Genomic DNA, 60,948 nt, shown 5'->3' on the forward strand with positions numbered 1-60,948 from the left:
TGAGTCTGGGTGGACCTCTGAAATGTCAGTGAGCCTTATCTATGCTTTGTTTTGCTTAGGGCTAGCTGTTATTACTCATCAGTGCTTTGTTCTTTCCCTCTAAGACCAAAAAAGAGAAAAGAAGATCCCAAGGAATTAATGTTCAGGGGCTGCAGGATTGAAAGAATTTACAAGCCTACTTTTTCTACTTCACGGTGACCTAAGAAGAAAAGGAGTTTTGATCAGAAATATTTTTCTAATAAAAAATAATGAGTTCTAAATTTTAAATAAAATTTTGTCATTTAGATGATTTGTATATTGGAAACAGTCTGTGGATTTAACCCAGAGCTCCCCAAGACAGCCCAACCCAAAGAGAATAACAGCATACAAGTATTTACATTAACCTAAAGAATTTAAGCACACATGCACTAAGAACTGGCAATGTGAGACCTCCGTGCTAAAAAAGTTCTGTAGTGAACATAAAGATGAATAGAACCTGATCCTGAGCAGCATGGAGGTAATAACCTAAGGGAGACAGACACACACTTCACAATTCAGAAGTTGGAAAAATATTTATTGTACCCCTAGAGTGCTGTAATTCTCAAAACTTTTACTAGTTATGTGCCAAAACTGGGTTAAGTACTGGGGATAAAAACTATAAATGTCGTTGTCTTTCCACATGAAGTGTCTTCAGTGTATTATAATACTATGCAAAAAGTACTCTGAGAGCACAGAAGAGAGGAAGTTTAGTTCTGATAAGGGACATGTATTGGAACCTGGCTTAGAGGAATTTTGACAGGTAGAGGCAAGCAGGAAAGGCATTTCAGGTGAAGAAAAGAGCATGAGCAAGGTAGGACAATGGCTACTGATCAGATCCTTGGGAATGAGAGAGAAAGAATGATATCCAGGACCTTAAGTTTCTCAAATTCAATTATGCTATAGTCAGGTATCCCCTTCAAGGTCCTTGTGACAAACAAGACAAACCAGGAGGTTTTTGCAACAAAACCCAATGTGGAAACTAGCCCATGTATGCAGGGTCCACAGACTCTCTCCTCATTTTTGGCAGACCTGAGCCCTAATCTCTACACAGGCCTGGAAACATCCCTTCCACCTTGGGGCACCACTCAACTATCAAAATCATGCATCTTACCACTACAATGGCAAGGAATATCCAATTCAAGGAAAAGTCTCCAAAAAGAGAGGAAATATGCCCCTCCCCCCCCACACAACCCCTCTCCCATGCAAAGTATAGAACAGAGCTGGCCTCATTTAGCACACAAGGCCTTGCTAGTTAGAATTACTAATCAAACGCAAGAATTGTTTTTAACTGCTGTTAGAAAGCACAGATTCCCACTTCCTTCCTTCCCTTACAGATGTTGTTCTCAAAAACACTCCCTCAAATTCTCTTCATGCAAATCATTCTCTCAGATCCTGAATCCCAGGATCCCCAACCTAAGACAGTTGGTATGGAAGCAGATTATAAGATGATATTTTGGAGCTGGATCACCAGTTGTCAATGAGAACACTGTCATTGGTGGTAGGTGGAATACCAATAGCTCCCAGCAGGTGTAGGTGCAATGGTTAAAACTTTCACTGCGGGTGAAAGGGAAGGGCTTCACTGGTGGTACAATATCAGGAGTTTGAGAAGTTTGGTGGAAGAGGTAACTATAAGGACTCTTATGGCTCTTGCTGAGTCTTACTTATTCTATGCACTGGCATAAGACAAAGAAAGGCTAAGGTGATTAATCACCAATTTAAGGTGAGAGGCGAGAGGCCTCCACTGCAGCAAATAAAAAGACTCATTTTCTGCAGAAGGGCAGGAAAAAACTGAGCTCCATGTTTTTACAAAAGCAATGAAGTTTCAGAGAAGGTTGAGTTCTCAGTCAGAGCAAGATTGCTAAATCAAAGTGAGGCTCTGATTGGGAAGGAGTAAGAACCTGAGATTTGGGGATATCTTGGTTGATACATTTGAAAATATTAAATCCCCAGGTTCCCCTGAACCTTCTGGGCATACATCTACCCATTAAAGGCTAGCCCCCTGTGCTTGTAGATGATGCATACGCTTCTGCCTTACATGCACCACTCCTGACGATCTACCCCATATTTCCTCCTGGCCACCAGTCCAATAAATAGAGTTAAGATACAACAAAACCCGACTCCCTCTTGCGAGAGCACCAGAATCACAACTAACTGCTGAACAATCATTGACAGGAAGACACTGGAACTCACCAAAAAAGATACCCCACATCCAAAGACAAAGGAGAAGCCACAATGAGACAGTAGGAGGGGCGCAATCACAATAAAGTCAAATCCAATAACCACTGGGTGGGTGACTCACAAACTGGGGAACACTTATGTCACAGAAGTCCACCCACTGGAGTGAAGGTTCTGAGCCCCACATCAGGCTTCCCAACCTGGGGGCCTGGCAATGGGAGGAAGAATTCCCAGAGAATCAGACTTTGAAGGTTAGCAGGATTTGATTGCAGGACTTTGACAGGACTGGGGGAAACAGAGACTCCACTCTTGGAGGGCACACACAAAGTAGTGGGTGCATCAGGACCCAGGCAGAAGGAGCAGTGACCCCATAGGAGACTGAACCAGACCTACCTGCTAGTGTTGCAGGGTCTCCTGAAGAGGCGGAGGGCGGCTGTGGCTCACGGTGGGGACAAGGACACTGGCAGCAGAAGTTCTGGGAAGTACTCCTTGGCATGAGCCCTCTCGGAGTCCGCCATTAGTCCCATCAAAGAGCCTGTAGCCTCTAGTGCTGGGTCGCCTCAGGCCAAAAAACCAACAGGGAGGGAACTCAGCCCCACCCATCAGCAGACAAGTGGATTAAAGTTTTACTGAGCTCTGCCCACCAGAACAACACCCAGCTCTACCCACCACCAGTCTCTCCCATCAGGAAGCTTCCACAAACCTCTTAGATAGGCTCATCCACCAGAGGGCAGACAGCAGAAGCAAGAAGAACTACAATCCTGCAGCTTGTGGAATGAAAACAACATTCACAGAAAGACAGACAAAATGAAAAGGCACAGGACTTTGTACCAGATGAAGGAACAAGATAAAACCCCAGAAAAACAACTAAATGAAGTGGAGACAGGCAACCTTCCAGAAAAAAAATTCAAAATAATGATAGTGAAGATGATCCAGGACCTCGCAAAAAGAATGGAGGCAAAGATGGAGAAGATGCAAGAAATGTTTAACAAAGACCTAGAAGAATTAAAGAACAAACACCTAAAAGAATTAAAGAACACCTAGAAGAATTAAAGAACAACAAACAGAGATGAACAATACAATAACCAATATGAAAAACACACTCAAAGGAATCAATAGCAGAATAACTGGGGCAGAAGAACGGATAAGAGACTTGTAAGACAAAATGGTGGAATTCACTGCCGTGGAACAGAAGAAATGAAGACAGCCTAAGAGGCCACTGGGACAACATTAAATGCATTAACATTCGCATTATAGGGGTCCCAGAAGGAGAAGAGAGAGAGAGAGGACCCGAGAAAATATTTAAAGAGATTTTAGTCAAAAACTTCCCTAACATGGGAAAGGAAACAGCCACCCAAGTCCAGGAAGTGCAGCGATTCCCAGGCAAGATAAACCCAAGGAGAAACATGCCTAGACACATAGTAATCAAATTGGGAAAAATCAAGGACAAAGCAAAATTATTAAAAGCAACAGGGGAAAAACGACAAATAACATACAAGGGAACTCCAGTAAGGTTAACAGCTGATTTCTCAGCAGAAACTCTACAAGCCAGAAGGGAGTAGCACAATATATTTAGAGTGATGAAAGGGAAGAACCTACAAACAAGATTACTCTATCTGGCAATGGTCTCATTCAGATTTGACGGAGAAATCAAAAGTTTACAGACAAGCAAAACCTAAGAGAATGCAGCACCACCAAACCAGCTCTACAACAAATGCTAAAGGAACTTCTCTAAGTGGGAAACACAAGAGGAGAAAAGGACCTACAAAAACAAACCCAAGACAATTAAGAAAATGGTAATAGGAACATATGTATCGATAATTACCTTAAATGTGAATAGATTAAATGCTCCAACCAAAAGACACAGGCTCGCTGAATGGTTACAAAAACAAGGCCCATCTATATGCTATCTACAAGAGACTCACTTCAGACCTAGGGATACATACAGACTGAAAGTGAGGAGATGGAAAAAGATATTCCATGTAAATGGAAATCAAAAGAAAGCTGGAGTAGCAATACTCATATCAGATAAAATAGATTTTAAAATAAAGAATGTTACAAGAGACAAGGAAGGACACTACATAATGATCAAGGGATCAATCCAAGAAGAAGATATAACAATTATACATATATATGCACCTAACATAGGAGCACCTCAATACATAAGGCAAATGCTAACAGCTATAAAAAAGGAAATCAACAGTAACGCAATAATATTGGGGGACTTTAACACTTCACTTACACCAATGGACAGATCATCCAAACAGAAAATTAATAAGGAAACACAAGCTTTAAATGACACAACAGACCAGATAGATTTAATTGATATATATAGGACATTCCATGTGAAAACAGAAGATTACACTTTCTTCTCAAGTGCAAACGGAACATTCTCCAGGATAGATCACATCTTGGGTCACAAATCAAGCCCTGGTAAATTTAAAAGAATTGAAATCATACCAAGTGTCTTTTCCAACCACAACGCTATGAGATTAGAAATCAATTACAGGGGAAAAAACCGAAAAAAACCCAAACACATAGAGGCTAAACTATGTGTAACTAAATAACCAAGAGATCACTGAAGAAATCAAAGGGGAAATCAAAAAATGCCTAGAGACAAATGACAATGAAAACATAACAATCCAAAACCTATGGGACACAGCAAAAGCAGTTCTAAGAGGGAAGTTTAAAGCAATACAAGCCTACCTCAAGAAACAAGAAAAATCTCAAATAAACAATCTAACCTTACACCTAAAGGAACTAGAGAAAGCAGAACAAACAAAACCCAAAGTTAGCAGAAGGAAAGAAATCACAAAGATCAGAGCAGAAATAAATGAAATAGAAACAAAGAACACAATAGCAAAGATCAATAAAACTAAAAGCTGGTTCTTTGAGAAGATAAACAAAATTGATAAACCTTTAGCCAGACTCATCAAGAAAAAGAGGGAGAGGACTCAAATCAATAAAATTAGAAATGAAAAAGGAGACGTTACAAGAGACACCTCAGAAATACAAAGCATCCTAAGAGACTACTTCAAGCAACTCTATGCCAATAAAATGGACAACCTGGAAGAAATGGACAAATTCTTAGAAAGGTATAACCTTCCAAGACTGAACCAGGAAGAAATAGAAAATATGAACAGACCAATCACAAGTAATGAAATTGAAACTGGGATTAAAAATCTCCCAACAAACAAAAGTCCAGGACCAGATGGCTTCACAGGCAAATTCTGTCAACCATTTAGAGAAGAGCTAACACCCATCCTTCTCAAACTCTTCCAGAAAATTGCAGAGGAAGGAAAAGTGCCAAACTCATTCTACAAGGCCACAATTACCCTGACACCAAAACCAGACAAAGATACTACAGAAAAAGAAAATTACAGACCAATATCACTAATATAGATGCAAAAATCATCAACAAAATACTAACAAACAGAATCCAACAACACATTAAAACACATTAAAAGGATCATACACCTTGATCAACTGGGATTTATCCCAGGGATGCAAGGATTCTTCAATATATGTAAATCAATCAATGTGGCAGAAGACCTACATAGACATTTCTGCAAAGAAGACATACGGATGGCCAAGAGGCACATGAAAAGCTGCTCAACATCACTAATTATTAGAGAAGTGAAAATCAAAACTACAATGAGGTATCACCTCACACCGGTTAGAATGGGCATCATCAGAAAATCTACAAACTACAAATGCTGGAGCAGGTGTGGAGAAAAGGGAAACTTCTTGCACTCTTGGTGGGAATGTAAATTGATACAGCTACTGTGGAGAACAGTATAGAGGTTGCTTAAAAAACTAAAAATAGAATTACCACATGACCCAGCAATCCCACTACTGGGCATATACCCTGAGAAAACCATAATTCAAAAAGACACATGCACCCCAACCCTCACTGCAGCACTATTTACAATAGCCAAGACATGGAAGCAACCTAAATGTCCATCAACAGAGGGATGGATAAAGAAGATGTGCTACATATATACAATGCACTATTACTCAGCCATGAAATTGGGTCATTTGTAGAGATGCAAATATCGTATATTCATGCATATATGTGGAATCTAGAAAAATGGTACGGATGAACTGGTTTGCAAGGCAGAAATAGAGACACAGATGTAGAGAACAAAGGTATGGACACCAAGGGGGGAAAGCGGGGGTGGGGGGTGGTGGTGGGATGAATTGGGAGATTGGGATTGACATATATACACTAATATGTATAAAACAGATAACTAATAAGAACCTGCTGTATAAAAAAATTAAATTAAAAAAAAGGCTTCATATGTTAATTTCAGTATCTGGTTCATCTCTAGGTATACTCCTATTAACTGTTTTTTTAATTAATTAATTAATTTTTATTTTTTTATTTTTGGCTGCGTTGGGTCTTCATTGCTGCACGTGGGCTTTCTCTAGTTGTGGCGAGCAGGGGCTACTCTTCATTGTGGTGCGTCTGCTTCTCATTGTGGTGGCTTCTCTTGTTGCAGAGCATGGACTCTAGCCACACTGGCTTCAGTAGTTGTGGCACGTGTGCTCAGTAGTTGTGGCTCACGGGCTCTAGAGCGCAGGCTCAGTAGTTGCAGCACACAGGCTTAGTTGCTCCGCGGCATGTGGGATCTTCCCAGACCAGGGCTCGAACGCGTGTCCCCTGCATTGGCTGGTGGATTCTTAACCAGTGCGCCACCAGGGAAGTCCCTAACTGTTTTTTCTATGATGTGTGTGTGTGTGTGTGTGTGTGTGTACTTTAATCATATTCTATCTCTTTGCCTAAGAATTTATTTTATAGGAGATCTTTTGGGTGATTAAAAAAAAAAAAAAGATACAACATAACTCAGCCAGGGGAGTATTGGGTCTGCTAAGGGAAGACAAGGACACTGAAGGAGTGGCCCATATGTAATGGAAGGAGGTGGGAAAGTTTATATGGGAATGCATACTGACGGTGCTGGATCAGAGAGTGTAATATAAAGTGTGTTTTCCACTTTTGTGTGTTTTCCAACCTGAGGTTTTATTCAATTTGTCCCCTCTATTCCAGCAATACCAACCTACTTAGGCCAAGTTATTTTACCCCTCTGTAAAACCATTAACAACTCTCTCTTCCTAGAATGTTCACCCTACTCCATCCCCCATTCTACCCCTGCCGTAGGCACCTATAGTCTACTTCTATTTCATAACAGCTCATCTGGGAATCTTATCTGCTAAGTGAAGTAGAAATTAATGCATCCTTTTTTGGAAACAATTTTGCAATACTGAGAGCCTTAAATTGGTTCAGGAATCCCACTTTTCCCTGGGGGTGGTGTGAAGGGATCTGAAATTTTCAAAAATTTATGCACAAAGATATTAAAAATGGCATATTTATTATTATAAAAATTAATATAACCCAAATATCTGAAAGTATAGGTTTAAGGAAATTACATCCATACAAAAAATTGTATGTAGCTATTGAAAATGATGTGTTTAAATAATTTGTAATGATAAGAAAATGCTTATGATACGCTAAATAAAAAACAAAATGAAGTTAATAGGACCAAAACTTTGTAATAATATGATAGGAAACAATACTGAAAGAAAAGATTACCAAATTTAGCAGCTGTTATTGCCAGGCATTGCAATAAGAAGAAAAAGTTATTTAAATTTTCTTCTTTCTTATGCTTTTCTGTACTGCAAAATTGGCTCAGGGAACAGATACTGCTTTCATAATCAAGATTCAGGTTAAGTATCCCTTCTGGGAAGAAAAGTCCCTTTTTCTCACAATGTGGAAAAAAATATATATATATACATACATTTGTATATACATATATATGTGTATACTTATATATGTATATATATTTTTATCATGGTCCTTACCAAACACAATCATCTATTCACCTATCTGCACTCTTCACTACGATTATGAGGATAAGAATTTTGTCTTTTATTTCTATGACTTGGCATTTATGCATTGCCTGGCACGTAGCAGGTTCCTAACAAATATTTGTTTTCTTTCTCTTTTTTTGGTGGGAGGTTGTTGTTGTTTTCGAACTTCTGACTAAGACAAGTGGTCTCTATTATTCTGAACCTAAGAATAAAAAACCCAAATTTTATTAAAAACAAACTTTTTCAGGAGATGCTTATGTAACTGATTTTACTTTTGGTGAGTAAAATCTACAGCGTGGGATCATTTTTTTAAAAAATCCAGGACTTCTGACAAAAGAAATAAACTTAGAGTTAAACATGATGAATGTTGTAATTATTCCCTGAACTATAGTTACACGATATTAATACTAATATTTACCTTAAAATAGACTCCAAATTTAACACAGTGTCCTTCCAGATCAGGGGTAAGGCAGGCAGGTGTTTTCCCAATGGTGTTCCTCTCCTCGGGTGCTGTCAGCCCCTATGCAGTATTTCACAGCTAGACTGTAAACAAAAGTTATTCCAGTTGGCTCAACGTACATTCAATAGTAAAATCACAGAAACGAATGGTCTCTGTTCTCCAAAGTATTATCTTGAGCAGACTTTTATTATGAAAGTATTATAGTTTGCATACATTACTCCCAGCTGGAAATTTGCGTCCAGTTTAACAGTTACATAATATAATCTTTCACGTGAGAATTTTGAGCAACACAATAGGGGCATGAAAATAGACTAACCTATCCTTCTTGGCAGAAAATGTCTTGCTTAAAATGTAAAAGAAATTTTATTTTGGGAACCCTGTGAATATGTTGGAGGAAACCTACGTCGTTGGATTTGACACTGGAGTTAACTCTAGTAATAACCAGAAAGTTGTAGTTATCATCACCACCCAGTATAAAAATAAATTTTCCTCCAGGTTGTGTTTGTGCAGACACGCGTGTGTAGAGGGTTAGGTACCACCTACATTCGTTAGGTCATGAGGACCTGGAGGGTGACGCACAATCACCCTGAAAACGTGTGAGGACCCCATGAAAACCCTCCATGGGGAAACAATTCTGTCTCTGGATGGTTCTGAGGTGAGCAGGGTGAGGTTAGAGCCAGCGCCCGCGGAGTGGGCATCATCTAGTGGCGCCCCTCCCCCGCCCGCCAACAGACGGCCCAGAACCTTCCTTCCCCCAGGCCCCGTCGCGCCCCACAGTATCCCTACCTACCTCCAAGCCCCAGAACCACCCGCGACACCCGGACCCGCGCCCACCACCCCATCCCCCAACTCCCTCCAGGCGGGATCCCCTCGAGCCGCCGCGCTCGTTGCTCGCCCATTGGCCCGCGCGACCCGGGCCGTGAAGCGACTAACGGTTGCCTCTGGCCCGCAGGGGGCTGAGGAGATGGCGTCGGGATCCAGAGCCACGGTGCCTGAAGACTCGGTCCGAACCGTCAGCCCCGGGCGGCGAGGCGAGAAGGCTGTCTCCGCGCTCACCGGGGACTCGGTGGAGGCGGGGACCCTGAAGAGCGCCGCGTCTGCCGTGCGGTGGGTGGTGGCCTCCCCTCGCCCCGTGAAGCGGAAAGACTTCAGGGAGGCGGCCCAGCGGCGGCTCCAGCTCCTGCCGGGCTCTCAGGCCGAGGGCCGGGGACAGGGGCCCGAGGAGGAGGAAGAGGAGCCCCTTCTGTCGGTGCCGGAGGAGGATGACGAGAAGGCGCAGCCACTGCCCCCAGTCTGCGTGTCCCCTATGAGGGGGATGTGGCGGGAGGAGAAGGTGGCGCTGTATTGCGACGAGGTGCTGCAGGGCTGCAAGGTGAGGAGAAGGAGAAGAAAACGGACGGGAATCCAGCACCGAGGGACTCGGGTCTTCCTCCTATGCTGATGGGGGTACAGAGGGCACAAAGAAACCCTGCATTTCAAAAAGTAAATTTACTCCACATTTCCAGGGCTTCCACCTTGTTGGAGGTTCCCAGGCCCTGTTAAAGGAGTTCCAATTCGATTTTCCTTCAAACAGATCACATAGTGTTTTCTGGTTTTCTGAGAGGTTATCAGTGCCCAGGTATGCATCTTAGTGTTTTCGTTAACAATCTGTGCCCAAGCATAAGGATAAGGTTACTTAGCCTTGACTTTTACACTACAATAACTCAAAACGTTTACACTTTAAGAGTGGTTCCCAGCCATCAGTCTAGGATGTGGAATGAGGTTTTGTAAAGAAGATACATACTTGGTAATACTGAATAGAGCAAATATTGTTTTTTCTAACCTGTTTTTTCTTTTTTTAAGTTATAGCAGAAGAATTTGTGTACAAGGATTTCATTGCACCGATGTTTATAAAATTTAAAAACTAGAAACTAAATTTCCAACTATGGGAGCTGTAGAGAACTTGTGGTGCTTCATGTAATGGAAAATCATGCAGCTGTAAAAATTATGTTTTCAGAAACTATAGATATGCTTATGCTATAATGTTAAGGAAAAAAAATCAGAAGACAAAACATATGCTTCATATGTATGGATGAATATACGCATAGAAAAAAGACTGGAAGGAAATGCACCAAACTATCAACTATGGTGATTCTGGCTGTCAGGATTAGGGGTGGTTTTTGTTTTCCTTATATTATCTGTATTTTGCAGATTTTCTGTAGGTTAACCATATTTTATAATCAGAAGAAAAATTTTAAAAATACTGTTACCATAAAACTAGAATGGTATTTAATGACCAACTTATATTTGATATTTGAGGTTGGAGAAGGCTAGACCTCTTAAAGGCAATTGAAAAACATTTATATAAATCACAGTGTCATTAATCAGTCAGTGTCTAATGACTGAGTTTCATAATAGTTTATATTATTTGTCATCCTGAGGTCGCTGAATTGAAATGTAGAAAATCAAATGGGCAGATATTTATTGAATGCTTAATATGCTCATTTGTTTTATAGAGTGGATTTCTATTTTAAATTTTTATGTACTGAATAAATTTTAAATAAAGTCAATAAATCTTTAAAGTTCAGAAAAAATCATTACTGTTTTTTAACATGATAATAACTATGTTCTTATATGTATAATTACAGTATACTTTTTGCTCAGTGGATTAATAAAACCAATTACTTAAAACATAATAAGTAGATGTCTCATCTCTGAATTACTCTATTGAGTGAATAGATCTCTTTTAAATTTATTTTAATTTTTTAATGTTTCTATTTTCCATTAAATATAGATTCAGTTAAAAATCTATTATTTCCCAGGTTTTTCATTATTTAAGGGTATATTGGTTTCATATTTAAATAGAAATCAGTAAAAAAATATATAAATCTATAATTTCATATATTTATATGTATCTATTTTTTCTTTTGCTAGGCAGAAGATGCTGATGATGCTATGTGTAGATACCTATCAGAAAAATTAAAGTTGAAAGGCAAATGGCTTGGAGTCTGGAAAACTAATCCTGAGTTATTCTTTGTGAAATATGAAGAAGCTTCTATTTCTTTTGTTGGTATACTGGTTGAGGTAAATAATTTTCACCTGATCCTTGTTCTTTGAGTGAAATTATCAGTTCTTTTTAAGACCAAAATGTAACCTTATTAATTTGAGGCTTTGATACTTAAACAAAGGTTGACAAAAGTTTACTTCTATTTTAAGTTTCTAAGCAAATTAATAGTGTAAAAAGAAGGTAAGGAGGGATATTAGCACCCATTTACCTATAAACAGTTGTCATTAAATCAAATCTAGTAGTATTACATAATATTTATTAGCCTAGTTTCAATTGCTCAAATAACATAAAAATAACTAAAGTGCATTTCTTAAAATTTAGTAACTTAGGCTTTAATTAACTTGGGCCTTTTTTCCCCATCATTTCTCTTTAATCTTCATTTATCTGAATTATGAGGTTTAGTTACATTAGGAAAGAAAAAAATAGATCAAAAAACTATTGGTAAAATTTGAAATATTTTCCTATGAAAAGTGCCCTTTTAGTATAATACATCCACTTCCAAACCTTCAGCTGATACAATTTTGCTTTTATAGGTCTATATGTTAAATATTGTAGCATATTTGACATGATAAATTCAATTCACTTAAAGGTTAATTATCCTTGTATAGAAATCAATATTTACAATCACAAATGGTACCCCTGTTTCAGATAGATATTTCAAATTTGTGGTTTTGGTGACAAGAAAAAATTGTGTTTGAAACTCATTACATTGCACACTGCCTGAAAACAATTCAATTCTGTGTTATATGGAAAAGTAAATTAGTGGTATTTTTACAGTAAAGGATGGCATATTTTCAGTCATAGATGCTACAAAAGAATATGAAAGTCTTGGGATTAATTTTCCAATAATACTCTATTTTTAGTGGTTCTTTGAGGTTTGACCAACTTCAGATTTTGAGTAGATTTTGCCTAGAACTTTCATAACTTCTTTGGACTTTTTTCACATGGATAAAATAAGAGGAGGTGGACTCTATAGTATCTGAAAAAAATTTTTTAACAGTATAAGTTTGGGTTTTTTCAGTCAAGTTTTATGAGGAAGTCCCACATATACAACATATTAAAGTGGAACATTCCTGATTGAAATGAGGGATGGTAACACAGCAATTGCTTGGCTTCTCTCTCAACATCACATGATAGCCCCTACATTCCATAAAACTTTTCAAGATCCCTAAAGTTACATGGAAACTCACTGGATTAGGTTATCCAAAAATTCTATCAAGTTCTAAGATTTTACATGCAATATATTTGCTCTCTTCCTTATTCCAAAAATAACAGACAAGATTACACATAATTAGATTGCTTTAATATCCTCTATGAAATGCTAACGTCCTTTAAACATTAGAAAGGTGGGAAGAAAAGCGAGAACAGAAGAAAAGCAGAATAACATATTGGCAGATTCTAATTTGCATTACAAGGCATTGAGACTAGCTCTTGGGACCTCTTAAGATTGTGCTGCCCAATTCACATTTGGTGGTTTTGTCTGCCTCTACTTCTTTAGTCTTACTTGGATCGAAATATCAACAGTGCTATATAATGCTCCTTGTTCTGAAGTTACAATAATTTATTCCTATGGACCTCAATCTCTGGCTTTAGCTTTAGATGCTATATTAGTTTTTCTATTGCTGCTGCAACAAATTACCACAAATTTGGTGGCTTAATATCAATTTGTTATTTTACAATTCTATAGGAAAGGAATCTGACATGGGACTAATTGGGCTAAAATCAAGGAGTAGACAGGGCTTATTCCTTTCTGGAAGCTCTAGGGGAAAATCTGTTTCCCTGTCTTTTCCAGCCTTTATAAGGTACCTGCATTCCATGACTTGTGGCCCCCTTTATCCATTTTCAAAGTCCTTCTCACACTATCTCTCTCGTTCCCTACAGTCTAGAAAGGTGCTTCCATTTTAAAAGACTCATGATTAGAATGGGCCCAACTGGGTAATCCAAGAGAACTTCCCCATCTCAATTCCTTAACCATAATTACATCTGTAAAGTCCCTGTTGCCTTGTAAAGTAATATATTCACAGGTTCTAAGTATTAGGGGACCATTTGAGGGCCATTATTCTGCCTAATACAGATCCATACAACAAAGAAAAAAGACTTGGAAATATAATATTTGATTGGAAGGAAATCTAGCATATCCTTCTTTGTTAGAAAGTGGGCCAAATATTAAGGAAACTTTTTTATAACCTCTGTAGAAAGCAATTTGGTAAAATATATTAAGAACTTTAAAATAGTTTATTTGTTGTAAGTCAGTTATTTCTCAATAAAGCTGGAAGAAATAAAAATAGTAATAAATAAATAGACCCCACTGCACAGAAAAATAAATAAAAATTAAAAATGTTCATTTTATTTCTAGAAATTCATTCTATAGAAATCATAAATGTAGAAGAAGATTTATGTATTTAAGGTAATCAAGTCATATTTATAAAATAAAAAATTGGGAAAACCATAAAAGTTTAATAATAGGATATGGGTCAAATAAATGATAATTTATTCATAAGATAGAATATCATGTAGTTATAAAACTTAAGATAACAAAAAATCTCTTAATGACTTGGAACATGCTCATTGTGTACATAAAGTAAAACAGAAGACACAAAACTAAATATACAGTATGATCCAACGAAGTACATAGGAATAAAACTGGAAGATAAAGAGCAAAAGGTTAACAGTGATTATCTCTGATGACAGAATTTTGGTTGATTTTTAAAAATTTTGTAAAAAAAGCATGTCTAGTCACCATCAGTAAGCTTTCTTGGACAACATGCTTTAAAATTTTGTTTATATCCCTTGATGAAGGCTTAGAGAATCTTTAATTTGCAGATGTTTAAGGGAATTCTCAGTGGATTCTGGAAATTGGTTATTTACCTGATTCTGTTATATCATAGTTGTACAGAGGAAATAGTAACTTTGGGCTGTGCTCAACATTCAGAGCTTGCATCACAGCTATTTCCACACACTCCCAACTCCAGTAATAGGCTCCTTGGTTTTAAAGCCTATTTTAAAACTTGGTGATCTCTAGACCTGCTGGACAGGTTTTGGGATCTCCCTCCACCATCATCCTAGAAATTTCTTTCATAATTCTCTTGTGTAAATAACCTATTTCCCCAAATTCCTTTTTTCTTAGTTTATTCTCTCATTTTGGCCAAGGATCTTATCCTAATAGCTTCACGGGTAAGGGCACAAAGTAGATAAAATTTTTGTGATATTGTGTGCTTGAAAATATCTTTACAGATCTTCAAGTTTATTTGACAGATTAACTGGATACACAAATTCTAGGTTTGATTTCATGCCCGGAATTTGTAAAATTCTATTCCATTGTCTTCAAACTTCCAGTGTTGCTGGTTGAGAATCCAGTGTCACTGATTCTTTGATGATATATATATCTATAGATATAGATATAGATATAAAATATATGTATATATTTTTGTGGCTGTGTTGAGCCTTCGTTGCTGCGCATGGGCTTTCTCTAGTTGCAGCGAGCAGGGGCTACTCTTCATTATGGTGCGCAGGCTTCTCATTGCAGTGGCTTCTCTTGTTGCGGAGCAACAGGCTCTAGGCTTGCGGGCTTCAGTAGTTGCGGTGCGTGGGCTCAGTAGTTGTGGCTCGCGGGCTTAGGTGCTCTGTGGCACGTGGGATCTTCCTGGACCAGCACTCGAACCCGTGTCCCGTGCATTGGCAGGCGGACTCTTAACCACTGTGCCACTAGGGAAGTCCAGATGATATATTGTTTCCTGTCTGAAAACTTATAGTATCTTCTCTTATAGTATTGTCCCCAGAGTCCTTCACCAAAATGATAGCAAAGGGATTTTTTAAAAGGTACCCAAGGACAAGAGATAGAAAAGGAGACAATAGCAACACAATTTAGAAGGTGTAAAACATATAAATAAATGACAACTGACTTAGTAGAGCTAAGAAAGTTGAATTCTGTTTACAGTAGGGAAAGCCGGAAAAAAAAAAAAAAAACTACTTGATTTACACTGCATAACCCCAAAGGCTTAGGAATTGACTGTACTTAGAACTTGAATTGGCTTGAAGATGGAGCTTGAATTCAAGAAGAATAGCTTGAAAGCTATTTAAGAAACAGAGACTTCCCTTCCAGGAAGATGGAGAAGACAAACTTTTCCCTATTCTTCCTATCAAGTACAGCTAAAAACCCTGGATTATATGTATAAATAAACATGAGACTCTGAAAGTTGGAGAGAAGGCAGATTGTCTAGGGACCTTGTGACACAAGGAATGACATGATGATGAGTTCCCTGGGCTTTGCTTCATATATCCTAGACTGTGTACCAGAGGAGCTGGAAACCTGGAAACACCAACAGGTGTAGGAAAAAAAATTTAAAATTCCCCTCAAAAGCCTGCTTTCTCTAGTCAAAGTCAGGAAAGGGACAGCCAAACAATACAGAAAAAAAACTGCTGCTCTTCACTCCCATCTTGCAAGAAAAGACAAAGTGAAGAACCTACACTTCCACCCTTGCCAAGTTGTAACAAGGCACACTAACCCCACTCCCAGAGTGGTGTTAGAGAAGATCTAGTGGGAAGAAAATGGGGAGCTGGGTGAAAAGGAACTTTCCCTGCCTTCCATGATGTCAGTGTAGACTACATGGGAAGCCCGGACTACCACCCCCACTGGTAAAGGGACTCCTTCCACTCCCTGCAAGGATGGTGTCAGAAAAGGTCTAGTGGAGAATCAGAACTTTCACTACCACCCCCATGATGTTAGTGGAGACAACGTAGGGAGCAGTAATGAGGTGCTCTCCTCTCTCTGAGCCAGGGTGGTATCAGTGGAGGCCTAATAGAGAACTTGAACCCCCACCCCTGAATAGCAGTAATGAACAACCCCCTCACCCTCCAGGGTCAACAGAGGCTGAGCAGAGAATCTGGACTTCCATCCCCATGTGGCAGTAACAAAGCCCCTTTTCCATGCCAGATTGGTGTCAGAAGAGGACTGATAAAATAAAAGATTTAAATAAAATCAATACTCTCACACTGTAATACACAAAATGTCCAGGTTTCAATAGAAAATTACTTGTCATCACTCTCAATCACTTCTAAGACCCAGGAAGATCTCAACTTGAATGAGATAAACCAATAGACATCAACACTGAGATGACACAAATGTTAGAATTATCTGATAAGGATTTTAAAGCAGCCATCATAAAAATGCATCAATGAGCAATTATGAACACATGCAAAATGAAAAAATAGGTCTCAGCAAAGAAATAGAAAGTAAGTAAATGAAAGATATAAAGAAAATGAAATGATGTAAAGAAAAACCGAAACAAAGTTTTAGAACTAAAACTAAAAAATATATAGTAACTGCAATTAAAAACTCAGTGGATGTGCTCAACAACAGAATGAAGACAGAGGAAACAATCAGTAAACTTGAAGGTAGAATAATAGAAATGACCTAACTGAACTCCCGAGAGAAAATAGATGAAAAAAACCCCAAAACCCAAAAAATACACAAATAAAAAACGGAGCCTCAGGGCCATGTTAGACTATAACAATTCATGTCTTCAGAGTCCTAGAAGAAAAGATTGGGCTGAAAAAAATATTCAAAGAAATAATGGCTGAAATTCCCCAAATTTGGCAAAAGACATAAACCTACAGATTTAAGAAGCTGGCTTGAGAAGCATGGTTAAAGGTGGGAGTATCCCACTGAAAAAAAGACTGTGATACTTCATTGGTGCTGAATGTTAGGATCCTCTGTCTTCTACGCTGATTCTCCTTCTAGAACACAGGCAGCTAAGGCATATCTCTCTAGGCATTAAAATTGAAAGATTCTTCTATGATCAGTTCAAAAGAAAAGATCTAAAGATACTGATACATGAAGTTCCCATGGAAAGAGCCTGGGCAGAACATCTTACAGTGGATCCATAGTAGACTTGTTCCACACAGACTTTCCAATTACCTTTATAGTACTCAACTCTTAAATATGAGCAGACAGCCAAGGGTCACCAGACATTTGAGGAAACTTAAATATCAAAACAGTGGTTAAAACAGCAGAAAAGAAGACATTTGGAAGAAACAGATGACAGGGAGAAGAAAAACACACACACATATATAAAACTATTAATATTCTCAGAAAGAAGAGACAAGCTAAAGCATTCATGAAACAAGAACTGGATCCTGTATGATGGGAAAATTCCAAGAAAGAAAGAGAGCTTTTGGAAAATAAAAATACAACAGCAAGTGAAAAACTGAATAGAAGGATTAGAAGCATTAGAAGATAAAGTTGGAGTAAAATCTCCCATAAAGTAGAGCTGAAGGACTAAGAAATGGAAAGGAAAGAGAGGAGAGTAGTTAGGGGATTGGGTCCAACATCCAATTAAATGTTCTAGAGAGAGAAAAGGAAGGAGGGAGGGAGGGAAGAAAAGAAGAGGAGAAGGAGAGAGAGAGAGAAATAGGAAGAGGAGAAAACAAGAACAACAGACAGAGGAAAGAAAATTGTCAAGTTGTGCAAGTTTCCTAGAACAAAAGGACATGAATTTCTAAACTGAAAAGGCCCACTGATTGTCTAGCACATAGTGAAATTTGAGAACACGAGGGCCAAAGAGAAGGTTGAGCAGGATTACAGAGAGAAAAACAATAAGTTCATATAAATGATCAAGAGGCAGAATAGCATTGGACTTCTCAAAAGTAAGTTCTTAACTTTAAAAAGCTATGTAAGTATATTGTCAACAAAAGTGATATCCTAACCTAGAATTCTATACCCAGTCACACTATCAGTTTTAGTAAAAGAGTAGAAAAAATTTTCTCTCTTCAAGGATGTCATATAGTATATAGCCTTTTCAGGTTGGTTTCTTTTACTTAGTAATATGCATTTAAGGTTCCTCCATGTCCTTTCATGGCTTGATGGCTCATTCCTTTTTACCACTGAATAATATTCCATTGCCTGGATGTACCACAGTTTATTTATCCATTCATCTACTGAAGGGCATCTTGGTTGTTTCCAAGTTTTGGCAGTTATGAATAAAGCTGCTATAAGTAGCATTAGGTAAATAAAATCTACTTAAAAATAAACAATTTTATTGGAGATGTACTTGAAAATGTTTAAAATTCATTATTGGAAGTGTATTTTTTTCAGCTTTATTGAGGTTTAACTAACAAAATTGTAGGATAGGGTGTATAACATGATGATTTTATATACACATATATATATATATATATATATATATATATATACACCCATATACATTGTGAAAGGATTCCCTTCATTAAGTTAATTAACATATCCATCACCTCACATATTTACCCCCCCGCCTCTTATTTGGTGAAAAGATTTAAGTTCTCTCTTAGGAAATTTCAAATATATACTACAGTGTTATCAACTATAGTCACTATGCTATACATTAGATCCTTAGACCTTATTCACCTTATAGCTGAAAGTTTGTACCCTTTTACCAACTTCTGTAATTTTAAATTTTGTGTTAATACTTAGCATAATTTATTAATTTTTAAAGCTACTGTCAACTCAGTGGTTCTCAAGCACTGATTTTCAGACGTGCTGGAGGTTATCACTCTATTGTGGTGAAATGAGACAAGTAACCACAATATAGTGTGCTGTTTATGAAGCTAAATTTATTAAACCTAAGGACTTTACCTTTTTTTTTAGGACTTCATTTTTTGATTATGTCCATTCTACTTTTTTTGGTTATTAGCCTTTCTTTTAAAAATAATGTAATATAGATAGTAGGATTTTAAAAAACATACTTTTATGGCAAAATTAGTCCAAAAACTTTTTTTAATACTACTATTTTATAAAATCCCAAAGTCTGGCAACTCAAACTTAGAATAATGTGGGAGATAGGCAATTCCTCTCATGAACCTTAAAATTAATGTTGTTTAAAAATTAGTTTGAAAAATTGTTTGTATTTTATTCAATATTGATCTATTATTATTATGTATGTTGATTGTTAGCGAAGTCATAAAAATTTAAAAGAAGAAATTTTATAAGTAGGTCATATTTGAGAAAGAATTCTTGTGGTTTACTTTCATTTATAATTACAAATTTTATAATATTTATCTTAGGTAACTTGTAAACTACGCCAAAGCTCATCATCTTGTTTCAAAGTTACTGTTTCTGTTGCTGAGCCCTTTTCTTCTAACATTGCAAATATTCCAAGGGATTTGGTCGATGAGATTTTGGAAGAACTAGAGCATAGTGTGCCTCTCTTGGAAGTGTACCCTGTTGAAGGACAAGATTCTGATTTACATGATATTGCTTTGGCCTTGGAAGTTGTAAGGTATTAGAGGTTATTTCTTCTGAAAGTTCAAATTCTCATATTCAAAAAGTTAATTTAATATGTAAGTTTTGTTCATATAGGCACTTTATTTAACTTTTACTCACTGCTGAGTTCAATTTTTCTATTTTTAATGAACATACTTGTAACTTTTACTTAAAACATTCTCTCTTGTGGAAGTTTGCTGTTTTTTGATCTTGCATTTTACAAAAATTGAATTTTGAACAGTTCTAGAGATAAGTAATGCTAAATTCTAGGGAATTTCCTGGCAGTTCAGTGGTTAGGACTCAGCGCTTTCATTGCCGGGGCCCAGGTTCAATCCCTGGTCGAGGAACTAAGTTCTGGGAAGCTGCACGGCACAGCCAAAAAAACCCAAAGTCCAAAAAAACCCCCACTAAATTCTGTTCATATTTAAGCATCTTAAATATATTAGATTTCATTTTTCACTTTTAAAGGCATTACAAATACCTGATGTCTTCATCCTCATTGTGATTGCTTCTTACAAGTTGATATAATTTGAGAGAAGCTATACGTAAGCATAATACAGAATATTGGGGGCATGTTTTTGTTTTCCTAATGCTCCCCCAAAATAAAAATATGATGATATCTCAAGTATTATTTCTTTGGTAAACAAAACCATAGCCACAATCTGTGAAATGTGGAACATGAATTTTACAATCCCACTTCAAGAAACATTATCTGTAGTAACTTGAAATAGAATGCAGATCATCTAATGTATAAAGTTTTACTTTTAATATTAGTTCACTGAAAGATCATTTTGAAATATTTTTCTTAACAATTAAGATTCATATAAAGATTTCTGACATCAGAATGTCTTTTTAATTCTAAACATGTACTGGCTGATTTTGATCACTGTCATCTCAATTTGATTTATCATAGGTTTTTTTATGACTTTCTTTGGAGGGACTGGGATGATGAAGAAAGTTGTGAGAATTATACTGCTTTGATTGAAGAAAGAATTAATTTGTAAGTATAGTTAAAAGCATTCATCACATTATGTAAGATAAACATTGTAACTATACTCATACTTTTCAGGTGGTGTGATATACAAGATGGAACAATACCTGGTCCTATTGCACAACGTTTCAAAAAAACTTTGGAGAAGTATAAAAACAAGCGAATCGAGCTCATTGAGTATCAGAGCAATATTAAAGAAGATCCATCTGCAGCAGAGGCTGTTGAATGCTGGAAAAAGTACTATGAGATAGTAATGCTCTGTGGATTATTGAAAATGTGGGAAGATTTACGCCTCAGGTAATAATTTGTTCTATTTTAAATGGAAACAAAAAGATTGCATGGTCATTCTTTTATCATATCACTTGTCATATATGTTACCCTAATTGAAATAGATTATAAAAGTAGATGTCCAAAAAAAAAAAAAAAAAAGTAGATGTCCAATTTATAAGCACAGGTGCAACTACCAATATTGGAAAATTATTTTTATATTAGCTGAATTCACTGAAATCATTGTTTTGGGTTTTTTTGATGAAAAAAATCTCATAAATCTAGTCCTTTCCTTACCTTTCTTCTTTACCTTCTTAATTTTGGCCAAAGCATAAGAAAAGAGTAAGTAGACGTCATCCACATATAAAATGAAAAGTAGAGAGAGAGTTGACTAATTTGACTGCCTCATAATTTCTTTTCTAACCAAAATAAGTTGTTTTTTTGATGTTAAATAAAATAATGCAGATTTAACTGGCATCATTCTCCAGAATACTTCAAAATGTATTAAAATATTTTTACATTACTGTGCAGTAGAGTATATATTTCTGTCTTTGTTTGAAATAGAGGGGAAAGAGGAATTCTTGCTCATGACCCCAAAATTAATGGAAAATCTTGATTGGAGCCAAAGGACTTTTGGCTATTTCATACTAAGCTGTTAAGCTCCTTCCTTTGTGTTCCACCTTTACTCATTCTTTGCCTTAGGAATTCTGAGCCATATTTTACTTGTCTAACAATTAATTATTAGCCTAAATATTTTCTTATTCTATTTTCTTTCAAGTTTGACCTTTTTAAATTTTTATTTATTTATTTATTTTTTGCGGTACGCGGGCCTCTCACTGTTGTGGCCTCTTCCGTTGCGGAGCACAGGCTCCGGACTCACAGGCTCAGCGGCCATGGCTCACAGGCCCAGCCGCTCCGCGGCATGTGGGATCTTCCCGGACCGGGGCACAAACCCGTGTCCCCTGCATCGGCAGGCAGACTCTCAACCACTGCGCCACCAGGGAAGCCCTCAAGTTTGACCTTTAAAAAAAAAAACAAAATTACTTATTTGTTTATTTATTTGGTCGTGCCGGGTCTTAGTTGCGGCATGCGAACTCTTAGTTGTGGTGCGCATGTGGGATCTAGTTCCCTGACCAGGGATTGAACCCAGGCCCCTGCATTGGGAGTGTGGAGTCTTAACCACTGCACCACCAGGGAAGTCCCCAAGCTTGCCCTTTTTAAAAATCACTAAGAATCTCATTCTAGTGCCCATTTTTGATGTTTCATTGTTAGTGGGATTCCTGTGTAACAAAATCTTAGGATTACTTTGGGGAATCAGTATAGATAAGATTTTTGAAATCCACCTATCTAGAAATCCAGATTCAATGAAAGTTGAATTTTAATACAAGTTATCGTCACTAGACTTTATATTCTAATGGTATAGGGCAACACAGAGTCCTCTCATCTTAAAAGTTATAATCACAGAGAATCTTATTCCAGGGGTGGTGGAGTGAGTTAATTGGTCAAACCTTTCCATAGGTAACAATTATAATATCTGGCAAAATATGTTAAAAGTCTTCAAATATTTTAAGGCACTATGAAATGACCAAAAGCATCAGGAACCAGAAAAGTTTATCCTTGGAATGGGTAAGAAATGGGAACTTGTGGCATTCTGGTCTGAGGGTCATCACCAGTTCTCATAGCCCAGGCAGCAAAAAAAATGGCATCTTACTGTTTCAAGGTGACAAAGGACAGTGCTGGCAGAGCAGCTGGAAATTTAGTTGGGATAGCCTGAAAGTGAGAGAGCTGCAAAAGGAGTGAGACCCAAAATTTGAGCATAAACTCTGCTCAGATCCTTGGCTGTCCAGTAAACTTTGCTAGCAATGGCAGGGGAGAGAAATCTGGGAACTCTGCTAAATAAGGAAGTATAAGAGCGAAACATGGAAGGTGAGAGAACTGAGCAGAGATGTCAGCTGCTACATACCTCAAGGAAAACATTTTGCATTTTGAGGCCAGGCAAGTTAACTGCCTGCTAAAATGCAAGACTAACAATCCTCAGAAGAACATAACACAGAGTTACCAGAGTATATTATCCAAAATCTCCAGTGTTCAACCCAAAATTAATAGATATGCAAAGAAACCGGAAATTTAGATCTATCCTCAGGAAAAAAAGAAGTTAATAGAATCTGATTTTGGGTGGGCCCAGATGTTAGATTTGTCAGACAAAGACTTCAAAGCAGCTGTTATAACTATATCAGAGAACTAAAGGAAAGCATAAGTATACAGAGAATCTCAGCAGAGAAATGAAAACTATAAAATAGAACCAAGGATTTCCAGATTCAGCTCTGACATGCAAAGAGCTTGTGAGTTATCAGTCCTATCCTTACAACAAGAAAAAAGCTGAACAAACTTGAAAATTACTTTCTTGGAACTATCAGAGAACTGAGGTCACAGGACAAACTGCCACCCTGAAATCTGGAGAAAGGTAAGAGTCACAGCTAAGATCTGCTTACCTTGAACAGAATCCACTAGAGCCATAAATTGTAAAAGACTTAAATGGTAATTTTGATAGATTGCTGGAGGCTGAATGTTAACGAGTATGAGAGAAACTCCTGGGGAGCTGCAGTTCTTATGGAGACCTCATACCTTTGTGGGGTTTAACCTCCAGGAGTCTCCCTAGGTTCTCAGGTGAAGAGCCAAGAAAGATCCCATTATGACTGTGGCAGGGTGAAGGGAAAAGTAACCATTGTGAAATATACCCCGAGCATTTTCCATAACAAAGATCTATTCTCCAGGGGAAAAGACTTTACCAGAGCTTTTTCCCACCTAGAGGAAGGGCATTTCCAGACTCTAGCCCCGTCTAGCCTTCTTGTCTGGGGAAAGAGCGGACTAAGAAACACTTGTGAGGGTCACAGTTTGGTGATATAGACTCAGTAAAAGCCTGAAAATCAATCATAAGAATATAGAACATTTCCTCTCTGCCGAAACTTAAAACCACACCAACAGGATTCCAGTATAATAACTGGATTATAGTTAAAAGACCTGTAAGACACAGACTCTTCCAAGAGAAGTTTTAAAGGAAGAGGAGGAGACAGAAATATGGAAAGGAGAGGAGACAGAAATATGGAAACTACAGGAATTTGAAGCCTCTGACACCTAAAGCTACAACAAACAAACACAGGCTACCTCCTGGTTGGATTAATATAAAACCTCACACTAAAAGCCTATCTCCCTCACTTCCTATTAGCCAATACATCATGCGTGGGTTTCAACAAAAAATTATAAGATATGCTAAAAGGCAAGAAAAAACTAAGTCTGAAGAGGGAAAGCAAGCATCAGAACCAGACTCAAGTATGATTTTGGAATTAACCAAACAGGAAATTTAAAATAGCTATGATTGGGACTTCTGTGGCAGTCCAGTGGTTAGGACTGCGTGCTTCCACTGCAGGGGGCACAGGTTCAATCCCTGGTCAGGGAACTAAGATCCCGCATGCCATGCAGTACAGCCAAAAAGAAAAAAAAAAAAAGCTATAATTAATTTGTTAAGGACTTTAATGGGAAAAAAGTATACAACCTGCAAGAACAGATGGCTAATGTAAGCAGAAGATGGAATCTGTAAGAACAAATTAAAAAATCATGCTAGAAATCAAAGACACTGTAAATAGAAATGAAGAATACCTTTGAAGGGCTCACCAGTAGATGGGACACAACTGAGGAAAGAATCAGAAAGCTTGAAGATATGTCAATTGCATTGTCTCAAACTGAAATGCAAAGAGAAAAAATAATGAAAAAACAACAAAACATACAAAAACTGTGGAACAGTTTCAAAGAATGTAGCATATGTGTAATTGGAATACCAGAAGAGAAAAAGGAAATGCAGCAGAAAAAAAATTTTAATTAATAATGGTGAAAGGGCTTCCCTGGTGGTGCAGTGGTTGAGAGTCTGCCTGCCGATGCAGGGGACACGGGTTCATGCCCCAATCCGGGAAGATCTCACATGCCACGGAGCGGCTAGGCCCGTGAGCCATGGCTGCTGAGCCTGCGCGTCCGGAGCCTGTGCTCCACAACGGGAGAGACCACAACAGTGAGAGGCCCGCGTACCGCAGGGAAAAAATGGTGAAAAATTTCCAAATTAAATGCAGACACCAAACCACAGATTTAGGAAGCTTAGAGAACTCCAAGCAGGATAAATACCCCAAAATTGTATAAATAGGCATATTATATTTAAACTGAAGAAAACCAAAGATAAAGAAAAAATCTTGAAAGAAGCCTAGGGGGGTAAGGAAACCCTACCTATAGGTGAACAAGAATGAGAAATTCAATGGGCTCCTTATAAGAAATCATGTAAACAAGATGATAGTGGAGTGAAATATTCAGTATTGAAAGAAAACCACCATCCTAGAATTCTATGTCTAGTGAAATTATCCTTCAAAAGTGAAGGGGAATAGCTTCCTTAGACCAAAAAAAAAAAAAAGAAGAGCAAACTAACAAAAACCAAAGGAATTTGTCACCAGTAGATTGGCCTTGCAAGAAAGGCTAACGGAAGTTCTTCAGGGAGAAGAAAAATTATTAAAGGTCAGAAACTCAGATCTACTTATACAAAAGAAGAGCTTTGGAGGAGGAATAAATGAAGATAAAATCTTTTCTTTTTCTTATTCTCAATAGATCTCTATCAATCTAAAAGATAACTATTTAAAGTAATAGTAGTTATGATGGTATTGGGTGGTAATTGTTTATGGATTGGTTAAATAAGTGACAGTAATATCATAGGGATAGGAGGGGAGAAATGGGAAAACTCTGTTAAAAGGTACCTGTACTATACATGAAGTAGTATAGTGTTATTTGATGGTGGACTTAGTTTAAAATGTATATTGCCATCTATAGGGCAAACACTAAAAAAACTTTTTAAAATAATTGATATGTTAAGAGGGAAGATAAAATGGAATTACTAAATGCTCAGCTAAAACTAGAGGAGACAAAAAGGAGGTACAACAAATGGAAAACTGTTGCAAGTGTAGTAGATATTAATTTAATGATATCAATAATTTATTTTTTAAAATATTTATTTTTATTTATTTGGCTGTGCTGCATCCTAGTTGTGGCACGTGGGATCTTTTTAGTTGTGGCACGTGGGGTCTTTAGTTGTGGCATGCGACCTCTTAGTTGCAGCGTGTGGGATCTAGTTCCCAGACCTGGCATTGAACCCAGGCCCCTGGCATTGGGAGCACGGAGTCTTAGCCACTGGATCACCAGGGAAGTCCCTCGATAATTATTTTAAATGTGAATGATCTAAATACATAAATCAAAAGATAAGAGATTGTCAAAGTGGATAAAAAGACAAGATTCAACCATATGTCATCTACAAGAAACCCACTTTAAACATAAAGGCTTAGAAATGTTCAAAGGAAAAGGTTAGAGAAAGATACTTCATGCTAACACAACCATTAAAAAGCTGGAGTAGCTATATTAATTTCAGACAAATTAGGCTTTCAGAACCAGTAAAATTATCAGGAATTGCATAATGATAAATGGTTTGATTTTCCAAGAAGACATGACAATCCTTAATGTGTGTATGCACCCAACAACAGAGAATCAAAGTATGTGAGGCAAAAACTGATAGAAATGCAAGGACAAATAGACAAATCCACTATTATAGTTGGAGACTTCAGCATCCCTTTTTCAGTAGTTGATAGATCAAGCAATAATAATAATAGATCTAGAGGAGAATTCCTCTTATTGAAAAAGAACATTACAAAAACTCTACAGCTAACATCATACTCACTGGTGAGAAACTATATGCTTTCCCTCTAGGAATAAGGCAAGAATATTTTCTCTAATCACTTCTATTCACCATCATACTAGAAGTCTTAGATAGTGCAATAGGACAAGAAATAGAAATGAAAGGTATACAGGCTGGGAAGGAATAAATAAAACTCTTTACAGATGACATGACTGTCTACATAGAGAATCCTAAATAACCACCACAATAACAAAAAAGCCTGGAACAAAAAATGAGTATAGCAAGTTCACAGGATGCAAGGTTAATATTCAAAAGTCAATTTCTTCCACCCCAATGTTCATAGCAACATTATTTATAATAGCCAAGATATGTAAGCAACCTAAGTCCATATAGATTCAATGGAATAGTACTCAGCCATATAAAGAATGAAATTTTGCAATTTGCAACAATATGGATGGACCTGGGGGTATTATGCTTAGTGAAATAAGTCAGACAGAGAAAAATAAATACTGTCTGTGTTCACTTGTGTGTGGAATATAAAAAATAAAACAAACTGGTGACTATAACAAAAAAGAAACAGACCTACAGATATAGAGAACAAACTAGTGGTTACCAGTGGGGAGAGGAAAAGGGGGAGACACAAGATAGGAGTAGGGGATTAAGAAGTACACACTACTATGTATAAAATAAATAAGCTACAAGGATATATTGTACAGCACAGGGAGTATAGCCAATATCTTATAATAACTATAAGTGAAGTATAATCTATAAAAATTTTGAATCATGTTGTACACCTGAAACTAATATAATATTGTAAATCAATAAACCTCAGTTAAAAAGTCAATTGCTTCCTTATATACCAGGAACAATTTAGAATTCTAAAAAATACCACTTACAGTAGAGCCAAAAAAATGAAATACTTAGGTATAAATCTAACAAAATATGTATAGGATCTATATGTGAAAAATTATATAACTATGATGACAGAAAAGAAAAGGGAATGTAAATAAATGAAGAGATATTCCATGTTCACGGATTGGAAGACTCAATGTTGTTAAGATGTCAGTTCTTTCCAACTTGATCTATAGATTCAATGCAATCCTAATGAAAATCTCAGAAAGCTATTTTGTAGATACCACCTACTTCTAAAATTTGTATGGAAAGGCAATAGCCTAAGATAGCCAACACAGTACCAAAGAAGAATAAAGTGGGAGTACTCATACTACCCAATTTTAAGGTTTACTATAAAGCTACAGTAATCAGAGGAGCATGGTATTGGTGAAGGAATAGACATATAGATCAATGGAACAGAATAGAGAGTCCATAAATGGATCTACACAAATATAGTTGACTGATTTTTGGCAAAGGAAATTAAATAGAGAAAGGATATTCTTTTCAACAAATGGAGTTAGAATAATTGAATGTCCTTGTGCAAAAACATGAACTTAGACACAGACCTTACACCTTTCACAAAAAATTAACTCACAGTGATCCGTAGACCTAAATGTAAACAAACTACGACTTCTAGAATAAAACAGAAGAAAATCTATGTGACTTTGGGTTTGGCAATGAGTTTTTATATACAACACCAAAAGTATGATCCATGAGAGAAAAAGATGATGAATTAGACTTCATTAAAATGAAAAACTTCTGCTCTGTGAAAGACACTGCTGTTAAGGGAATGAAAAGATTAGCCATAGATTTGGAGAAAATATTTGCAAAACACATATCTTATAAAAGATTTGTATCTAGGGGAATTCCCTGGCAGTCCAGTGGTTAGGACTCTGCGCTTCCACTGCAGTGGGCACGAGTTTAATACCTGGTCAGGAACTAAGATCCTCCATGGCATGTGGTGTGGCCAAAAAAAAAAGAGACATATCTAATATACAGATAGATAGATATAGATAGATCTCTTAAAATTCATTCATAAGTAGCAAATAACCCAATTAAAAATGGGAAAAGGACTTAAACAGACACCTTACCAAAGAAAATATATAGATGGTAAATGGTAAATAAGCATATAAAAAGATGCTCGAGGGACTTCCCTGGTGGCGCAGTGGTTAAGAATCTGCCTGCAAATGCAGGGGACACAGGTTCAGTCCCTGGTCCGGGAAGATCCCACATGCCATGGAGCAACTAAGCCCGTGCACCACAACTACTGAACCTGCGCTCTAGAGTCCGTGAACCACAACTACTGAGCCCACATGCCACAACTACTGAAGCTTGCGTGCCCAGAGCCCATGCTCCACAACAAGAGAAGCCACCATGAGAAGCCCGCGCACCGCAGCAAAGAGTAGACTCCGCTCGCTGCAACTAGAGAAAGCCCACACGCAGCAATGAAGACCCAACACAGCCAAAAATAAATAAATCAATAAATTTTAAAAAGATGCTCAACATCATTTGTCATTAGGGAATTACAAATTAAAATGAGATCTCATTATAACCTATTAGAATGGCTAAACAAACAAAACAAAGCAAAAACCTGACAATACCAATTGCTGACAGGGATGTGGAGCAATAGGAACGCTCATTATTTATGGGAATACAGAGTAGTATAGCCTCTTTTGAAGATTGTCTGATAGTTTCTTAAAAGCTAAACTTATTCAAACCGTTGGTATTTACCCAAATAAGTTGAAAATATGAAAATATGAACAGAAATAAAAAGGATTATTAAGGAATAGTATGAGCAATTATATGCCAACAAATTAGATAACCTAGATCAAATGGACACAATCTACCAAAACTGACTCGAACAGAAACAGAAAATTTGAATGGACCTATAGCAAGTAGGGAGATTGAATTAGCAAATTTAAAAACTATCCACAAAGAAAAGCCAAGGACCAGATATCTTCACTGGTGAATTCTACCAAACATTAAAGAATTAACACCAATTTTTTTTTTTTTAACAAACTCTTCCAGAAAATAAAAAGAGACGGGAACACCTCCCCAACTCATTCTATGAGGCCACTATCAATCACCCTGATACTAAAACTATAGAAAGGCATAACAAGAAAACTACATAAACTATCCCGTATAAATATAGATGCAAAATCCTCAGTAATACTTTAACAAACTGAGTCTAGCAACATATAAAAAGGATCATACATTATGACAAGTGGAGTTTATCCCAGGAATGCAAGGTTGGTTTAAAATATGAAAATAAATCAATGTAATACACAATAAAGCCATATTATCATCTCAATTGTTATAGAAAAATCATTTGACAAAATTCAACACTCTTTCACAACAAAAATTCTCAAAAAGCTTGGAATAGCATGGATCTTTCCCATCCTGTTTGAGACCATCTATGAAAAACCTATAATTAACATCATACTTACTGATGAAAGAATGGATATTTCCCTGCCTAAGATCAGGAACAAGACAAGTATGTCCATTCTTGTATTCAATTGTACTAGAGTTTCTAGCCAGACCAGTAGGCAAGAAAAAGAAATAAAAGTCATCCAGATCAGAAAGGGAAAAGTAAAATTATCTGTACTTGCAGATGACATGCTTGTATATAGAAAATCCTATAATGAAATACTGCTCTGCGCTATAAAGAAATAAATTGCTGATACACAAAATAACATGATGGATCTCAAAATAGTCTGACTGAAAAAAGCCAGATACAAGAGAGTACATAGCATATTCCATTTTAAAATTCCATTTAAAAATTCCAAGAAAGGGGGCTTCCCTGGTGGCGCAGTGGTTGAGAGTCCGCCTGCCGATGCAGGGGACACGGGTTTGTGCCCCGGTCCGGGAAGATCCCACATGCCTGCCGCGGGGCGGCTGGGCCCGTGAGCCATGGCCGCTGAGCCTGCGCGTCCGGAGCCTGTGCTCTGCAACGGGAGAGGCCACGACAGTGAGAAGCCCCCGTACCGCAAAAAAAAACTTCCAAGAAAGGGAAATCTATGACAGAAAGCAGATCAGTGGTTTTCTGGGAGTGGGTGTGGAGGATTGACTGCAAAGATGCATGAAGGAACTTATCAGTATGATGGGAATGTTCTATATCTTGATTATTATGATTGAGTTAAATGGGTGTTTACATTTGTGAAACCTCGTAGAATGGTTCATTTAAAATGAGTGTCTGTGATGTAAATTATACCTTAATAAAGGTATAATTTTAAAAATCACATATACCTTTAATTTCAAAACTAGGATTGTATGAGAAACTACTTATTTCCTGCATGTAAGATGCTTTACTCTTTGAGCAACTAGTAATTAGCTATACAGTGAAAAAAATATATGAGTATTTCTCTCAAAATCAAAACCAATTGCTTAAATAGGTATAAAAATGCTGAATGGGTTTGATTTTGAAATGTTAAATGAAACTTTTGCTTTGAAGGACATTGCTAGTATCTTAAAATTCAAAATTTAATAATTGGTGTCATAAATTCTTAGAAACAGTTTTCTGAAATTTTAAGCTTTACAAAAATATTAACAATTGAAATATAAGCTGAAAAATATTGGTATTAATGCTGCATCCCATTAGCATCAAGCAATAATCAAAGTGCTGCAGAGAACCCAAAAGATTACACCTAAGGAGACTACTGGTAAATATGTTGAAAAAGGAGTATCCCTTTTGGCTGACAGTAACGGTAAAAGTTATACTCAATTTTTTTTTTCCTTTCTTTCTTTTGATGACATTTAAATGATTGATAGGAAACAGGAACTGTAAAGAAAAGCAGAAAGAAGAGAAAGAGTGCTGAACATCAAACAGTTAAAAAGCAATGAAGAGGGAAGCTAGAATTGTTCTGCTGGGAGGCCAGCAGCCAACTATATCTATGGAGAACTTAACCTTTGAAACAAAAACAATCTGTTAAATGAACACAGTATCTCAAATTAGGCATGTCCCAAAACATTCTTATACCTCAGTATCACAGACAACCTATCGCTGCTTCAAGTGTCTACAATTCAGTGGATTATGAAAGTACAATCAAGAAAATTTCTACTGTATTGAAAAGCTGAGATGATTGTAGTGGGTTGCACGCAGATTTTCATTAAAATGAAAAGATTTTAGAATTCAAAGCTTTAAACACTCAGTTATCTAAAATATTTCAATTGTTGCATTGCTCTCAAGTTGCTCATTGCTCTCAAGAAGCTTAAAATTAGTGAAACCTATTTCTCAAAGGTGCTTAGTACCAAGTTTTAATTTTCTAAGTAGGTATATGTTGTCTTTTTCATGTTAATTTAATCATAAATAAATGTTTTCAACTTCAGAGTTCATGGGCCTTTCTTTCCAAGAATTCTGAGGCGTAGGAAAGGAAAAAGAGACTTTGGAAAGACTATAACACATATCGTAGCAAAAGTGATGACTACTGACATGGTAAGAAATACACTATTATTATTTGTTCATTTATATAGCTGCATATAATCAGAAAAGAAGCTCTTTGAAGGTTGGATTCTTATCTGACAGTAATGCCTTATTTCCTCCATTACGTCCAGCTCAGAGATTGGCAATTAATAGGTACTAAATAAATATATGTCAGCAACTATTTACAGAGTACTAGTCTTGTTGCCAGGTGCTATGCTAGTAGCTATGGGAGACAAATACGAGAAATACTGCATTTGAGGGAGATACAGTTTTGAACCAGACCCACAGTCTTGCTTCTTCCATACATTTGACAAGTTTGAATTATGGTGGAGATATGGACAAGTAAATAGGCTATTACAATTACAACACAAAATGATAAATGCTATGATAGGAGTATGTACAGAAGGCATATAAGATGGGTACATAAGCCAGAGTTAGGAATTCTGGCAGTGCTGGCTGGAAGAAATCACCAGATGAAACCTGAAGGATGAGTGTAAATTTAACCAGCCAAAGAGGGGAAAGTGTTCTAAGTCAGAGTAAATATTTCTATCTCATTTGACCTCTCAGCATTTCACAGCTCTCTCCTTGGAATACTCTTTTTCACTGTCTTCTGTTACAATACTTTGCTGGTTTCAGTCTGTCTATCCTTCTGTCCTCTAAATGCTTGGAACTTATCTTTTTTCTGCACTATAATATCCCTAAGTGATTTATCTGATCTCTTCCCATGACTTCAGTTATATACACTGATAATCTAAAATGTGTATCCACAGCCCACATTTTCGTTCTGAGTCCCAAACCTATATGTCTAGCTGCCTATTACTCATCACCCCTTGATTACCTCATGAGTACTTCAACTCACATGTCCACAGTTAAATTCATGATCGTATCCATTGACTTGTTTATATACTAGAGTTCTCTGTTTCAGTAAATGGCTCCACTATCTACCCAGTTGTTAATTACAATCTTCTGAGCGTTAGCCTAATCCTATCCCTCATCACCTTCATGTACCCTCTTTTATTCCTCATTAATACCGTATCCTGGTGTACACCATGTTGTTTCAGAGAGCTACTGCACATCCTTTAGGTCTCAATTTAAATGTCATTTCTGTAGAAAAAGGCTTTCTCAACCTTCCAGAATACATTTTACTACATATTCCCATGTACCCTGCACTTTCTCTTATTGGCACTTTTCCTTATCATGACTGTATTAAATACTTTTGTGGCTATCTATTGCATGTCTGTCTCTTTTACTAGAATATGAGCTTCTTGAGAGCAAGGGGTGTATGTTTACCATTCATCCAATCACCTAGCATGATGCTTAGCACGAGGTAGGTGCTGAGCAGTTTTTGTTGAATTAGCAAATGAGTGCATGTTTGACAAGAGAGTATGGGGTATATGTGAAGAACTAAAAGAAGTCCAGCAAGGATGGTGTTTAATTCCTAGGAGGAGAGTGGTTAGAGATAAAGCTGGACTATTAGACTGGTCTTATCTGCTATTCTACCCATTTTTATTATTTTCAACAAAATTTAACTTTACTTTGATTTGCTTATTAGATCAGATTTTCAATAACATTAATTATTCCACCAATTATATTTCTAAACATCTTTTAAAACATCATTGTAAAGTAAGGTATAGATTTTGCTTTTATCTCCAGCCTTTTAAAATATTTTTATTTTTACTTATCTTTTTTTTGTTTTTAAATCTGTTTTTGGCTTTATTTTCCTATATGGCAGTAAGAAATTTATTTGATTTTTATTCAGTGCTTTGCAACCCTTTCTTCATTTGTGTAAGTAAATATCCATGAACTTCAGAGGACAGGATAATGAGAGGAAGGCTACTCTGAGAAGGCAGTATCATCAAGTTCCACTTTGCTTGGATCTTCGATTTTAGATTTACCTTTGAGGTTGACAAAAATTTTTAATTTGACGGTAGTTGCAGCTATGTACATAAGCGTTTAACAATTTTCTCAACTTTGAAGATTCTTTACTTGGTGTTTTTCCTCCTCTATACTCTCTCCTTAAACAGTTTTATCCATGCCCATCATCTTTATGCTGGTGATCTTCACAAGTAGTATAGCGAAAAGGCATGGACTTTGTAGTCAGGTAAATAGCCTGTCTTGGGCAAGCTGCCTAACCTCTGAACCTCAATTTCTATTTGCAGAGTGCTTTAAAAAGAGAAAAAACTGTGTACTGTTCTGATGAGGATGATGATCTCTGGAGCCAAACTGCCTGGATTCAGATTCTGGCTTTGGCACTTACTACTTATGTGATTTTCAACAAGTTATTTGCCCATTTGTGCTTTAGTTCCTCATTTGTAAAATGGGGATAATACCTTATTTCCTTATTTATAGAGCTATAAGTGTTCCTTATTTATAGAGCTATGAAGATTAAATGAGTTCATATATGTAATGTGCTTAGAATAATGGCCAGCACATAGTAAGTACTAAATAAACATTTTATTACTACTATTACGGCTACCACCACCACTGACACCTTATAGGGTTTTTTGAGAATGAAATGAGATGCTATGTATAAAATACCTAGCAGTGTCTGGCACACAGTGGTTTTTCAGTAATTTCATTCCCTTTTCTCTTTCCCTTCTTGCTTGTATTCTTTGCTGACCAACATTACTACAAGTTCTTCTCAGCATCTTTACCTTATGTCTCACTAACATACAACAATCCTAAATTTGAACTTACTAATTTTTAAAAATTTTTTGAATTTTATTTATTTTTTTATACAGCAGGTTCTTATTAGTCACCAATTTTATACACATCAGTGTATACATGTCAATCCCAATCACCCAATTCAGCACACCACCATCCCCATCCCCCCATGGCTTTTCCCCGTAGTGTCCGTACGTATGTTCTCTACATCTGTGTCTCAACTTCTGCCCTGCAAACTGGTTCATCTGTACCATTTTTCTAGGTTCCACATACATGCGTTAATATACATTTGTTTTTCTCTTTCTGACTTACTTCACTCTGTATGACAGTCTCTAGATCCATCCACATCTCAACAAATGACTCAATTTCATTTCTTTTTATGGCTGAGTATTATTCCATTGTATATATGTACCACATCTTCTTCATCCATTCGTCTATTGATGGGCATTTAGGTTGTTTCCATGATCTGGCTATTGTAAATAATGCTGCAATGAACGTTGGGGGGGGCATGTGTCTTTTTGAATTATGGTTTTCCCTGGGTATATGCCCAGTAGTGGGATTGCTGGATCATATGGTAATTCTATATTTAGTTTTTTTTGTTTGTTTGATTTTGCGGTACGCGGGCCTCTCCCTGCTGTGGCCTCTCCCGCTGCGGAGCACAGGCTCTGGACGCGCAGGCTCAGCGGCCATGGCTCACGGGCCTAGCTGCTCCGCGGCATGTGGGATCTTCCCGGAAAGGGGCACGAACCCGTGTCCCCTGCATCGGCAGGTAGACTCTCAACTGCTGTGCCACCAGGGAAGCCCTCTATATTTAGTTTTTTAAGGAACCTCCATACTGTTCTCCATAGTGGCTGTGTCAGTTTGCATTCCCACCACCAGTGCAAGAGGGTCCCCTTTTCTCCACACCCTCTCCAGCATTTGTTGTTTGTAGATGCCCATTCTAACTGGTGTGAGGTGATACCTCATTGTAGTTTTGATTTGCATTTCTCTAATGATTAGTGATGTTGAGCAGCTTTTCATGTGCTTCTTGGCCATCCGTATGTCTTCTTTGCAGAAATGTCTATGTAGGTCTTCTGCCCATTTTTGGATTGGGTTGTTTGTTTCTTTAATATTGAACTGCATGAGCTGTTTATATATTTTGGAGATTAATCCTTTGTCCGTTGATTCGTTTGCAAATATTTTCTCCCATTCTGAGAGTTGTCTTTTCATCTTGTTTATGGTTTCCTTTGCTGTGCAAAAGCTTTTAAGTTTAATTAGGACTCATTTGTTTATTTTCGTTTTTATTTCCATTACTCTAGGAGGTGGGTCAAAAAAGATCTTGCTGTGATTTATGTCAAAGAGTGTTCTTCCTATGTTTTCCTCTAAGAGTTTTATAGTGTCTGGTCTTACATTTAGGTCTCGAATCCATTTTGAGTTTATTTTTGTGTATTGTGTTAGGGAGTGTTCTAATTTCATTCTTTTACATGTAGCTGTCCAGTTTTCCCAGCACCACTTACTGAAGGTACTGTCTTTTCTCCACTGTGTATCCTCGCCTCCTTTGTCATACATTAGTTGACCATAGGTCCGTGGGTTCATCTCTGGGCTTTCTATCTTGTTCCATTGATCTATATTTCTGTTTTTGTGCCAGTACCATATTGTCTTGATTACTGTAGCTTTGTAGTATAGTCTGAAGTCGGGGAGCCTAATTCCTCCAACTCTGTTTTTCTTTCTCAAGATTGCTTTGGCTATTCGGGGTCTTTTGTGCCTTCATACAAATTTTAAGAGTTTTCGTTCTAGTTCTGTTAAAACTACCACTGGTGATTTGATAGGGATTGCATTGAATCTGTAGATTGCTTTGGATAGTAGAGTCATTTTCACAATATTGATTCTTCCAATCCAAGAACATGGTATATCTCTCCATCTGTTTGTGTCATCTTTGATTTCTTTCATCAGTGTCTTATAATTTTCTGAGTACAGGTCTTTTACCTCCTTAGGTAGGTTTATTCCTGGGTATTTTATTCCTTTTGTTGCAATGGTGAATGGGATTGTTTCCTTAATTTCTCTTTCTGATCTTTCATTATTTGTGTATAGGAATGCAAGAGATTTCTGTGCATTAATTTTGTATCCTGCAACTTCACCAAATTCATTGAAGAGCTCTAGTAGTTTTCTGGTGGCATCTTTAGGATTATCTATTTTTAGTATCATGTCATCGGCAAACAGTCACAGCTCTACTTCTTCTTTTCCAATTTGTATTCCTTTCATTTCTTTTTCTTCTCTGATTGCCGTGGCTAGGACTTCCAAAACTATGTTGAATAATAGTGGTGAGAGTGGACATCCTTGTTTTGTACGTGATCTTAGAGGAAATGCTTTCAGTTTTTCACCATTGAGAATGATGTTTGCTGTGGGTTAGTCGTATATGGCCTTTATTACGTTGAGGTAGGTTCCCTCTATGCCCCCTTTTGGAGAGTTTTTATCATAAATGGGTGTTGAATTTTGTCAAAAGTATTTTCTACATCTATTGAGATGATCATATGGTTTTTATTCTTCAGTTTGTTAATATGGTATATCACATTGATTGATTTACATATACTGAAGAATCCTTGCATCCCTGAGATAAATCCCACTTGATCATGGTGTATGATCCTTTTAATGTGTTTTTGGATTCTGTTTGTTAGTATTTTGCTGACGATTTTTGCATCTATATCCATCAGTGATATTGGTCTATAATTTTCTTTTTCTGTAGTATCTTTGTCTGGTTTTGGTGTCAGGGTAATTGTGGCCTTGTAGAATGAGTTTGGGAGTGTTCCTTCCTCCGCAATTTTTTGGAAGAGTTTGAGAAGGATGGGTGTTAGCTCTTCTCTAAATGGTTGATAGAATTTGCCTGTGAAGCCATCTGGTCCTGGACTTTTGTTTGTTGGGAGATTTTTAATCCCAGTTTCAATTTCATTACTTGTGATTGGTCTGTTCATATTTTCTATTTCTTCCTGGTTCAGTCTTGGAAGGTTATACCTTTCTAAGAATTTGTCCATTTCTTCCAGGTTGTCCATTTTGTTGGCATAGAGTTGCTTGTAGTAGTCTCTTAGGATGCTTTGTATTTCTGAGGTGTCTCTTGTAACGTCTCCTTTTTCATTTCTAATTTTATTGATTTGAGTCCTCTCCCTCTTTTTCTTGATGAGTCTGGCTAAAGGTTTATCAATTTTGTTTATCTTCTCAAAGAACCAGCTTTTAGTTTTATTGATCTTTGCTATTGTGTTCTTTGTTTCTATTTCATTTATTTCTGCTCTGATCTTTATGATTTCTTTCCTTCTGCTAACTTTGGGTTTTGTTTGTTCTTCTTTCTCTCGTTCCTTTAGTTGTAAGGTTAGATTGTTTATTTGAGATTTTTCATGTTTCTTGAGATAGGCTTGTATAGCTATAAACTTCCCTCTTAGAACTGCTTTTGCTGCATCCCATAGGTTTTGGATTGTCGTGTTTTCATTGTCATTTGTCTCTAGGTATTTTCTGATTTCTTCTTTGATTTCTTCAGTGATCTCTTGATTTTTTAGTAACGTATTGTTTAGCCTCCATGTGTTTGTGTTTCTTTCGGTTTTTTTCCCTGTAATTGATTTCTAATCTCATAGCGTTGTGGTCAGAAAAGATGCTTGATATGATTTCGATTTTCTTAATTTACTGAGGCTTCATTTGTGACCCGGGATGTGATCTATCCTGCAGAATGTTCCGTGCGCACTTGAGAAGAAAGTGTAATCTGCTGTTTTTGGACGGAATGTCCTATAAATGTCAATTAAATCTATCTGGTCTATTGTGTCATTTAAAGCTTCTGTTTCCTTATTTATTTTCATTTTGGGTGATCTGTCCATTGGTGTAAGTGAAGTGTTAAAGTCCCCCACTATTATTGTGTTACTGTTGATTTCCTCTTTTATAGCTGTTAGCAGTTGCCTTATGTATTGAGGTGCTCCTATGTTGGGTGCATATATATGTATAATTGTTATATCTTCTTCTTGGATTGATCCCTTGATCATTATGTAGTGTCCTTCCTTGTCTCTTGTAACATTCTTTATTTTAAAGTCTATTTTATCTGATATGAGTATAGCTATTCCAGCTTTCTTTAGATTTCCATTTACATGGAATATCTTTTTCCATCCCCTCACTTTCAGTCTGTATGCGTCCCTAGGTCTGAAGTGGGTGTCTTGTAAACAGCATATAGATGGGTCTTGTTTTTGTATCCATTCAGCAAGCCTTTGTCTTTTGGTTGGGGCATTTAATCCATTCACGTTTAAGGTAATTATCGATATGTATGTTCCTATGACCACTCTCTTAATTGTTTTGGGTTTGTTTTTGTAGGTCCTTTTTTTCTCTTGTGTTTCCCACCTAGAGAAGTTCCTTTAGCATTTGTTGTAGAGTTGGTTTGGTGGTGCTGAATTCTCTTAGCTTTTGCTTGTCTGTAAAGCTTTTGATTTCTCCATCGAATCTGAATGAGATCCTTGCCGGGTATAGTAATCTTGGTTGTAGGTTCTTCCCTTTCATCACTTTAAGTATATCATGCCATTCCCTTCTTGCTTGTAGAGTTTCTGCTGAGAAATCAGCTTTTATCCTTACGGGAGTTCCTTTGTATGTTATTTGTCGTTTTTCCCTTGCTGCTTTCAGTAATTTTGCTTTGTCTTTAATTTTTCCCAATTTGATTACTACGTGTCTTGGTGTGTTTCTCCTTGGGTTTATCTTGCCTGGGACTCGCTGCGCTTCCTGGACTTGGGTGGCTATTTCCTTTCCCATGTTAGGGAAGTTAATTTTTTTTTTTTTTTTGCGGTACACAGGCCTCTCACCATCGTGGCCTCTCCCACCGCGGAGCACAGGCTCTGGACGCGCAGGCTCCGGATGCGCAGGCTCAGTGGCCATGGCTTACAGGCCTAGCTGATCCATGGCATGTGGGATCTTCCCGGACTGGGGCACGAACCCGTGTGCCCTGCATTGGCAGGCGGACTCTCAACCACTGCGCCACCAGGGAAGCCCCCCATGTTAGGGAAGTTTTCGACTATAATCTCTTCAAATATTTTCTCTGGTCCTTTCTCTCTCTCTTCTTCTTCTGGGACCCCTATAACGCGAATGTTGTTGCGTTTAATGTTGTCCCAGAGGTCTCTTAGGCTGTCTTCATTTCTTTTCATTCTTTTTTCTTTATTCTGTCCCGCAGCAGTGAATTCCACCATTCTGTCTTTCACTTATCTGTTCTTCTGCCTCAGTTATTCTGCTATTGATTCCTTCTAGTGTAGTTTTCATTTCAGTTATTGTATTATTCATCTCTGTTTATTTGTTCTTTGATTCTTCTAGGTCTTTGTTAAACATTTCTTGCATCTTCTCGATCTCTGCCTCCATTCTTTTTCTGAGGTCCTGGATCATCTTCACTATCATTATTCTGAATTCTTTTTCTGGAAGGTTGCCTATCTCCACTTCAGTTAGTTGTTTTTCTGGCGTTTTATCTTGTTGCTTCATCTGGTACATAGCCCTCTGCCTTTTCGTCTTGTCTGTCTTTCTGTGAATGTGGTTTGTTCCGCAGGCTGCAGGATTGTAGTTCTTCTTGCTTCTGCTGTCTGCCCTCTGGTGGATAAGGCTATCTTAAGAGGCTTGTGTAAGTTTCCTGGTGGGAGGGACTGGTGGTGGGTAGAGCTGACTGTTGCTCTGGTGGGCAGAGCTCAGTAAAACTTTAATTCACTTGACTGTTGATTGGTGGGGCTGGGTTCCCTCCCTGTTGGTTTTTTGGCCTGAGGCAACCCAGCACTAGAGGCTACAGGCTCTTTGATGGGACTAATGGCGGACTCCAGGAGGGCTCATGCCAAGGAGTACTTCCCAGAACTTCTGTTGCCAGTGTCCTTGTCCCCACCGTGAGCCACAGCCACCCCCCACCTCTGCAGGAGACCCTCCAACACTAGCAGGTAGGTCTGGTTCAGTCTCCCCTGCTCCTTCCTCTGGGTCCTGATGTGCACACTACTTTGTGTGTGCCCTCCAAGAGTGGAGTCTCTGTTTCCCCCAGTCCTGTTGAAGTCCTGCAATCAATTCCCACTAGCCCTCAAAGTCTGATTGTCTAGGAATTCCTCCTCCTGTTGCCGGACCCTCAGGTTGGGAAGCCTGACATGGGGCTCAGAACCTTCACTCCAGTGGGTGGACTTCTGTGGTATGTGTTCTCCAGTCTGTGAGTCACCCACCCAGCAGTTATGGGATTTGATTTTACTGTGATTGCGCCCCTCCTACCGTCTCATTGTGGCTTCTCCTTTGTCTTTGGATGTGGGGTATCTTTTTTGGTGAGTTCCAGTGTCTTCCTGTTGATGACTGTCCAGCAGCTAGTTGTGATTCTGGTGTTCTCGCAAGAGGGAGTGAGAGCACATCCTTCTACTCCGCCATGGTGTGTTTCCTCGACCTGAACTTATTAATTTTTTTTAACTTATTAATTAATCCCATCCCTAGTCCTTCTGTATTCTCTATTGAATTAATGTCCTAAATATCCTTCCAGTCAACTACATATGTTAAACCATATATGTTTAACTTTTTAAAGAACCACTAAACTGTTTTCCACAGCGGCTGAACCATTTTACATTCCCACCAGCAATGTTTGAGGGTTCTGATTTCTCCACATCTTTATCAACACTTACCTGTCTCTTTCATTAAAGTCATCCTAGTGGTATATGAAGTGGTATCTCATTGTGATTTTGATTTTCGTTTCTTCTTTTCATGTGCTTGTTGGCCATTTGTATCTCTGGTTTGGAGAGATATCTCTTCAAGTCCTATGCCCATTTTTGATTGGGTTGTTTTTTTGTTACTGATTATGAATTCCTTGTATATTCTGGATACTAGATTCATATTAGATGTATGTTTATGTATGTTTTCTCCCATTTCATAGTTGTCTTTTCACTTTCTTAATAATGTTCTTTGATGCACAGACGTTTTAAAGTTTGGTGAAGTTCAGTTTATCTATTTCTTCTTTTATTACTCATGCTTTTGGTATCATACCAAAGAATCCACTGCCAAATCCAAGGTCATAAAAATTTAACCTTATGTTTTCTCTTAAGAGTTTTATAGTTTTAGCTCTTATATTTAGGTCATTGATCCATTTTGAGTTAATTTTTGTATATGGTGTGAGTGAGGAGTCCAATTCTATTTCTTTGCATGTAGATATCCCGTTGTCCCAACACCATTGTTGAAGAGACTGTTTTTTCCTCCACTGAATAATCTTGGCACCCTTGTTGAAAATCAGTTGGCCTTGGTTGTATGGGTTTATTTCTGGGCTTTCAGTTCTGTTTCAGATACTGTCTATCCTTATGACAGTATCACACAGTTCAATTACCATAGCTTTGTAGTAAGTTTTGAAATCAGAGGTGTGAGTTCTCCAAATTTTTTCAGTACTGTCTTGGATATTCAGGGTCCCTTGCAATTCCATATAAATTTGAGGATAAGATCTTCCATTTCTTCTAAAAAGGCTATTGGAATTTTGACAGGAATTACATTGAATCTGTAGATCAATTAGGGTATTATTGCCATCTTAGCAATATGAAAAGCTTCCAGTCCATAAACATGGAGCCTTCCAATTTACTTAGGCATTCTTTAATTTCTTTCAGCAAAGTTTTGTAGTTTTTACATAAAGGCTTTCACCTTATATGTATGTAAAAATTATTCCTAGATATTTTATTATTTTGGATGCTCTTGTAAATAGAATTATTTCCTTAATTTTCTTTTCAGATTGTTCATTGCTGGTATATAGAAACAAAACTGACTTGTGTGTTGATCTTGTGTCCTGCAACTTTGCTGAATTTAATAGCTATCATACTTTTTTGGTGAATTCTTTTGGGATTTTCTATGTATATGATATGTAGAATCATGTTGTCTGCAAATAGAAATAGTTTTACTTCTTCCTTTCCAGTCTAGATGCCTTTTATTTATTTTTACCTAGTTGCTCAGGCTAGAACTTCTTCTGGCTAGTACAGTGTTGAATAGCAGTGGTAAAAATGGGTGTCTTTGTTTTGTTCCTGATCGTAGGGAAGTGTTACAGGATGAACTGTGTCTCTCCATAATTCGTATGTTGAAGTCTTAATCCCCATACCTCAAAATATAACTACATGTATTTGGAGATGGGTATTTAAAGAAATGATTAAGTTAAAATGAAGTCCTTATGGTGGGTCCTAACGCAAACTGCCTGATGTCCTTATAAGAAGACAAAATTTGGACACACAAAGAGGTACCAGGGTGCACGTGCACAGAGGGACAACCATGTGAAGAGGAAGCAAGAGGGTGGCCATGTGCAAGCCAAGGAGAGAGGTCTCAAAAGAAACCAAACTTACTGACACCTTGATCTAGGATTTGCAGCCTCCAGAACTGTGAGAAAATAAATTTCTGTTGTTTAGCTAAGTTTGTGGTATTTTGTTACCCTAGGAAACTAATACAGGGAGAAAGTTTTCAGTCTTTTATGATTATGATGTTAACTGTGAGCTTTTCGTAAATTACATTTATTGTGTTGAGGAAGTTCCCCTCTATTCCTAATTTCTGAGTGGTTTTTATAATGAAAGGTATTGGATTTTGTCAAATGCTTTTTTTTTTTTTCGGTACACGGGCCTCTCACTGCTGGGGCCTCTCCCGTTGCAGAGCACAGGACAGGCTCCAGACGCACAGGCTCAGCGGCCATGGCTCATGGGCCCAGCCGCTCCGTGGCATGTGGGATCTCCCCGGACTGAGGCACGAACCCATGTCCCCTGCATCAGCAGGCGGACTCTCAACCACTGCGCCACCAGGGAAGCCCTCAAATGCTTTTTATACATCAATTGAGATGATCCTGTAATTTCTTTCCCCCCTTTATTTTATTAATGTAGCATTGATTGATTTTTATATGTTAAACTACCCCTGAATTCCTGGGATAAATCCCACTTGGTTATAGTGTATAACTCTTAAAATACTGTTGGGTTTGGCTTGCTAGAATATGTTGACGATTTTTACATTTATATTCATAAGCGAAATTGGTCTGTAGTTGTCTTCTGGTTTCTTTGGCTTTGTTATCAGAGGATGCTGGTGTCATAGAAGGGGTTAGGAGTTGTTCTCTCCTGTTTTTGGAAGAATTGGAGAGAAGAATTGGTGTTAATTCTTTAAATGTTTTGTAGTGGTTACTAATGGAGCCATCTGGTCCTAGATTTTTCTTTGTTGGGAGGTTTTTGATTACTGATTCAATCTCTTTACTTGTTCTAGGTCTGTTCAGATTTTCTATTTCTTTTTGACTCAGTTTTGGTAATTTGTATATTTCTAGAAATTTGTACACTTCATTTTGTTGTTCATTTTGTTGGAGCATTTGTTGGTGTACATTTGTTCATAATATTCTCTTATAATCCTTTTTATTTCTAGAAGTTCAGTAGTAGTGTCTCCACTTTCATTTCTGATGTTATTTTTTGCCTTCTCCCTTTTTTCTTAGTTTAGCTAAAGGTTTGTCAATTTCATAGATCATTTCAAAGAATCAATTTTTGATTTCATTAATTCTATTGTTTTTCTGTTCTCCATTTATCTCTGCTCTAATCTTTATTATTTTCTTTCTTCTGCTGACTTTGGATTTAGTTTGTTCTTCTTTTTCTAGTTCCATAAGATATAAAGTTAGGTTACTGATTTGAGATCTTTCTTTTTTTAAATTTATTTATTTTATTTTTGGCTGCATTGGGTCTTCATTGCTGCACGCAGGCTTTCTCTAGTTGTGGTGAGTGGGGGCTGCTCTTCGTTGCGATGCACGGGTTTCTCATTGCGGTGGCTTCTCTTGCTGCAGAGCATGCGCTCTAGGCATGAGGCCTTCAGTAGTTGTGGCACACAGGCTCAGTAGTTGTGGCTCACAGGCTGTAGAGCGCAGGCTCAGCAGCTGTGGTGCACGGGCCTAGTTGGTCCGCGGCATATGGGATCTTCCCAGACCAGGGCTCGAACCTGTGTCCCCTGCATTGGCAGGTGGATTCCCAACCACTGCACCAACAGGGAAGTCCCCAAGGTCTTTTTTTGTTTGTTTGTTTCTTGCGGTACGCGGGCCTCTCACCGTTGTGGCCTACTCCCACTGCAGAGCACAGGCTCCGGATGCGCAGGCTCAGCGGCCATGGCTCACGGGCCCAGCCGTTACGCGGCACATGGGATCCTCCCGGACCGGGGCACGAACCCGTGTCCCCTGCATCGGCAGGCGGACTCTCAACCGCTGCACCACCAGGGAAGCCCCAAGATCTTTCTTTTTTAATGTAAGCATTTATAACTATAAATTTCACTCTGAACTCCACTCTGAGCATCCCATAAGTTTTGGTACGTTGTGATTTTGTTTTCATTCACCTCATTTTCTCATTTTATCTTTGGGTTTTCTTTGACCCATTTGTTGTTTAAGAATGTTGTTTAATTTCCACATATTTGTGAATTTTCCAGTTTTTCCTGCTGTTATTCATTTCTAAATCAATTCCATTGTGGTCAGAGAGGATACATTTATTGAAATTTGTTTTGTAGCTTATCATATGGTGTATCCTGGAGAATGTTCCGTGTGCAATTAATAAGAATATGTATTCTTCTGTATTGAGTTCTGTGTGTATTAGGTCTAGCTGAATTATGTTGTTCAAATCCTGTTTCCTTATTGATCTTCTGTAGATGTACTGGTCATTATTGCAAATGGAGTATGGAAGTCTTCAACTATTATATTATTGTAGAACTGTCTAGTTCTCCCCTCAGCTCTGCCAGTGTTTGCTTCATATATTCTGGAGCCTCATTGTTTCCTGTATACGTGCTTATTGTATCTTCTTGATGAATAAATTCTTTTTGGTCAATATATAATGTCCTTATTTGTCTCTGGTAAAAACTTTTGACTTAAAGTCTATTTTGTTTAATATTAGTATAGTCACTGCAGTTCTCTTCTGGTTACTGTTTGTATGGAATGTTTTTTTCTATCCTTTTACTATTAATTTATTTGTGTCTTTGGACCTAAAGTGAGTCCCTTGTAGACATTATATAATTGGATCATGTTTATCCATTCTACCAGTCTCTATCTTTTAATTGGTGATCTTAATCCATTTACATTTGAAGTGATTACTGATAAGAAAGGACTTCTGCCATTTGCCATTTGATTTCTATATGTCATATTCTTTTGTATTTGATGAGTTTTTTCTAGTGTTTTGTTTGACTCACTCCTCATTTCCTTTCTGTATATTTTTAGTTATCGTCTTAGTGGTTACCATGGAGATTACAATTAACATTCTAAATTTATAACAATCTAGTCTGGATTGATACCAACTTAGCTTCAATAGCACACAAACACTCTGTTCTTTTACAGCTCCATTCCTACTTTATGTTGCTGTTGTCACAAATTACATCTTTATACATCGTCTGCCCATTAACATGGATTTATAATTGTTTCATGCATTGCTCTTTTAAATCATACAGGAAACAAAGAAAAGGAGTTACAAACAAAGATTATAATAATACCGGCTTTATATTTACCCGTGTATTTGCTGCCTTTGCTGGAGTTACTGCTTCATATGGCTTTGAGTTACTAACTAGTGTTCTTTTCCTTCAGTCTGAAGGACTCCCTTTAGCACAGGGAAGATCCAGCCTTTGATCTGGGAATGTCTTAAGTTTTTCTTTATTTTGAAGGATAGTTTTGCCAGATATAGAATTCTTGGTTGATAGTGTTTTTTTCCCCCCTTTCAGCACTTTAAATATGTCATCTCATTGGTTTCTGGCTTCCATGGTTTCTGATGAGAAATCATGTTAATCTTATTGCCAGTCCTTTGTTCATATTGAATTGCTTCTCTCTTGCTGCTTTCAAGATTCTGTTTTGGCTTTCAACAGTTTGATTATAATGTATGTTGGTGTGGATCTCTTTGTATTTATTCTGCATCCATTAAGCTTCTTGGATGTGTTGATTCACATCTTTCAACAGATTTGGAAAGTTTCCAACCATTATTTTTTCAAATATTCTTTCTGCTCTTTTCTTTCTCTCTTCTTCTGGGATTCCCATAATATCGGTGTTCTTGATGGGATACCACTGGTCCTTTCGACTTTGTTCATTTTTCTTCCTGCTCCTTAGATTCAATAATTGCAATTGTCCTATCTTCAAGTTTGTTATTCTTCTGCCTGCTCAGACCTGATATTGAACCTCTCTAGTGAGTTTTTCATTTCAACTATTGTACTTTTTTGTACTTTTACTGTACAGCTATAGAATTTCTATTTGGTTCAATTTTATAAGTTTTATCCCTTTATGGATATTCTCTATTTATTCATCTGTTGTTCTCTTGGTTTCCTTTCATTATTTATCCATGGTTTCCTTGAGCTCTTTGAGGCTATTTAAGACAATTGATTTAAAGTTTTGTCTGGTAAGTCCAAAGTCTTTTCTGGACTTCCTCAGAGATGGTTTCTGTCAATTTCTTTTTTTTTTTTTTCCTGTGAATGGGCCATAGCTTCCTGTTTCTTTGTATGTCTTATAATTTTTGTTGAAAACTGGGTATTTTTAATATTATAATGTGGTAACTCTGGAAACTGGATTCTACCCCATCCCCAGGGTTTGCTGTATTGGTTGTTTAGGACTGCAGTTGTCCATATGTTTAGTGAATTTTCCAAACTGTTTTTGCAAAGGCTGTATTCTTTTTTGTGTGTGGCTGCTGAAGTCTCTGTTATCTCAGCAGTTAGTCAGTGACCTGACAGAAATTTCCCTAAACGCCTGCAGCTAAAAAGAAAAACAAAAACAAAAAACTCCTTGTCTTTGCAGATTAGCTCTGAGTTGAGGCACTCCTTCAAACTAAGCCAGGCTGCCTACAACTCTGCCTTAGTTTTCACCTCCTGCTTGCACAGGGCCCAGTGATCAGCCAGAAGCACAAGCTTAAGGTCCTTACAGATCTCTTCTGAGTATGCAACCATCCCTGAGATTGTGCATTTTACTGTAGATTCCCCAGTATATAAGGTAGCTCTTATTTCCCCAAGAATCTTCCTCTTCAGCCTCCTCATTTGTAGGCTTTTCCTTGCCATTCCTTCATCCTTTGTCCCAGGTAGCATTGGGTAGAGTATGTCTTTAAATGCTTTCATCAGATGCTACTTATAAAGCTGCTCCATCCTGAGGGAGGTGAAACAAAGGTCAGTTTCTTTGCCAGTCCCTCTCCTGAGATACTCGATCATCAGACAGGTCAAAATGCAGTCACAATTTTTTTGAGAATAAGGTCCCTATTTCCCCACCCCTCACCCATCCCAGTGCCAGCAAGCCACATCAGAAATACGGGCTGTTGCTATTCACTCAACTGCTGCCAGTCTGGAGAATGGGATATGGTAGGCAAGTAAGTAAAGACACCAGAACACTTTCTTACTGAATTTTAACCACCTCTTCATCTAGCACTTCCTTGGCTGCTATGTTTAATTAGATTTCAGAGTTACAAAAAAACATTGATTCTGTCATTTTTTGCCAATTTGTTTGCTTTAGAAGAAGAACTAATTCTTGGAGCTCTTTACTCCACTATTTCCAGGATGTCACCTCTTGCTTTTATCTTTCTCTCTGCTCTCTCCTTCCTGAATGCATTGAGAGATGCTCAATTCTGTCTTATCTTAAATAACAAAACAATATCTACCCTAAATACCACATCTTTGTCTCTTCCCTTGCAGAGCCAAACTTCTTGAAATATTTGGCTTCACTTGTCTTTACTTCTTTCCCATTCATGCCTCTACTCACTGTGATCTGGTTTCTGCCTCCAGAACACCAGTGAAAATGCTCTTGTGGTCATGTGGGACCAAGCTGTGGCTAAATGCAGTAGGGATTACCATCTCTTTTAATCTTTCCACAGCGTTTGACATGATCAACTACTTCCTCCTTTCATGACATCTTGATCTGATTTTCTTACCACCTCTTGGGCCACTCCTCAGTTTTCTTTGTAATATCTTGTTTTTGCCTATCCTTTAAATGTTATTCCTCAGTGTTCTGTACAAGGGTGCTACCTTTTCCTTTTTATACATTCTTATAGCTAATCTCACCCATTCCCATGCTTGAATTATCATACAAGTAAACAATTCTAGGATCTTTATACCTTGTCAGATTTCAGTCCTGTATTCTAGATCCTTATATAGATGGTCTACCGGATATCTCTGAGTGACTCCACTGGTACCTCAAATTAACTGGCACCAAAATTAAACTCATTATCTTCCCCCATCAAACATTTTTCTCATGTTTCCTGTTTCAGTGAATAAGGCAAATATAAATGATGGGAATTCCCTGGCAGTCCAGTGGTTAGGACTCTGAGCTTCCACTGCAGGGGGCACGGGTTCGATCCTTGGTCGGGGAACAAATATCCTGCAAGCCGCACACATGGCACGGCCAAAAAAAAATTTTTTTTTAATATATATATATAAATGAGATGTATTCTAGAGTTCTTCCAAAGTATTTACAGAGGTAGTCCTTGTACTGTCTGCTACAGAAGTATTTAGAGTATGTAAGATGTAATACAAGCACAAATGACTGTATTGGTTTGCTGATTTAGTGAGGATTTTAAGAGTTTCATATATATATCTGGAAAAAAATGTTCATTCCTGCTTATCAAAGAAAATTAAAATGAGGCAGTGAGCCTATTAAAATGGCAAATATTTTTATACATTTAAAAGATACCCCATGCTGATGAGCTTGCAGAAAAGTGAGTTCTCAGACCAAGTTTCAATTGGTTAAACTTTCTTGGAGGGTGGTTTAGCAATATGTATCCAAGAGGCTTAAAATGTTTTATACCTTTTGACTTAGTAATTCTCAATCTAGTTTATCCTAAAGAAATAACTAGAGATGTGCATAATTTATTTGTGGTCATATTTTTGTAATATTGAAAAAAATTGTAAGCTATCTAAATGAGGGTAAGAAAATCATATTATGACACATCTGTATGATGTATTATGTAAATCATAAAAATTAGGCTTTGGAGACACAGACGTAGAGAACAAACATATGGACACCAAGAGGGTAACGGGGTGGGTGGGATGAACTGGGAGATTGGGATTGACATATATACACTACTATGTATAAAATAGATAACTAATGAGAACCTGCTATGTAGCACAGGGAACTCCACCTCAGTTCGCTGTACAGTAGAAACTAACACAACGTTGTAAAACAACTATACCCCCAATTAAAAAAAAAAAATTTAGGCTTTGAAAAAATATTTAAAGACATGGGGAAATGTGATATAATGAAATGAGAAAAATCAGGATTCAAAACCATATGCATCTATGGTATGATATATTGGTATTATGAATAAATGAATATATGCATGGGAAAAAGACAAGAAGGAAATATCTATATATTTTATTTAGGTTAAAATTTCCATTTTTGTTATGCTTTGTTTCATTTTGTTTTTTTACAATAAGTGCCTCTTATATAATAAGAAAAACGATATATGAATGATGATGCCATTTCTATTGGGATAAAAGAATAAGCATTTTTTCAGACTAATTTTTAGCTACCAGATTTTATTTTTAAAGTTCCTCATTCTTCATGGCACTAATAATGAAGTTCTTTCCCCTTTCCTACTCCCAGTGCAAATTTCTGGTACTTTTTTGATTTTAGTTCTAGAATCTTTAATATATAAATTTTTGTTGGTTTACCAAAATTTTAGAGTCAGTTTGAGTTAAAACAAAGTAGTAGTTTCCAGTAGGAAAGAGATCTGGTGTCATCTAGATCTAAAACTTAGCTTCACCACCCACTAACTCTGTGTCCGTGGGCAAATCATTTACTCTCACCGAGTTTCAATTTCTTAACATTACAAGGGTATAATAATACTTTACCTCAAAGAACTGTTGTGAGGCTTAGGAGGTAATATGTAAAGGTCAAAATATGACTTCTGGCTGTATTTAATAGCTGTAAAATTACTAGTGATTGTAATCATTCACTAGTGAATGTAATTGTAATGAGAAAATCTCTTTTCATCATTCCTTAATTGATGGACTGATACTTTGAACATTTAATGAACATAAATACCTAGAGTATTTACAGTGCACTACCTATACAAAGTAAGTCTTTGGGAAAAGCACATGTTACCAATGAGTTAACTGATTAAAATGACCTGTTTCAGTTTGACCTATTGTTTTATTTCTTTTTTTCAGGTAAAGGACTTATCTTCAGACACACTTCTCCAACAGCATGATGATTTGGATTTGGCTTTGGATAGTTGTTATAGTGGAGATACAGTAGTTATTTTTCCAGGAGAATATCAAGCTGTAAATCTTGCTTTATTGACTGATGACATCGTTATAAAGGGTTAGCAAGGCATCCTTTGCAATTTTTTAACAGCAATGTATGCTGGAGAAACTGTATTTTATAAACATGGTTAATCAGATTACTAGAAATTAGAACAGGGTTTTATGTTTCACAAAATTCCCTTATGTGCTTTTTACAATTAAGATTTTCTCACCTGTTCAGTAGTATATTATCTGTACAGGTGACCTCGTTTGGACATACTGTACCAGAGCAAATCAATCAATGAGACTACTTTTTCCCCATGATAATGTAGCACTACAAGCAGAGATTCTAAATAAATACTCAAAATCAGAAAAAAAAATCAGTTCACAATACCTTCTATTAGCTCTATATTTTTACCTAAACTACTTTTTTCTCCTGTCTCCATAGCACTTCATAGCACTCTAGTAGGGAAACCTAAATGTAAGGCTATATTAAAATATGCTCAGCATTTTCTCAAAGTTTAATTCACATGGAAACTCAAGAAGTAAAAAAGCAGAGTTTACTAAATTTCTTTTAGGTTCTGAACGTATTTAGTGAACATATTTAATTTTGCCCTTTTACATTAAAGTAAGGTTATTCCCCTTGTCTAGCCAAAAGAAAAGACAGATGACTTAAACTTCGCTGTCAATTCAAAAATTGAGCAAAATTTTCACTAGATTTTGATGACTGTAGTCAGTTATATTTTGCTGAACTATATGGGTAATAAGTATCATATTTGTAATTTTAAAAATTGGTAGTCTTCTTAAAGATCCAACCCCTTATTTTTGGATTGATGTTAAATTTAGAAGATTGCTCAGACTACTCTAGAACAAAATTATGGATATGATTACATTAATCTTGTAACCTAATTCAAGTCTCTGCCAGTCTTTTTCGTTACGGTAATTTATAATGGTTTTGAAACCAGGTTTTGGTAAGATACTTTTTGTATCTTACACATTTTGTAGATGACTGCTCACTATATAATATAGGGAAATATATAGTGGAAGGAATATGTTGAATAAGTACCATAGGTACATTTAGATTGATTATAAACCCAGATTCTTCCATCATGGCATCAAAATAAGGACAAAAGACTACATTATAGTTAAGTATCTAATTAGTTGACTGAATAATTACAGATGTTACTTATTAAAAATGTGTGAAAAGAAAAACTTAGTAAGAACAAGTATTATTGAATGACTAAAGGGCTTTAAGCTTTGGGAGTACTGATTTAATTATGTATTTTTGTCTTTATACATCAGGAATTGGAAAGAGAGAGGAAATTATGATTACTTCTGAACCTTCTTATGACAGTTTTGTGGTGTCCAAAGCTGATAATGTGAAATTAATGCATCTATCTTTGATACAACAAGGGACAGTTGATGGTATTGTGGTGGTGGAGTCTGGTCACATGACTCTAGAAAACTGTGTATTAAAATGTGAAGGAACAGGAGTGTGTGTTCTTACAGGAGCTGCTTTGACAATTACAGACTGTGAAATAACTGGTGCCCAGGTATTTTATTTTATAAAATTTACGGGTTTATTTGGCTATTGATAACTTTGAGTGATCTTAATATGGAAACAAAGGGTAACAATTATTTTATCTTTTAATTGAATTATAATTAAACTTAGAAACTGACAAAAGTAAATAAAATGAGAACAAGTATACGTGTGTCATTATACACTTAGTACACTTAGGAAAAGTAAACTGCCTAAGTCCAAAGTAAGAAATTAAAAAAAATCTAGGTATCAGTGGCTGTAAAACAGATCATGAGTCAGTTACTTGATCGTTTACTTAAAAAGATATAAGTACTTATAAGCTATCAGACATTGCTGTAAGGTATTGTGATTAGTTCTGACAGCTTGAGTCTAAAGATAACAATCACAAAGACCATTAAAGGACTAGAAAATTGAATGAAAAAAAGATTAAAGGAAGCAGAAAAATAAGACCTTTTTATAGAATGACTTTTTCTTAGTTCCCACTAAAATAAGGAAATACTTAAGTAGAATTATGAGGGATTTAGAGTATATATAAATGAATTTTTATAACTATTGAAAGTTGCTTAAAGAGGTCTTTGACTCCCTTCTAAGACTTGATTTGGGTAGGAGAGAATGTTATACGCCATATGACTTCAACCTTCCTTCTAGGCCCAATGATTCTCTGACACAAATGTTTTAAACATTATCTCCACAAAATTGTTGTTTGAACTATCATGTATTTTCATGTAACTTAGTGTGTTTAGATTGCTAATACAGAATTACAGTTTTCAAATCTAAAGAAAATTTTGGAGAGGTGCATGTGTTTTATAGATTGTTTTATTTGCTTTTAATTTACAGGGTGCTGGTGTTGAACTGTATCCTGGAAGCATAGCTATTTTGGAAAGGAATGAAATTCATCACTGTAATAACCTCAGAACAACTGACAGTTCAAAAAGCACGTTAGGTGGAGTTAATATGAAGGTATTTTCACATTTTTTAACATAGAATTGTTGTAAGAATTATAAATAATTATTAGAAAGATACCTTCAGTCTTAAATTTTAGTCTAAATGTTATTGTTGATTTGGAAAAGTATGGTACAAGTAATTAAAATATGGTTTAAATGATGGTTGATAGGAAACAAGTTTAGTCTTATTTAATAATTTCAACTTAAATTCTTAGTAAATAACTTTGAATATGAGAAAGTACTCTTATAAATGTTTTAATTTTTCACTGAGCAGACTTGTAATAGATTTTCCAAGGTAAAGCAAATTAAGAGAATAAATATATTAAATATTTTAAGTCTTACTTTCAAACTTTGTAAAATAATTTAAGCTAACCAATTAAAACATTAATAGCAATAATTTATAAGTGAAATGCCTTCCCATTCCTTTCTACTTCTATAAATTCTAGGTCCCTCTCTAGACTCGTATAGTTAATGAAGTTTTCCCTAGAACACTAATTTACATATCATTATTTTAAATTATTTTCATCTTTAGCATTTTCATTATCTGAAATTATTTTCATATTTATCATGTTATATTAAAAGTCAACTTCATGGGATATTGCTGTATCCCCATCTAGAATCAGTTGTCTTTATCAATAATGGATAAAATTGAAAACTCCATTTAATATTAAAACTTTTTGTAGTTAGTATTACATTAATTCAGTGTGAGGAAAATAATACTTGTTCAAAACTGAGATTGTTGTTCTAAAGAAATGTGTAAACTCAAGAATAAGTTCTAGAGTTTATGAGATGTTCATTAGTTCATATTTTATTTTTATAGAAATTGAAAAACTAATTTCCTTGAATAATTTAACAGGTTCTTCCAGCACCCAAGTTGAAGATGACCAATAATCATATTTACAACAACAATGGCTACGGAGTAAGCATTCTTCAACCAACTGAACAGTTTTTTATTGTAGCAGAAGAAACCCTCAGCAAAGGGACTGCTTCAGGAGATAAAAAAGATGATAATATGCTCTCCAAAGTAATGCAAAATCTGAATCTGGAAATGAATAATAATAAAATAGAAGCAAACCTAAAGGGGGCTATCAGAATAGTAACAAGTTAAAGCATCTGGATCTATGTTAAAGTTTCATGTTTCAGATATTTAATAATTCTCATATCCCACAGAAATGGTAGTTTTAATTAAATGTAAAACTTAATTTTAAAATTTAAATATTTAATGCTTTCATTGAATGATTCATTTTAACATGTTTTTTAAAATAAGTTTTGAGATATAATTTACATATCATAAAATTCACTTTTAAAATACATAATTCAGTGGTATTTAGTATATTTTTAGTATATACCATCATCATTAATTCCAAAAACAATTGTGGTTTTAAATATTGTTTTATATAGTCTGAGTCCAATAAGAAGCTTTAGGTGTTTTATGTAGAGAATTGAAAAAATAAAAAAAGTTTATGGACAATATCTGATTCATTCCCATTTATCTGTGCAGGTAACTGGAATAAGATAAGATAGCACTATGTTTAGGCTTAACTATAGGAAATAAGAAAATTCAAAATAAGAGAGGCAAAAAAACAAAGAAATGTATTTCTCCCTCAAAGTCACACACATTATTTCAACTTTCATGCCTCCCTCCAGCTAGAATCTGATCACATGGCTGCATCTAACTGCAAATGAAGCTAGGAAATATAATCTTTAAATTGGATGGCATGTGTCCTCTAAAATAGGGTGTTTGTTTTGTAAGAAAAAACTGGTCTTTTTCACAAAGCACAGCTTACATTGACTTCAGGATATAAAAGAAAATAACCACTCAGGCTTCCGCCCCCAATCTTTCCTTCCACAATTTTTTTATTCAGTACTTTGTGTTATCTGTAACTTAGCAAAGGCGACCCTGTGTTGCTATAGAGAATCTCTTGAGGCTGAGAGTTGAATGAAGTATAGTAGCTGTTCTTCAGTGTTTCATTGAATAGCTTTTTTTTTTTTACACACAAGGTCTTCTTAGCCAGGTGACATAATTCCAGGGAGGAGGCCTTAACAAGAACAATCTCTCTATAATGAATTTGATAAGCTGTAAAAGTGGGGATTTTCCTTCACAATCCTCTTCCTCTACTTCCCTGTTTTTGGCTTTAGGAAGAGTATGTGATGGACAAAGATAGGCTCTTTTGAGTAAACAGAAAGCAATAGCCTCACAGGAGCAAACTTCTCACTCATTGGTTACTTGCCTCCTTTCTGTTGCTGCCATTGGTTTCCAACCAATTACTTTTTTCCCCAGGCCCACTTCAGAATACAGGGTTTTGTTTTTTTTCTCCTATTCTCATCTCTCTAAAGCATGCACAAAGCATTTTTAAGATTTTCTAAGAAATCTGAACTTTGATAGTTATTTTTCTCCCTCCTTCACCTTCCCACCCTTATATTTTTCTCTCCGTCATAACGAACTACCACAAATTTAGAGGTTTAAACATCACCAATTTATCATCAAACAGTTCTGTAGGTTGCAGTTTTGGCATGGGTCCCACCAGCCTAACATCAGTGTTGACAGGGGTTTGTTTCTTTCTGGAGGCTTTAGGGGAGGATTTGTTTCCTTGCTCATTTGGGTTGTTGGCAGAATGCAGTTCCTTGCAGTTGTAGGACTGTTTTCTTGATGGTTGTCGGCTGAGGGCTGTTCCCAGCTTCTGGTGACCAACTGCATTTGGGTTACGTCCTCCTTCCTCCATCTTCAAAGCCAGCAACAATGGACTGAGTCCCTTTTCTGCTTTTAATTTCTTCTGCCTCGTCTTCAATCTTCTCTCTCTGAGCCAATTCTTCTGCTCCCTCCCTTCCACTTTTAGGGACTCATGATTAGATTGAGCCCAGATTGAGCCCACTTGGATAATCCAGGATAATTTCCCCATCTCAAGGTCCTTAACTTGAATTACATCTGCAGAGTCCCTTTTGCCATGTAAGATATGCATTCACAGGCTCTGGGAATCAGCATGTGGACATCTTTGAGGAGCCATTATTCTGTTTACCACTTGTCTTAACCAATTTTCTAGGTCAAGGGAAGACAAATACTAATTCTACTCCTCAAATGGGATTTAAGAAGTTTCCTCTACCAGGACCAACCAATGCATAGCTCTTACACATTTTAAAAGAGATTCTAATTTAGAACAATGGCATATGCCCTGAGAAAACCATAATTCAAAAAGAAACATGTACCACAATGTTCACTGCAGCACGATTTACAATAGCCAGGACATGGAAGCAACCTAAATGTCCCATCGACAGATGAATGGATAAAGATGTGGCACATATATACAATGGAATAGTAGCCATAAAAAGAAACGAAATTGAGTTATTTGTAGTGAGGTGGATGGACCTCTGTCATACAGAGTGAAGTAAGTCAGAAAAACAAATACTGTATGCTAATGTATATATATGGAATTAAAAAAAAAAATGGTACGGATGAACCTGGTGGCAGGGCAGGAATAAAGACGCAGACGTAGAGAATGGACTTGTGAGGACGGGGGTGGGGGGTGCGGGGGGGGGGAGCTGGGGTGAAGTGAGAGTGGCATGGACATATACACACTACCACATGTAAAACAGATAGCTGGTGGGAAGCAGCAGCGTAGCACAGGGAGATCAGCTCGGTGATTTGCGATGACCTAGAGGGGTGGGGTAGGGAGGGTGGGAGGGAGATGCAAGAGGGAGGGGATATGGGGATATATGTATGCATATGGCTGATTCACTTTGTTGTACAACAGAAACTAACACCATTGTGAGGCAATTATACTCCAATAAAGATGTATAAAAATAAGAGATTCTAAGTTAGAACCTAGAGGTGGTTCCATATTTCTGCTCTGTCCTCATTCGTGCACATATCTGGCTGGCCTACTGGACACTAATTTTGTAGTACAGGCATTGGGTCTTAGTAACCATTATATTCCCCACTGTGCTGTGCATTCCAAGTAATAACTGCTAACAGTTTAAAAAGAATGCTACCAATGGGTCTCTGCTTATGCAAAAGACTGAAATGAGATTTACAATCTAGGACTTTTAAGGATATTTCATCACAGTTGCTGGGGATGGAAATGTTAGGATTCTGGAGGTGAGGACTGGACAAATCAAGATTAGAAGAGTGGCCTTGGTGTGGAATGAAAAGGGATGAATTAGAACCCCTTTCTGCCTTTTTGTAAGGAGCTGGCAGTAGGAGTGGAGATTTCCTTTGCTCCGCTGCAATGCCAGTAGCAGCTATGGTAAACTCTCAATTGAAGAAAAGAATGGGAACTATAATGCTAGAGCCTCTTGTCAGTTTATTAGAAGCAGTGAAAAGTGGCAGGTGGCTACAAACCAAGGGACTGAGGCACTCCTCAGCAACACAAGGTACAGAGAAGTTGCTAATATAATAGGAGCACTTCCCTGGTGGTTCAGTGGTTAAGAATCTATGCTTCCACTGCAGGGGGCATGGGTTCAATCCCTGGTCAGGGAACTAAGATCCCACATGCTGCCCGGCATGGCCACAAAAAAAGGAGCAAGTTACTATTCTTTGTGAGACACCCGAGATGCATGTTATCTTATAGATTTAACAGTTATAATCAGAAAGCAATAAACTTGAGGACAGGGGTCTAATTCTTCCAAAGTATTAAAGTAGAAAATGAGAAAATTATACAAATATACTATATTTTCAGTGATTGAATCAAATCAGCCATTCTTAAACTGAAGTACAGGCACCAAGAGTCTGTGAACTACCTGAAATTTAAAGTAAAAAACTTTGTGTACATGCTCTTTGCTGCAGAGAGTCCATAACTTTCATACTCTCAAAGGAGCCTCTCAGTCACCAAAAGCTTAAGCCAACTGAACTAGGTAGTATTTAAGTTTCCTTTTACATATTCTTTACTATTACTCAATTGAGGCCTAAAACAGCTTTTAACAAAATGTGTTGCTTTGTCTACAGAATACTCTGATTTGTTCTGTAGAAAATTCAGGCAACTTTATATCATTATTTTAATACTAAACATTATGCCATGTGTTTTTCGGTAATTTGATATTTTTCAGATTTTGCAGTTGCACAAGCTAAATTTACTTTATTTCCTAATAAAATTCTGAAGCCATGGGCAGGTATCATTAGAATACTAGCTTAATTTGGAAATGCTTAGAACTACTAATGCCCTATAACTTAGGTTCTGTTTAGGTCAGCAGGTTAACCTAAGCCTCTTATGCTTCCTGTTATTTTAAAAAGAGCTAAAATTTTCAATTAAGTTAAAATTACTATAGTATTAAAAATAACCACCAAGTATATATTTCACATTTTTACAGATTAACATGAAAAGTATTATACAGGTTTACCAGTTGAGAAACATTAAAATACTGGATTTGTAGCCAAATCCTTTGTTGCCTTTACCTTAAATTTGTTTGAAAGTAATATGCAATTTCAAAGTCTTGAAATTTCTGAAAGATTCCCCCATTAAGGTTCATGTGACCAACTCATCCTAGTTTGCCTACAACTTTGTTTTAGCATTTCCCATGTCTCAGAAAACCAGTCTGGGTAAACTGGGAACATCTGGTCACCCTAATTAGTTCCTAGGAAATAGATTCTTTTCTTTAAAGTTAAATTATCACTAAAGTAGTCTGATAAATTCAGGTGACCTCAATCAGAGAGATTCAATGGTGTGGGCATACCATACCTTTCATTGCGCTTAGCTTTAACACACTTCACAGATGGGTTTTATACAAATTGAAGGTTTGTGGCAAATCTGCATCAAACAAGTCTACTGCCACCATTTTCCAAAAGCATTTGCTCACGTCATGTCTGTGTCACATTTTGGTAAGCCGCGAAATACTTCAAACTTTTTCATTATTATTTTGTTATGGAGATCTGTGATAAGTGATCTTTATGTTTCTATTCTAATTGTTTTAGAGCACCAAAAACCATGCCCATAAAAGATGGTGAACTGATAAATGGGTTCAATAACTGAAATGATAAATGCTCCACTGATGGGCCATACCCCTCTCTCTTTCCCTTCTCCTTGGGCCTAACCTATTCTCTTAAACACAATATTGACATGCGGGCAATTAATAAGCCTAAAATGGCCTGCCTCTAAGTGTTCAAGTGAAAGGAAGAGTCACATGTCTCACTTTAAATCAAAAGCTAGAAATGATTAAGCTTAGTGAATAAGGCATGTCAAAAACCGAAAGAGGCTGAAAGCTAGGCCTCCAGCGCCAGTTAGCCAAGTTGTGAATGTAAAGTTCTTTTTTAAAATAGATTACTTAACATATGAGTGTATTCAATGGGAGGGCTTTTCTTTTTTTCTTGTACACAGGCTTCTCACTGTTGTGGCCTCTCCCGTTGCGGAGCACAGGCTCCGGACGCGCAGGCTCAGCGGCCATGGCTCACGGGCCCAGCCGCTCCGCGGCATGTGGGATCTTCCTGGACCGGGGCACGAACCCGTGTCCCCTGCATTGGCAGGCGGACTCTCAACCACTGCGCCACCAGGGAAGCCCGGGAGGGCTTTTTTTTTTAATTAATTTTTGGCTGCGCTGGGTCTTTGTTGCTGCGCATGGGCTTTCTTTAGTTGCGGCGAGCGGGGGCTACTCTTCATTGCAGTGCGTGAGCTTCTCATTGCGGTGGCTTCTTTTGTTGCAGAGCACGGGCTCTAGGCTCACAGGCTTCAGTAGTTGTGGCGCAGGGGCTTAGGTGCTCCGCAGCATGTGGGATCTTCCAGGACCAGGGCTTGAATCCGTGTCCCCTGCATTGGCAGGTGGATTCTTAATCACTGTGCCACCAGGGAAGCCCCAAGATAAAGTTCTTGAAGGAAATTACAAGTGCTACTCCAATGAATGCGTGAAACAGCCTCACTGCTGATAAGGAGAGTTTACTGGTCTTGATAGAAGATCAAACCAGCCACATTCCCTCAAACTAAAGCCTAATCAACTGCAAGGTTCTAACTCTCTTCAATTCTCCGAAGATCGAGAGAGGTGAAAAGCTAAAGCAAAGTTTGAATCTAGCAGAGGTTGGTCCATGAGGTTTCAGAACAGCAGCCGTCTCTGTAAGAGTGCAAGGTGAAGCAGCAACTGCTGACACAGAAGCCGCAGCAAGTTATCCCGAAGCCTAGCTAAGATAGTGAGGGTGGCTACGCTGAACAAGACTCTCAATGTAGACAGAACAGCCTTATGTTGGAGGAAGATGCTACAGGAGGAGCCAACGCGTGGCTTCAAAGGACTAACTCTCTTGTTAGGGGATAATGCAGTTGAAGACACTGCTCATCTACCATTCTGCAAATCCTAGGGCCCTTAACAATTATGCTACATCTACTTTCAAAACAGAACAAAGCCTAGATGATAGCACATCTGTTTACAATGGTCTACTGAATGTTTTGAGACCTACTGCTCAGAAAAAGATTCCTTTCAAAATACTACTGCTCACTGACAATGCACCTGGGCACCCAAGATCTCTGATGGAGATGTGCGAAAGCTAATATTGTTTTCATGTCTGCTAACACAACATCCGTTCTCCAGACCACAGATCAAGGAGTAATTTCAACTTTCAAGTCTTACAGATAGTGATTCGTCTGACGGATCTGG

At 37.1% G+C, this 60,948-nt stretch overlaps 1 protein-coding gene across 1 annotated transcript; it reads left to right on the top strand.

Annotated features, from left to right (window-relative positions):
- The first annotated feature begins 8,766 nt into the window (after positions 1-8,766).
- On the top strand, positions 8,767-54,590 carry SHCBP1L (SHC binding and spindle associated 1 like). Its single transcript, XM_022593314.3, has 10 exons — positions 8,767-9,893; positions 11,435-11,584; positions 19,605-19,819; positions 20,717-20,803; positions 20,873-21,091; positions 31,998-32,103; positions 50,824-50,977; positions 52,201-52,451; positions 53,276-53,398; positions 54,239-54,590. The coding sequence occupies exons 1-10, from the start codon at positions 9,129-9,131 to the stop codon at positions 54,488-54,490; spliced, it is 2,322 nt and encodes a 773-aa protein (XP_022449022.3). The 5' UTR covers positions 8,767-9,128; the 3' UTR covers positions 54,491-54,590.
- The last annotated feature ends 6,358 nt before the right edge of the window (positions 54,591-60,948 follow it).

Source organism: Delphinapterus leucas, chromosome 1 (genome assembly GCF_059928025.1).
Source record: "Delphinapterus leucas isolate spDelLeu-1000000601 "Yukka" chromosome 1, BTC_Dleu_Yukka2, whole genome shotgun sequence".
Classification (NCBI taxonomy): domain Eukaryota; kingdom Metazoa; phylum Chordata; class Mammalia; order Artiodactyla; family Monodontidae; genus Delphinapterus; species Delphinapterus leucas.

Coding starts and splice junctions, on each gene's coding strand:
- SHCBP1L (XM_022593314.3), top strand. CDS start 9,129: ATGAAAACCCTCCATGGGGAAACAATTCTGTCTCTGGATGGTTCTGAG. Junction 19,820..20,716: donor TTGGCCTTGGAAGTTGTAAG/GTATTAGAGGTT, acceptor GATTTATCATAG/GTTTTTTTATGACTTTCTTT. Junction 53,399..54,238: donor TAGGTGGAGTTAATATGAAG/GTATTTTCACAT, acceptor ATAATTTAACAG/GTTCTTCCAGCACCCAAGTT.